A 72,089-nucleotide genomic window follows, 5' to 3' on the forward strand; every position below is an offset into this window, starting at 1 on the left:
AGCCCTTAAAAGGCAAACACAAAAGTCTTTTAAAGAATTACAGGAAAAGATTATACATATAAAGATTGAGATAGCCCCATGCAACCTACAAGATCAACACAGACTAAGTCTGGTCTTCAGTAACAACAAAAATGACAGAAAGCCCACAAACACATGAAAGTTGAAAAACTCTCTACTCAATGGTAACTTGGTCATGAAAGAAATAAAAAAATAAAGGAATTTTTTAGAATTTAATGAAAATGAATGCACAGCATACCCAAACTTATGGGATATAATGAAAGCAGGACTAAGAGAAAAACTCATATTTCTGAGTGCCTCCAAAAAGAAACTGGAGAGAGCATACATTTGCACCTTGACAGCAGATCTATAAGCCCTAGAAACAAATACACCCAAGAGGAGTAGAAGGCAAAAAATAATCAAACTCAGGGCTGAAATCAGCCAAGTAGAAACAAAAAAAACTATACAAAGAATCAACAAAACCAGTAGCTGGTTCTTTGAAAAAAATCAACAAGATAGATAAACCCCTCACCAGACTAACCAGAGGACACATAGACAGTATCCAAATTAACAAAATCAGAACTTAAAAAGGAGACATATAACAGAATTTGAGGAAATAAAAATAATCATCATAGCCTATTACAAAAGCCCACATATAATAAAATTGTAAAATCTGGATGAAATAGAAAGTTTCTAGACAGACACCAGTTACCAAAGTTAAATCTGTCCCATAACTCCTAAAGAACTAGAAACAGTTTTTCAAAGTCTCACAACTGAAAAAACCCAAGACCAGATGGGTTTAGTGGAGAATTCTATCAGACCTACATAATAGACGTCATACCAATACTGTTCAAAATATTCCACAAAATAGAAATAGATAGAGCACTACCCAATTCCTTCAATGAAGCCACTGTTACCCTTACACCTAAGCCACACAAAGACCCAACAAAGAAAGGAAACTTTAGACCAATTACTCTTATGAATATTGGCGTGAATATACTCAATAAAATTCTGGCAAACAGAATCCAAGAACACATCAAAATGATTATTCATCATGATCAAGTAGGCTGCCTCCCAGGGATGCAAGGTTCAATATTACAAAATCCATAAACATAATCTACTAATAAAGAAACTGAAAGAAAAAAACACATGATCATCTCATTAGATGCTGAGAAAGTATTTGAAAATTCAACACCCCTTCATGTTAAAAGTCTTGGAACAATCAGACAGTCAGGGGCCATACTTAAACATAGTAAAAACAATATATAATAATCAAGAAAGCAACAACAAACTAAAAGGAGAGAAAATTGAAGCAATCCTACTAAAATCTTGGACTAGACAAGGCTGTTCATTGTCTCCCTACTTAATCAATATAGTCCTCCAAGTCCTAGCCAGAGCAATCAGACAACAAAAGGAGGTCAAAAAGATAAAAATGGGGAAGGAAGAAGTCAGAATCACTATTTGTAGTTTACATGACAGTGTACTTAAGTTCCACCAGAGAACTGCTAGGCCTGATAAACAACTTCAACAAAGTGTCTGAATGTAATTTTAACTTAAACAAATCAGTACCCTTCCTGCACTCAAAAGATTATAGGCTGAGAAAGAAATTAGGGAAACAACACCCTTCATAGCCCCAAATAATATAAAATGCCTCGGTGTGACTTTAACCAAGCAAGTGACCCATGGCTCCAGCTGCATATGTAGTAGAGGATGGCCTGACTTGGCACCAATTGGAGGGGATGGCCTTGATCCTTCCAAGGCTGAACCCCCACAGTAAAAGCAACTGTCAAGGCAGGGAGGTTGGAAGAGTTTCATGATTGGGTCTGCGAACACCCTCACACAATTATGAGGAGGATGATGGGATGGATAGGAGGTTTATGGATACAAATCGCGAAAGGGGATAACTTTTAAAATGTAAATAAATAATATCCAGTAAAAATATGATGATTATCAAATGAATTTAAAAACGTAAATGTGCTATTACTTACAGAGTACTTTGGAAAATTTCCAGTGAATACTAGCAACTCACCAAGTAGTAACTCACTGTTACTTTTCAAGTAACATTTTTATTATTTTAAAATCCTATGTACATGGAATTTCCCTTTATCTTTGTATACAAACTAAGTATAAAACATTTTCTTTCAACCCGGAAAGCAAGGACATTGTCATTACAGATCATTTTATTCTTTTAAAGTAGTTTCATGTAGAAGCTCTTCCATACACCAAGTTTAAGAACTAATAGTCACAGAGCATAGCTATTCAAATGAAGTTACTGTAAGGTTTACTTCAATCGATAAAAATGGTTACAGACTCAAAAAATATCTCCACTCTTCACAGTGTTGTATATAGAGTGCTATATAAAGAGCAGAATGTTTATTTCAAAATTTTCTTTCCGAAATGTCTCAGTGGCCTTTTGATGTTTGTTTTGTTGTTTTCTCAATCAGTTGAACACTGTGGTAATTTTAGGTGAGGTCAACCCAAGATTATTTAGAGTAGAGAAATCCCTTCTTATTTCTGTCCATTGCTCCTCCATTTTAATACTTACTGGCAATGCCAGCCTCCAAGTTTCTGAGAGCCTTGTTACATGATGCTATCCTGAACCATTGTATGCCTTACAATTCGGTGCATTCTGGGTCTTAAAAAAAAGAAGAAGCTTTGCTATTAAATGCACAATAGCAACCAATATCCATTTAGTTTTTCATTTTAAAGTTGTCTATCTGCTTTTAAATCGTCTGTAATTTTTGTTTAAAAGATATATCAGATTTTGTAGCCCTAGTTAAAACATCCTTGCCCAGTTCAAATACTTCCAGATGCAATGGAATGAAGCAGAAAATTGCACACCGTGGCTTACAAGGATTTAGGTTATTGCTAATCTCCTTAATCTCATATACTCTACAAGTCACATCCCACTGTTTTACATTATTATAACAATATTGTTTTTAACAAGGTTCAAACTTGAAACTGTGCAACCAAGCTACACAATCCCAAGCTTAAAAAGTCTCATAGTGTATGAAGTTTCAACTTTATGTTTTGCTCTGTTCATACATATTCTCAGCAGCATACTAAGGGTAAGCTGTTGGATGAATTCTCTTCCCAACCTTTTCTTGAAGATTTTGAAAGATTCTGTCTCTTCCTGAGACATATTTTTAAATAGGATATTTACATGTTTTCCCCATAATCATCATTTAATTATCCACTCAGACAGAATTTTCTGGAAATTATCTTTCACAACTTAGAAAATATAAAATCGTTTTTACATTTATACAACCATTAAGAGAGTAATATAATGGCCCTTGGATAATTTAAAATAAAATAAAAAAGATATATTACTCATCCTGTATTTAATAGGTATATAAAAATATGAAAAGAAAGTTAGCATATATATGATATTTATATGACAAATATATTATATATTACATATATACTTATATAATATGTAATATAAGAAAATATGTAATATATTAAAATAGTTTTAGCAGATGATTTTAATTCACAGTGATCAATTTTTTATATGTCTCTCTCTGAGGTTATCCTATTTACAACTAGTCTGTTTAATCACCTCTTTCTACATACATCATACTCTGATACTGTAGACATGCTTACATGTTGAAATCACTGCTTAATCTCCTCTAACACACAGGACAGATATTCTTTTCTCATTGATGCACAACTCTATCATATTAGTTTTTGTGATTCATTATTTTCATCCATTCCATGTTATGCTACCTGGTAATTTTAAATTATGTAAATGTCCAAGTTCTCTTTGAGACTTCCAACACACAATTATTGAATGTTAAAATAATCACAAAAAGAAAACTAATGAAACTTTGTCTTTCAGCAAATTCATGACCTTTAGAAAAAATAGAAACGTGAAAAGGCAATGTGTGCATGCACAGAGGCCATTAAGGCCCCCATGAAGCCTAAGGCAGTTAAGCAGAAGATGCTGAAGGGCCTTAGCAAAGTAGGATGTCTTGCTTTCATCGCTCACCCCAAGCTTGGGAAACAGATTGGAAACTACATGCCTAAGAATCATAGGCTCTGCCAACAAAAGCCCAAGCTTCAAACCATGACAGAGGCTGCAAGTCCAGCTAAGGTTCAGGTTTCAGCTCTAGATCAGGCTTTCAAAGGTGCCATGGGCCCAGTGAAAGGTCCATAGGAAAGGCTGCTGCCAGTGTAAAGACAGATGGACTGCGGCAAACCTACCTAGACACTATTTGCAGATGACTAGTATCCTATACTGTTTTTACAAGTAAACTTGACATCAAACTGAGCCCAGGGACCTCAATGGAGAAGTTAGGGCAAGGTCTATAGGAGCTGAAGGGCTTTGCAACCCCATAAAAAGAACAAAATCAACCAACTAGAACCAGCCCGTAAAGCTCCCTAGGGCAAAACCACCAACCAAAGAGTACACATGGGGGACCAATGGCTCCAGCTGGATATGTAGCAGAGGATGGTCTTGTTGAGCATCACTAGGAGGGGAGCCCCTTGGCTCTGTGAAGGCTTGATGACCCAGGGTAGGGGAATGCTAGGGCTAGGGCGCTGATGTAGGCTGTTGGGAAAGCACCCTCATTGACACAAGAGGAGGGGGTTGGGAGAAGGGAGTTTGTGAGGGGAGACTGGGAAGGGGGAATACATTTAAAATGCAAATAAATAAAATAACCAACAAAAATCAAATAAATATGAAGCAAGATCTTTTAGAAGAAAACAGAAAAAACAAAACCAACTAACAATAGTTTTAACTTTACTTTTCACAAAGATGTATGCATGTCATAAATAAATTCAACAAGGTTAACCCATGTAATTCTAATATTCACTAACGGGCAAAACATTTCATGTCCATCATCTTAACTTATATTTTCAAAATTCAATATAAGTTATATAGAAAATCAGTATCAAGAAAGTATATACAAAAAATCATAAACATGTATGTAGTAGGTGAAAGCAAACACAAAAGAGTAGCTCAGTGCTGCATCTTCATTTATAAATTCAGTTGCAGTAGCCACAGGTGTACTAAGCAGTGTTGTTTATATTTTACCAATTTGTATATGTGACGATATAAAAATAATGTTTACTATCAAATTATGAATTGAATACAAATACATGTATGTTTATTTTGAGGAATATTCTAAAATCATAAAATCAAAGAAAACAATAAGCACAGTGATTAGTAAAATAGACACATTCTATTTAGTAGCAAAAATAAGTTAGGCTAAGGAAATAAATATACAAAATATGTAAAAGTAATATAAGTTATTGTATAATTTTCTTCACACCACAATAAGTAAAATAAAATGAGCAGCTTTTAAAAATAGAGATTCATTTCTCCCTGTAGGGACACTGGAAAGTGATAGATTTATGTAGCTGAGGATAGAGACCTGTTAAACAGCATATTTTGTTGAAATTTGATGTGTTTAATACAATATATTCTCTCTCCTGCACTTCTACCTTGACCCTCCCACCTCTCAACTCCCCAAATTCAAATTCTTTCTAGCCACCTTAAGTTAATAAAAACTCTGCATATAATAATGAATAGTAAGATTGATGAACATAAGATAAATAAAAACAATCATAAAGTCCATAAAGATAAAAAAATCATAAGAACTCTTTATAGATGCAATGACACACACATTGGCACACATACAAATTTCATAAAAATAAAAATTGAAAAGGCTTAAAAATAAGAAAAGGACCTGCAGGGTAGAAAACATAAAAAGAGGGGAAATGTGCCTAGAAACATCCCAAAATAACATTGTGTTTTGTCTTGGCCATCTGCTGTTGGGTATAGGGCATGGCCATAGAGTAGTTTGTATGTCTAGTGGGATTCTGGAACTATCCTTTTAATGAAGTTCAGAAATGGCCACTCGCAGCTGTGTTCTCATATTCTTCTACTCCAATGCAATGGACAAAGACTTGGTCAGGTCTATTTTATAACAAAGCTAATCCAAATCATAGTCTTCAACAATCACGTGCTAGTATCTGAAAAGCTCTAATGCCCGATAATGGCAGTGTCAGAGTTTAAACATGCAAAGAAAAATGCAATTTCAAGATAACACGTATGTTGGAATTTGTTTTTAAAAATAAAAGCTATCCTGATGGTATTCTGACACACTCTTTTGTGAGAGTTTTTCTTAGCCATCATCTGTGAAACTTTCTTCTCCTGTAGCAGATAAGAACAACTGTATAGATCCATAACATTCAGCGACTGAGAACGTGCAGAACACTCAGCCTCCGCATTGGGTGTCTCCATCAAATCTCTCCTCTCAGAGCTTAGGGAACTTCATGGAAGAGGCGGTGAAAAGAATCCATGAGACAGAGGGGGTGGAGGACACAAGGAAAGCAATAGCTTCTAAATCAATGTGAGGGAAGCTTTTATGAAATCACCAAGAAGGGAACAGCATGCAAAAGGCGTGCATAGTTCTCCACCAACTCCTCTGTGTATAAATTATGGCTCCCATTTTGGTGTTTTTATGAGATTCCTAAGTAAGGAAATGAGTGGTTATTTGATGTTCGTGCCTTCTCTTGGGTTCTATTCTTTCTACTCCTGTGTCCTAACCAACTGTGATCTGACATTCTTTATTTAATCTTACTGTGATTTATTTTGTTATACTTCAAAAAATGAATGAATGAATGAATGAATGAATGAATTAAAACCTAGCCATTACAAACAATGTTCTACCTCCTGGAAGAGGAAAACTCAGTTGTATTTCTAATGGAGCTTCATTAGACGTATTTACCACTCCAGAGTAGACTTCATGTTCAGGAGTAATTACTGAACGTTAAATGGATTCCACTGGTTGTTTTTCTTTTTTTTTCTTTTCTTTTCTTTTGTTTTTGTGTGTATGCTTTTATTTCATTATCACTTGTGTTTTGCTTTGTTTTCTTTTTTTCCTACATTTTTGTTGGTATTTCATTTAGTTATTTTTAGTTTAGGAAATTTTGTTTCTATATTGGGTTGTTATATTTGGGTGGGTAAAGAGAAAAATTGGAAGGCCTTGGGGAAGTGAAAGAATATGATTAAAAAAGGGGAACAAGAATACCCTTGGAAGGGGAGAGGGAGGCAAAGTTTAGAACAGAGGCTGAAGGAACACCCATTCAGAGCCTGCCCCACTTGTGGCCCATACATAAACAGCCACCAAACTAGATATGATGGATGAAGCAAAGAAGTGCAGGCTGACAGGAACCAGATGTAGATCTCTCCTGAGAGACACAGCCAGAATAAGGTAAATACATAGGTGAATGCCAGCAGCAAACCACTGAATTGAGAATAGGACCCCCGTTGAAGGAATCAGAGAAAGGACTGAAAGATCTGAAGGGGCTTGAGACCCCATATGAACAAAAATGCAAACCAACCAGAGCTTCCAGGGACTAAGCCACTACCCAAAGACTATACATGGACTGACCCTGAACTCCAACTGCATATGGAGCAATGAATAGCCTAGTAAGGATACCAGTGGAAGGGGAAGCCCTTGGTTCTGCCAAGACTGAACCCCCAGTGAATGTGATTGTTGTGGGGAGGGCGGTAATGGGGGAGGATGGGAAGGGGAACACCCATATAAAAGGGGAGGGGGAGGTAGTGGGATGTTGGTATGGAAACCGGGAAAGGGAATAACATTTGAAATGTAAATAAGAAATACCCAGTTTAATAAAGATGGAAAAAAAAGAAATAATTATAATAAATTCATTAAAATGAAAAAAGATAATTAAATTTAAAAACTGTTTTTAACCCCCATGGGAATGGGTAAAGAAACACCTTGGTGGCATTCTTATGTGAGTCAGTGGCAGAGCAGTTGGCAGTCCTTTGCTTTTTCTAGTTGATGCCTGACTTTGTGGCCAAAGCTGCTTTATGCCTACGACACATCAATTCAATTCAAATCAAATCAAGTCATATCAAATCCAGGCCAAACAGTGTAGGACGAAGAAAACAAAGACTTGCTTTCTGACATGCCACAAAGCACAGGGCCAGGCATGTAGCCACAGACCTGACTCTGACACACAGCCCAGGTGGGTCAGAGACATACAACATCCTCCCTAAAACACATCACAATAAGGGAAGAAGATGACAGACAAAGACCTGTGGGCCTCTAAACTTCTCACAAACCTACTTTCAGGCACAGTGCATTGGATACCTGCTTCCTCACCAGACCTTCAGGCAGCAGACTCAGGATGTAGAGGGAGCTACCACGATGTACAAGTATGGGGTGGACAGATGGAAGAAAAAGACAAGTGGATCGGCTTGAGCATTCTGAAGAGTGATGGAACTGGAGACTCAAGGGTAGAAAGTAGGAGAGTGTTGTGAGTGACCTCCTTACCATCTAGGGGCTTGGTGAGGTTCCAGGCTGAGCTGCTACTGAGGGACATATCTGGGTCTGTGACAGGGGGACATGGTGTTGATGTCCATGGTTCATTTTACCACTAGAGAACATGAACATCACCCTGGTTAGGGCAGGCCTGAGAACCAAGCTAATGTGCTGGGTTATGCAGAGCTGGCCACATCCCTCACTAGCTGTGGGCACCTCCTCTAGTCACTGCAGCACTTAGGAGAATGAGCCCTGTGCCTCTCTAAGCCATCACAGTAGATTTGCAGGGGTGTAGGTGAGCTGGTGTCCAGGGGTGAGTGTGAGAGAGCTCACTCCACCAGATGGGAAAGCGGCTCACAGGGTCATGTTCATGGGAGAGCCAGCCTTAATCTTCATCATCTGCAGCCCTTAAAAGACTGGGTTTTGTCTGGCTAACAACAGAGCAGACCTAAATGGTGGGGGTGGGGAGGAGCCACCCCTAAATGCCTGAGCATGGGAAAGGTGACCCTGTCACCAATCTGCTATAAGATATTCTGGATGTGAGGATAGCATTCTCCTTCCCTTCGCAACCTACCAATGGGGAGAGCTGGCCCTGAGATCATGAACACAGGTGAGCTGGCTCTGTCTCTCATGAGTTCCAGCACTGGGACTAGTGTCCTCTGCATCTAATTTGAGCAGAACAGTACAGCTGGTCCTGCTGGCAGGGTTGCAGGACCTGTGTGTGAGTGAGGAGGAGCTTGCCATGCCCCACTCCTATGCCTTTAGGTGGGCTGGTAGGTGGTAAGGTGCCCTCCACCTACAACCAGCTTGCCATCAGAGACAGTTGGGAGAGCTTTACCTGTGGTCATAAGAATGAGACAGCTAGCCTGATGCTCTAGGACTGCTCCAGCTAAGCTGCCCAATGCTCCCAAGAGCAGGAGGCAGGGTCAGCTTGTCTACGCTCATCTCCTTGGATGAACAGCTTGTGTGCAACCTTCGCAGTTGTGCTGCCCAGTTTTCCAAGTGCTACAGACTTTGAGCAGCTGAGCCAGCTCTCCCTGCCTCACACCCTCAGGACTGGCTCACCCTGAGGCCTCACCAAAAGATTCAGTTCTGTTGTAGTATCCAGGCAAGGTGCCCAGCCAGCTCTCCTGACTGTTGTAGCCAGTGAGAGGGGCATGCATGTGAATGCCTGTGCTTGGACTGTTCCTGCCTGCCTATTCATGCAAGCAGAGGGCAGAGAAGAGCACGGCTCTGTGTCTTTGCCTATCACCACATTGACTTGAGACAAGGTTTCTCAGCAAGTTGCAAATTCTTTTCTTTTCGGCTTGCTGGCCAACAAACATCTATCATCTACTTGTATTCCACCTTTATGCTGAAGTTACAGATATGTCAACTATTCCAGTTTATTTTTATCCCTGCTCAGGGTTTGAACTAATTTATTGCTAATTGAACTATCTTTCTAGCTCCTAAGAATTTTGTTGTATGAAATAAAATTCAACTGTCTCCTGGTGCCATGCAGCCTGGGTGGCCAGACCATATCCAAGATGATCCTCAGCCAGGATCCATGGCAAAGCGATCCTGAGATTGCTTTGAGATGGCACTTATGGGAAAAGCACTCCCATATCTCCCATACGATGCCATGAGGTCTGGAATGGCAGGCCAGATTCAAGATGACCCCCTGCCCGGTGCCACAAGGCACAGGCATGGAATAGCACTTCTGAGATGATTCCAAACACCAAGAGATCCCAAACACCAAGAGTGTAGCACAAGGATGTGTGAACACTGAAATGAGAGTAGTGAGGAACAACCTGATGTGAGTAGTCGGTAAAGCTGTCTAAGTCCTTGGTGAGCTTCAGGCCATGATGTCACCAATGGCCATGTCTGGGCCAAAGGTCCTGCAGCAGGGAAGCCCGTTAGCACTAAAGTCCAGGGGAATGTTCCTGGTGTAGGCCACTACTTGGGGACATGTTGATGACTGACACCTGTACAGATTTAGCTCCAACCCTTGCCTGGGCATCATGGGAAAGTTGCCCTTGAAGAAATGAGAGGCAGACAGCTGTCCCTGCCCCATGCCAGCGGCAGCATTCATGGAACTGGTCCCAGCACCTTGCTTAGAAACAGAGTAGAGCTGGCCATGGTTGCAGTGGTTGCACATAAGTCGGCCCCAAGAGTGGTACAGGAGAGCTGACCATACCAATCATCTGGCATGCCATGGTATGGACAAAGGAGGGAAGTATTAACCCCAGTTGCTCCTTGCTACCTATGGCAGGTGGAAGAACTGGCCTGGAGGTCATGAAAGCCAGCCCTGCATCTCTCCAGCTGCAGCACTAGGGAAAGTAGGTCTTGTACCTCACCTGACCAGAACAGTAGAACTGATCAGAAGTGGCTGAAGTGTCTGTGAGTTGGCCCTGCGGGTGTGACTTCTGGAGAGCTGCCTTTGCCACTTGACTGACATGGAATAGAATGCAAGAAGAAATGCCCTCTCCCCAAACAGTTGGCCTGTGTGGCAGTCAAGTGAGCTGACCCCAGAGTCATGAGGGAGAGCTGACCCTGCTCTTAACTAGCTGTACTTATCTGGAGAGTAGGACCTGCTGGAGGTATGGGTGAGCTAATCATGATGGTAGAAGACCTGGCTCTGACCCTTGCTGGCTGCAGCATTGGGTGTGCTTCCAGGGCATTGCTGGAGAGCTTGTCCTGGTAGTACTGGTGTTAGACATCTGACTGGCTGAACTGTTAGATACCACTCAAGCCCAGCTCCAGGGCTTTGAATCAGCCCAACCCAACATCTTCTGCATCAGCTGGAGAAGGGGCCAGTCCTGCACCCAAAGCTGCAGGATCTCCATAACAAAGGACAACATCAGAACATGTGAGAGCAGTCCAGGTGAGGGCCCAATATTGTTAGTGTAACAAAAGCCATAGGCCTTGAACTACACCTGAGATTCAGTGTAATGAATATTTGCAAGTAAAGAATTATACACGTTTATACAAAAGGCTATACTGTGGGGCACAATGTAACACTGTAGCTTCCACATGAGACTTTTCTTTTTTCTCTTTGGGAGAAGTTGAAAGGGCAGAGGATATGTACAAAGGCACAGGGAGATGAATGGATTCAGTTGCATAATCTGAAATTCACAAAGAATGAAAAAAACATTAAAAAATAAAAACATATGTCATTCAACTACAGTGCCAGAATAAAAAAAAATTCACAATATGAACAATTTTACTACCTCCATGAAACATGTATACTGTTTCAGATAAGCACTTTATTACATTGTTTTCTATAAGCATATGCAAGCATTATTTACATATGTAGAGTTAAATGATTGTGTGTCTGAGTAATCAAGCCTCATCAATCTTTTCTAGGATACTTCAGTATTTTCTTAGATAGGTATCAAATTACTGATACAAGAAAAATATACACATAAATCTGGATCATGTAAATAGTCACATAATTTGACACTTACTTTTTCTCTGTATTCTGAAGCTCGATAAAAGCATTTATTCAAGTCAAATATGAAAACAAAATGCAAACTTTAAGTTAAAGTGAAGATTGTTCTCTTGACAGCATAACTGTCTAATTCTGTGACATTGTTGCAAGGAAGAAGAAATGAGACAAAATTACACTTAAGATGTTTTGAAATATCCTCTTTGATCATCAGTTCTATTTTGCACAATAGCTATATCCATCATAAATTTAAAAATCACTTGTAATTGCATCACTTTGGTTCTTTGTGAGAAACTACTATAATATACTTTGTATTATATTTCAATCTTCTTTGTGAAATCAGACCAGCTAATAATAGCTCCAATATTTATTAATATTGCTTATAGAAGCTACTATTTGAATTTTATTATGATTGCTAAAACAAAATTTCTGTTACTGGAAGTTTGAAGCTCTTTCTTTTGTAAAGCAAGTCAATGCATTACTTATTTTTTAAATATATTTAATTTCTTTTTAAATTCACTAATCATTTGGAGCTGGATTTGAAAGCTGTTTTGTGTTGCTAGATGAAGGTGTGGTAACTGAATGAAAGCATTCTTAACGATTGAACCATTTCCCCAGCCCCTTCTGTCCACATCTTTACTATTTCAGCCAGGTTCTTATGCATTTTGTTTCAGTTACTTTAATTTATATTTTAGTTTATGTGTACGTTTATCCATTTGCTTGCATGTACATCTGTGAACCTGTTGCATGAACAGGAGACCAGAAGATTTTATCAAATCCCTTCGAGCTCGAGATATAGGCAGGCAAAGTTTTGGATATTGAATCCATACCTTCTTTGTAGCAAGCAGTATTTTTTTTTTTTTATTAACTTGAGTATTTATTTATTTATTTTTTTTATTAACTTGAGTATTTCTTATATACATTTCGAGTGTTATTCCCTTTCCCGGTTTCCGGGCAAACATCCCCCTCCCCCCTCCCCTTCCTTATGGGTGTTCCCCTCCCAACACTCCCACCATTGCTGCCCTCCCCCCATAGACTAGTTCACTGGGGGTTCAGTCTTAGCAGGACCCAGGGCTTCCCCTTCCACTGGTGCTCTTACTAGGATATTCATTGCTACCTATGGGGTCAGAGTCCAGGGTCAGTCCATGTATAGTCTTTAGGTAGTGGTTTATTCCCTGGAAGCTCTGGTTGCTTGGCATTGTTGTACTTTTGGGGTCTCGAGCCCCTTCAAGCTCTTCCAGTTCTTTCTCTGATTCCTTCAATAGGGGACCTATTCTCAGTTCAGTGGTTTGCTGCTGGCATTCGCCTCTGTATTTGCTGTATTCTGGCTGTGTCTCTCAGGAGCGATCTACATCCGGCTCCTGTCGGTCTGCACTTCTTTGCTTCATCCATCTAGTCCAATTGGGTGGCTGTATATGTATGGGCCAAATGTGGGGCAGGCTCTGAATGGGTGTTCCTTCAGTCTCTGTTTTAATCTTTGCCTCTCCCTTCCCTGCCAAGGGTATTCTTTTTCCTCATTTAAAGAAGGAGTGAAGCATTCACATTTTGATCATCCGACTTGAGTTTCGTTTGTTCTAGGGATCTAGGGTAATTCAAGCATTTGGGCTAATAGCCACTTATCAATGAGTGCATACCATGTATGTCTTTCTGTGATTGGGTTAGTTCACTCAGGATGATATTTTCCAGTTCCAACCATTTGCCTACGAATTTCATAAACTCGTTGTTTTTGATAGCTGAGTAGTATTCCATTGTGTAGATGTACCACATTTTCTGTATCCATTCCTCTGTTGAAGGGCATCTGGGTTCTTTCCATTTTCTGGCTATTATAAATAAGGCTGCGATGAACATAGTGGAGCACGTGTCTCTTTTATATGTTGAGGCATCTTTTGGGTATATGCCCAAGAGAGGTATAGCTGGATCCTCAGGCAGTTCAATGTCCAATTTTCTGAGGAACCTCCAGACTGATTTCCAGAATGGTTTTACCAGTCTGCAATCCCACCAACAATGGAGGAGTGTTCCTCTTTCTCCACAACCTCGCCAGCATCTGCTGTCACCTTAGTTTTTGATCTTAGCCATTCTCACTGGTGTGAGGTGAAATCTCAGGGTTGTTTTGATTTGCATTTCCCTTATGACTAAAGATGTTGAACATTTCTTTAGGTGTTTCTCAGCCATTCGGTATTCCTCAGCTGTGAATTCTTTGTTTAGCTCTGAACCCCATTTTTTAATAGGGTTATTTGTTTCCCTGCGGTCTAACTTCTTGAGTTCTTTGTATATTAGGGATATAAGGCCTCTATCTGTTGTTGGGTTGGTAAAGATCTTTTCCCAATCTGTTGGTTGCCGTTTTGTCCTAACCACAGTGTCCTTTGCCTTACAGAAGCTTTGCAGTTTTATGAGATCCCATTTGTCAATTCTTGATCTTAGAGCATAAGCCATTGGTGTTTTGTTCAGGAAATTTTTTCCAGTGCCCATGTGTTCCAGATGCTTCCCTAGTTTTTCTTCTATTAGTTTGAGTGTGTCTGGTTTGATGTGGAGGTCCTTGATCCACTTGGACTTAAGCTTTGTACAGGGTGATAAGCATGGATCGATCTGCATTCTTCTACATGTTGCCCTCCAGTTGAACCAGCACCATTTGCTGAAAATGCTATCTTTTTTCCATTGGATGGTTTTGGCTCCTTTGTCAAAAATCAAGTGACCATAGGTGTGTGGGTTCATTTCTGGGTCTTCAATTCTATTCCATTGGTCTATCTGTCTGTCTCTGTACCAATACCATGCAGTTTTTATCACTATTGCTCTGTAATACTGCTTGAGTTCAGGGATAGTGATTCCCCCTGAAGTCCTTTTATTGTTGAGGATAGCTTTAGCTATCCTGGGTTTTTTGTTATTCCAGATGAATTTGCAAATTGTTCTGTCTAACTCTTTGAAGAATTGGATTGGTATTTTGATGGGGATTGCATTGAATCTGTAGATTGCTTTTGGTAAAATGGCCATTTTTACTATATTAATCCTGCCAATCCATGAGCATGGGAGATCTTTCCATCTTCTGAGGTCTTCTTCAATTTCTTTCTTCAGTGTCTTGAAGTTCTTATTGTACAGATCTTTTACTTGCTTGGTTAAAGTCACACCGAGGTACTTTATATTATTTGGGTCTATTATGAAGGGTGTCGTTTCCCTAATTTCTTTCTCGGCTTGTTTCTCTTTTGTATAGAGGAAGGCAACTGATTTATTTGAGTTAATTTTATACCCAGCCACTTTGCTGAAGTTGTTTATCAGCTTTAGTAGTTCTCTGGTGGAACTTTTGGGATCACTTAAATATACTATCATATCATCTGCAAATAGTGATATTTTGACCTCTTCTTTTCCGATCTGTATCCCTTTGATCTCCTTTTGTTGTCTGATTGCTCTGGCTAGAACTTCAAGAACTATATTGAATAAGTAGGGAGAGAGTGGGCAGCCTTGTCTAGTCCCTGATTTTAGTGGGATTGCTTCAAGTTTCTCTCCATTTAGTTTAATGTTAGCAACTGGTTTGCTGTATATGGCTTTTACTATGTTTAGGTATGGGCCTTGAATACCTATTCTTTCCAGGACTTTTATCATGAAGGGGTGTTGAATTTTGTCAAATGCTTTCTCAGCATCTAATGAAATGATCATGTGGTTCTGTTCTTTCAGTTTGTTTATATAATGGATCACGTTGATGGTTTTCCGTATATTAAACCATCCCTGCATGCCTGGGATGAAGCCTACTTGATCATGGTGGATGATTGTTTTGATGTGCTCTTGAATTCGGTTTGCCAGAATTTTGTTGAGTATTTTTGCGTCGATATTCATAAGGGAAATTGGTCTGAAGTTCTCTTTCTTTGTTGTGTCTTTGTGTGGTTTAGGTATAAGAGTAATTGTAGATTCGTAGAAGGAATTCGGTAGGGCTCCATCTGTTTCAATTTTGTGGAATAGTTTGGATAATATTGGTATGAGGTCTTCTATGAAGGTTTGATAGAATTCTGCACTAAACCCATCTGGACCTGGGCTCTTTTTGGTTGGGAGACCTTTAATGACTGCTTCTATTTCCTTAGGAGTTATGGGGTTGTTTAACTGGTTTATCTGTTCCTGATTTAACTTTGATACCTGGTATCTGTCTAGGAAATTGTCCATTTCCTGGAGATTTTCAAATTTTGTTGAATATAGGTTTTTATAGTAAGATCTGATGATTTTTTGAATTTCCTCTGAATCTGTAGTTATGTCTCCCTTTTCATTTCTGATTTTGTTAATTTGGACGCACTCTCTGTGTCCTCTCGTTAGTCTGGCTAAGGGTTTATCTATCTTGTTGATTTTCTCAAAGAACCAACTTTTGGTCCTGTTGATTCTTTCTATGGTCCTTTTTGTTTCTACTTGGTTGATTTCAGCTCTGAGTTTGATTATTTCCTGCCTTCTACTCCTCCTGGGTGTATTTGCTTCTTTTTGTTCTAGAGCTTTTAGGTGTGCTGTCAAGCTGCTGACATATGCTCTTTCCTGTTTCTTTCTGCAGGCACTCAGCGCTATGAGTTTTCCTCTTAGCACAGCTTTCATTGTGTCCCATAAGTTTGAGTATGTTGTACCTTCATTTTCATTAAATTCTAAAAAGTTTTTAATTTCTTTCTTTATTTCTTCCTTGACCAGGTTATCATTGAGTAGAGCATTGTTCAATTTCCACGTATATGTGGGCATTCTTCCCTTATTGTTATTGAAGACCAGTTTTAGGCCGTGGTGGTCCGATAGCACGCATGGGATTATTTCTATCTTTCTGTACCTGTTGAGGCCCGTTTTTTGACCGATTATATGGTCAATTTTGGAGAAAGTACCATGAGGAGCTGAGAAGAAGGTATATCCTTTTGCTTTAGGATAGAATGTTCTATAAATATCCGTTAAGTCCATTTGGCTCATGACTTCTCTTAGTCTGTCGACATCACTGTTTAATTTCTGATTCCATGATCTGTCCATTGATGAAAGTGGGGTGTTGAAATCTCCCACTATTATTGTGTGAGGTGCAATGTGTGTTTTGAGCTTTAGTAAGGTTTCTTTTACGTATGTAGGTGCCCTTGTATTTGGGGCATAGATATTTAGGATTGAGAGTTCATCTTGGTGGATTTTTCCTTTGATGAATATGAAGTGTCCTTCCTTATCTTTTTTGATGACTTTTAGTTGGAAATTGATTTTATTTGATATTAGAATGGCTACTCCAGCTTGCTTCTTCTGACCATTTGCTTGGAAAGTTGTTTTCCAGCCTTTCACTCTGAGGTAGTGTCTGTCTTTGTCTCTGAGGTGTGTTTCCTGTAGGCAGCAGAATGCAGGGTCCTCGTTGCGTATCCAGTTTGTTAATCTATGTCTTTTTATTGGGGAGTTGAGGCCATTGATATTGAGAGATATTAAGGAATAGTGATTATTGTTTCCCTTTATATTCATATTTGGATGTGAGGTTATGTTTGTGTGCTTTCATTCTCTTTGTTTTGTTGCCAAGACGATTAGTTTCTTGCTTCTTCTAGGGTATAGCTTGCCTCCTTATGTTGGGCTTTACCATTTATTATCCTTTGTAGTGCTGGATTTGTAGAAAGATATTGTGTAAATTTGGTTTTGTCATGGAATATCTTGGTTTCTCCATCAATGTTAATTGAGAGTTTTGCTGGATACAGTAACCTGGGCTGGCATTTGTGTTCTCTTAGGGTCTGTATGACATCAGTCCAGGATCTTCTGGCCTTCATAGTTTCTGGCGAGAAGTCTGGTGTGATTCTGATAGGTCTCCCTTTATATGTTACTTGACCTTTTTCCCTTACTGCTTTTAATATTCTTTCTTTATTTTGTGCGTTTGGTGTTTTGACAATTATGTGACGGGAGGTGTTTCTTTTCTGGTCCAATCTATTTGGAGTTCTGTAGGCTTCTTGTATGCCTATGGGTATCTCTTTTTTTAGGTTAGGGAAGTTTTCTTCTATGATTTTGTTGAAGATATTTACTGGTCCTTTGAGCTGGGAGTCTTCACTCTCTTCTATACCTATTATCCTTAGGTTTGATCTTCTCATTGAGTCCTGGATTTCCTGTATGTTTTGGACCAGTAGCTTTTTCCGCTTTACATTATCTTTGACAGTTGAGTCAATGATTTCTATGGAATCTTCTGCTCCTGAGATTCTCTCTTCCATCTCTTGTATTCTGTTGGTGAAGCTTGTATCTACAGCTCCTTGTCTCTTCTTTTGGTTTTCTATATACAGGGTTGTTTCCATGTGTTCTTTCTTGATTGCTTCTATTTCCATTTTTAATTCCTTCATCTGTTTGATTGTGTTTTCCTGGAATTCTTTCAGGGATTTTTGCCATTCCTCTCTGTAGGCTTCTACTTGTTTAATAATGATTTCCTGTGTTTCCCTAAGTGTGTTCATGTCTTTCTTGAAGTCCTCCAGCATCATGATCAAATATGATTTTGAAACTAGATCTTGCTTTTCTGGTGTGTTTGGATATTCCATGTTTGTTTTGGTGGGAGAATTGGGCTCCGAGGATGGCATGCAGTCTTGGTTTCTGTTGCTTGGGTTCCTGCGCTTGCCTCTCGCCATCAGATTATCTCTAGTGTTACTTTGTTCTGCTATTTCTGACAGTGGCTAGACTGACCTATAAGCCTGTGTGTCAGGAGTGCTGTAGACCTGTTTTCCTCTCTTTCAGTCAGTTATGGGGACAGTGTGTTCTGCTTTCGGGCGTGTAGTTTTTCCTCTCTATAGGTCTTCAGCTGTTCCTGTGGGCCTGTGTCTTGAGTTCACCAGGCAGCTTTCTTGCAGCAGAGAATTTGGTCTTACCTGTGGTCCCGAGGCTCAGGTTCGCTCGTGGGGTGCTGTCCAGGGGCTCTCTGCAGCGGCAGCAACCAGGAAGACCTGTGCCGCCCCTTCCGGGAGCTTCAGTGCACCAGGGTTCCAGATGGTCTTTGGCTTTTTCCTCTGGCGTCCGAGATGTGTGTGCAGCGAGCAGTCTCTTCTGGTTTCCCAGGCTTGTCTGCCTCTCTGAAGGTTTAGCTCTCCCTCCCACGGGATTTGGGTGCAGAGAACTGTTTATCCGGTCTGTTTCTTTCAGGTTCCGGAGGTGTCTCAGGCTGGTGTCCTGCCGCTCCTGGGCCCTCCCCCACGGGAGCCCAGAGGCCTTATACAGTTTCCTCTTGGGCCAGGGATGTGGGCAGGGGTGAGCAGTGTTGGTGGTCTCTTCCGCTCTGCAGCCTCAGGAGTGCCCACCTGACCAGGCGGTTGGGTCTCTCTCTCACCGGGACTGGGAGCAGAGAGCTGCTGCGGGCCGGGATCCGCGGGTGTGGGACTTCCGGTAAACACAGACCGTGCCTCCTAGAGAAATTCTGCTTCTGTGTCCCAAGCTCACCAGGCAGCTTTCTTGCAGCAGAAAATTTGGTCTTACCTGTGGTCCCGAGGCTCAGGTTCGCTCGTGGGGTGCTGCCCAGGGGCTCTCTGCAGTGGCAGCAACCAGGAAGACCGCAAGCAGTATTTTTAATTGTTGCATGATCTCTTTAGTTTTTGCCTTTTCTTTTTGCTGTTGTTGTCAATATTTTTTTAATCAACTCTTTGATATTTATGTCCCAAACACAAGTGCACCCAAGTTTTTTTTAAAGCTTTTTTGTAAAACTTGCTTTAACTACAGCTTAATTCACTTACTAACCTTCACACACTGATATTGGGAGACTTCAAGTGTCCCTGTATTGACAATGGACAGATCATCCAAACAAAAACTAAATGTGAAAATGTGGGCACTAACCGACTTTATTAAACAAATGAATCTGAGAGGTATTTTCAGAACATTTCTCTCAAACACTAAAGAAGATACCCTTTCCTTAGAACTTCATTGAACTCTAAGTTGTCCAGGTACTTAAACACAAAAAGTGTTAATAGATTCAAGAAAATTGAAATAACTTTTTGTATCCTATCAGACCACCATGCACTATGCTGGATATCAGTGACAGCAGAAACAAAAGAATGTTTTAAAACTAAGGAAAACAGAATAACTCTCTAATGAATTAAAAACTACAGCATGCAAAAATGAAAATAAAGTTAGAGTTCCTAGAATTCAGTGAAATGAATACACAACATACAAAAACTTACAGGACACAATTAAAGTGACGCCACTAAGAAAATACACAGCCACAATTGTTTACATACATAAATTGGAAAGACTTCATGGTAGCAATTAATTATCACACCTGAAAGCTATAGAGTAAAAATAAAGAAGGACGTCTGAGAGGAGTAGAGGGCAAGAAATAACCAATTGGGGGCTGAAATCAATAAATGAAAGCAATACAAAGAATGAATAATTCAAAGAGTTTTTCATTGAGAAAATCAAGAAAATCGATGAAACATCCAAATGAACTAAAGGATGGAAAATACTATCAAACTTAATGATATCAGAACAGAGAAAGCAAGTTAAAAACAGACATGGACAAGTGAAAAAGATCAAGGGAATTAAAAACTGGAAAGGAAGGACTCAAAATATCATTGATATTTTTGAATGACGGTATAAACATAAGTGACTCTAAAATTACTTGAGGAAACCTTTCAAGTTGATAAATATTTTCAGTAAAGTGTCTGGATACCAGATCAGTATCACTTCAGTATACAAAGAAAAATGACATATGAATAAAGAAAGAAATTAGGAAACTCCTAATGGTAGCCTCATAATAAATAGATTCAATGTAAACTACAATAAAATTTATTTACAGATTTTTAAATAAGAGCTCTCTACTTCCTATGGAAAACCAAATATCTTAGGATGTTGAAAACCATCCTGAACCATAAGTATTCTGCTGAATACATCACCATCCCTGATATCTACTTGTACTACAGCATAACAAAAATATCACAGGGCATCAAAGAAAAATGAAGAGGAAAAAGATACGTTCTCTAATGGCATCAAATTGAAGAACTAGAAATACATTCATAAAGCTATATACATCTAATTTTTGTCAAATAAGCCAAAAATTCACACTTGAAAAATTAAAGCATCTTCCACAAATAGTGCTGCCCATACTGGATGTCTGCCATGTAGAATAAAAAAATTAATCTTTATAAACTGGTACAACAGTCAAGCCTAAGTGGTTCAAAGATGTCCACATAAAACAAGACACACTGACCCTGAGAGAAGAGAAAGTGGAGAGTATGAGATGGCTTTCTGAACAGAACACCAATAATGCAGGTTCTGTGATCAGGAATTAGTGAATTGGACCTCATAGAAGAGCTTCTGTATATCAAAGGAACTCTGTCATTTGGAAAAAAATGAGAGCCTACAGAATGAGAAAATGTTTTCACCAACTCTACATCTGTAGATGTCCGATATATGAAATATATAAGGAGCTCAAAAAGCTATATAGAAAACCAAATAATGAAATGGTGTGCAGCTGTAAGCAGAGAACTCTCAAAAGAAGAGGCTCAAATGGCTGAGAAACACTTAAAGAATGTTCAACATCCTTAGCCATTACAGAAATGCAAATCCAAACTATTTTGAGGTTTCATCTTATGTCTGTCAAATGGCTAAGATCAATAACACAAGTGACATCCCATGCAGTACAGGATGTGGCGCAAGGGAACCACATTTCCGTTTCTGGTAAACTCTTAAGGCCTCTGTGGAAATCAATATATAATTTCTTCAGTGTAAATATAAATGTCATATTTACTTCCTCAGAGGAAGAGATGAGAGAATTCATACTTAGGCTTTATAAGTTCACAGCTTGGACTCGTCCCAGAACATTTATTTTTCTATACGAACTATCCCTAGGCCTAGCACTGGAAGCTTCTAATTTTCAACAAGCTGGGAGGCTGAAACATTCTAGGCTTATGTCAGCAGAGGGAAGCTGAAGCCTTTAAGTTCAACTTGCCCCCTCACACTTATGGAATTTGAAGGCAAACAGTTTCAATTAGAAAAAAATCTCAGTGAGATAATCCAGACCTAGCAAGTCAATTATTGTCTTATTAATTTATTATTGTATACTAGACATCGAATAATTAATAATTTATAATCCACAGAGCCAAAGAGATTTGGTAAAGAAGAGTGCTATGTAGTTAATGCCCGAAACTGCCAAGAAAGGGAACATAAAATAAATTTTGTGACTCTACTTGGGGGCAAGTTGAATGGAGTGAGAATGAAGAGGTTTAGGGAGTGTGTTGGATATAGAAAGTACAAGGAAAGACAGTTGGTTTAGGAAGAATTGGGGAAGTGGCTGAAATCCATGAGGTTTACCTTAATGAAGACTTCTAATAATGAAGAATACTGAGTCTGAAACTGTCATCTTTTGTAGGTAGGCAAGGCTTCTAAGTGTTGGGATTGGTTCATATTGCATTGACCTGATTGCCAGCATGTCTCATGCAGATGTCTACACAGACCCAGCTAATAATAAAATTGCCCCGTTGCTGAGAACAACATCCACATGGTTCATTGAACTTAGATTTCGAGCTGTTGCCTGCGTGGAACATTTACATCAATTTCTAGTCTTTGTGGCTTGAGAAGGTCCAAAATCCCCTAGACCTACAATCTATCCAGCCTGCAAAATATACTGGGGCAATGATGGCACACATAGGAGTGTTCCAGCCAATGTTTGGGTTAACTTGAGGCTTGCACCAACATTAACTTATACCTTACACTTCCTGGATGGTACTGTAGAATTGATAATTCAGAGAACTAGGGTCAAACCAAACATGAGAGGCAAACAAACAAACAGTCAAACATCAATGAAATAATTCCTAATGATATTCTGCTATATTCATAGACTCACAGATCTATGCTTTCACCAGCTGTCATCAGAATTGCTTGTTCAGAAAGCAGATTGGAACAAGTACAGAAACCCACATCTGTACATGATACAGAGACAAGAGTCTAAAGTGGAGGTCTCCATTAGTTCCCTTCATTTGAAGAACAGAAAAGAGGGAGGAAAGATTATAAGAGTCGGATGGGAAGTAAGACCAGAAGAACATGACCCACTGAATCAACCAAACAGGGCCCATATCTTCTCACAGAGACTTTTGCATCCCATAGAGGGCCTGCATGGGTTTAACCCAGGTTCTCTGCATGCATATTAAGCCTTCTTTCCTGGTGTTTTTTATGAGACTCATAACAGTGGGAGCCGGTATTTTTCTACCTATTTGCCTGCTCTTGGAACTTTTCTTCCTGTTAGCTTGCCTTTTCTAGCCTGTATATGAGGGCTCATGTGTTCTCTTACTGACTCTTGCCCTTTATGGATGTAATTTAATGGAGACCTGCTATTTTCTGAAAATTGGGAAATGGAGGAGTTCCAAGGTCTAGCTCTGTATCCAGAAGCTGAGGAAGGGAACAGGCAGCAATTTTAGCTTTGTTGTAGGTCAAATGCTGATGGCTTCTAGCAATTTCATTTCTGTAGCAGAGGAATTAATAAAAGAAATTTTGTGGACATAATACTACCTGAGGATCCAGCAATGTCACTCCTGGGCATACACCCAAGAGATGCTCCAATGTATAACAAGGACACAAGCTCCACTATGTTAATAGCAGCCTTATTTATAATAGCCAGAATCTGGAAAGAACACAGACATCCCTCAACAAAGGAATGGATGCAGAAAATGTGGTACATTAACACAATCGAGTACTACTCAGCTATTAAAATCAATGATTTCATGATATTCTTAGGCAAATGGATGGAACTAGAAAGTATCTTCCTAAGTGAGGTAACCAAGCCAAAAAAAAAAAAAAAAAAGGACACACATGATATGCACTCATGATAAGTGAATAGTAGCCCAAAAGCTCAGAATACCCAAGAAACAATTCACAGACTATATGAAGCTCAAGAAGAAGGAAGGCCAAATGTGGATGCTTCAGTTCTTCTTAGAAGGGAGAACAAAATACTCATAGAAGGAAATACAGAGACAAAGGGTAGAATGGGGATTGAAGGAAAGACTGTAGTACCTGGAGGATCCATCCCATATGCAGCCACCAAACCCAGTCACTATTGCTAATGCCAAGAAGTGCTTGCTGACAGGAGCCTCATATGGTTGTCTGCTGAGATGTTCTGCCAAAGCATTATTGATACAGATGAGATTGCTTGCAGCTATCCATCAGAGTGAGCATGGGGACACCAATGGAGGAGTTATAGAAAGGAGTGAAGGACCTGAAGGGGTTTGCAATCCCATGGGAAGAAAAATGTAAACCAAACAAACCCCCTTCTCCCATACCCAGAGCTCCTGGGGACTAAACCACCAATCAAAAAGTACACATGGAGGGACCCAAGGCTCCAGCCACATATGTGGAAGAGGATGGCATTGTCTGGCATCTATAGGAGAAGCCATCGGTCCTCTGAAGGCTAATTTCGCCAGTATAGGGGAATGCCAGGGTGTTGAGGTGGAAGTGAGTGGGTGGGAGTGGGAGCATCTTCATAGAAGCAGAGGGGAGCTGTGATCAGGGATAGGCCAGAGGAGAAAGGAGATAACATTTGAAATGTAAATACATAAAATATCCAATAAAAATAAATAAATAAAAAATTTTTTAACAAAAGAAAAGAAACTTTGTTACTTGGGCTCTATTCTTTTTGACTCATGGGCCAATAATTGGCCAGAGGAGAGGTACAAAACTCCTTAACTCTTCACCAGGCAGGAAACAAAAAAATAAAGAAAAAAGTCAAGAGTCAGACACACACATACAGACCCAGGCATCCTGGGTGAAGCAGAAAAGGTCTATCGCATCACTCTATTGTTGTTCCTAGTTTTTATACCTTTTCAGGATAATTGATCACATGATATGTTTTTACGAATTTTTACAGTCCATGATTTCAGGTTAAGTTTAATGAAATAGGTAATTTAAATAGATCGATAAGGCTTAAGGAATTACAACAGAGTTGTTCACATGTCTTCCCAGTAAGACTAGCAATAAACTAAACATTAATCATCATTTTCTGGTTACATGAGTTCAGTATCATTTTAAAGAAATTGTTTGTATGTCACAGCTTAGCATGGGTTTGTCAAGAGAAAATCATTTACCTTGTGTATTATGATTTTGAAGTCTTATAGATATAAACTAGTCAATCTTTTACTTTTTGTACTTCTATCTACAATAAAATGCTGATTCTCAGTTTATGAAATTTATTTAACAAAAAGTGTTTCCTAACCTAGAAGAAATGTTTTTCTGTATTTTAAATTTGTTTCAAGCCTTTTTCTTTTTCTAGGGCAATTAGCCCATGATGCATGAAGATTTAGAGAGATCTATTTACAACCTTTATTATATAGGGGGGTTGAAATTACCTGTATTAATTCAGCAATTCTATAAAGTTATTATTGTTAATTCTGAAATCGTCCACTCATCTATACAGCATTACTATATAGAAGGGCATCTTCATATTGATCATCAGAAAATTTGTCCAATAGAGTTAGCAGATGCAAAGAAAATATTAGGCTATATAATAGTGGCAGGGAATGTATATCAGCAACAAGAAGAGATCCTGGATGAGGTTTCTGAGGACTCTGAATCTCAGAATACACCAATCATAGCTATGCAAAATAGTGGATCATTTCCAGAAAACACACTTGTATGCTATAGCCTTTATTTAATGGCTTCTGACGGGGAGAAGTGAGTCTGGGAGATGGGGAAGTAAAAGGGGTCTTTGTGGAATGGAAGGAGAAGAAACTCTGATCCAAATATATTGTATGAAAGAAGAATCTATTTTCAATAAAAATAAAATAAAACAAAATAAAAATGTAATTAAATAATTTCCCCGCTTTGTTTTTCTTCCTATACACTGAAGCATCTTGCTATCATCTAAACGTTTATATTATGCTTTCTTTAATTATTGTTATAAATGAATATATGTATGTATTTTCCCAAGTAACATAATTATGGTCTGTTCTGTCTTCATAATGTTATTTGAATGCACATGTTTTTAGGAATGACAATTTAGTATTTAGCAATAAAGATACACTTGTTAACATTGGGCAACACACGTACTAAGAATTATATTTTTAGATGAACTGAGTACTTGTTACTTTTATGAACTGACATTTGGTAAGACAAAATATAGACACAGAAATAGAATAAAGCTCTCTATTCTTTAACCTGACATTTTGTGAATAAAATCGAGAACAATGAATATAAACTCTATGTTAAAATTGATTTCAAATTTAAAATAATTGTGCATATATTATTAGAATATGTTCATTGCAAAATTGATAACTTAATGCAACAACATGATCAACAATGTTTCTATAAACATTAAATTAGTTAACATTTATAATGTACTTAGAATACTAAGATCCTTGTAATTACAATATCTCCTATAAAATGGCAATCCATGTTAATTACTTTTATAAAGAAACTAACTCTTGTGAATTTCGTTGGACCCCCAGGAAATTATACTTTACGTAAATTGATAAAATAACTGTGTAGTTCTTTGAAGTTTGATCAGAGAGAATATTGATTCTATAATTAACTGTGACTTGCAAAAGTAGCAATAGTCAAAATTGGGTTTCTTCAAAAGATTTGTTTGTTTGTTTGTTTGTTTTTTGCCTTTTAAGAAGTTGAATTAAAACCAAATTGTGTACGGAGACATTTAAAGGGCAATAATCAATAAAATTTAAATTATTGTCATGATTATGCTTCTCCAAAACTTACTTTAGTTGGGGGTTATACAAGTAGGAAGGTAGTCATAAAATAAATTAGACATGGAAACCTTGGACACATTTTTGGGGCCTGACATGTCAATGACTTTTTCATTATTTTAAGGGTTTTTATTATTTTTTTTCAAAATCTCATAGTTTTAACAGAACATATAATACATGAACACAGGTGCCATTAAAAAAAACAAACAATAACAAATTAAAAATTTAAATGTAAAGTCACTTATTCTTGATTTTGAAGCTTCTCTTTACAGATTGAATTTATTAGAAAAGATTTCAGTCCTTGAGTTTTCAGTAGTGACATGTGTCTATGTTTTTTCTTGTTTGTTGTTCTTGTTATTGTGTCTGTTGTTTCGTATCTATGCTGATATTACAAGTATTTTTTCCTACCATTTAAGACATGCATTTTATTTATCTTATTATCACAAGAAGACTTGTTTTAACTTAAAGTGAGTTTGTGTAATTCTAATAGTAAATTAATTTCCTCATAAAGTCTCCCTATTTTCTAAAATAATTATATATATATGAGAAATTACTTTTTCAATTTTGTTTAATCTTATTTTACAATCCAGATTTTCTCCCCCTCCCAGTCTACCCTCTGACTGTTCCATATCCCATACCTGTTTCCCCCATCTCCACAAGGATGTCCCCATCCCCCCCAAACCTCCTCATTCCCTGAGGCCTCCAGTTTCTTGAGGGTGAGGTGAATCTCCATGATCTCCGTAAATAACGATTACAAAGAACCATAAGCATCATCACCCAAATAATGTTAATAATTTTGCAGGACCAAAAACTATAGAATTTCCATGACACTAGGTAAAAGCAGTCTCCCCTCTTTCTGTAAAAATGTTTGCTTCTTCCAACAAATGGTATAGTTTGATTTGCTTTCTGAGAAATACAATGATCATAATAACTTTATAACTAATTAATTAAAATATTTGTATTGATTTTTTAAAAATTTGGAAGTCATTTAAATATCTCAATGTCCTTTTATATTTTTAGTGTTTAGTAAGTTATACTATGATTAATTGTATTTTTTTATTTTTTGTTTTATTTATGTTTCCTTAAAACTAAAATCCAAGATGAATATTGTTAGTCAAGTGATTTTTTAAAAAAGCTCACAGGAGATAGGTGTGAGAGAGAAAAATCAACCAGCATAAATTCTGGGAGTATGCAAACATCTATACAAACAGAGAAGAACACTGTCCTTTGTTAATCTCATGAGGATTTCTACAGTATTTATGGCGCCCTAGATGTCTCATCATGAAGCATGTTAGAACTTGTCCTACTGTATCCTTAATTGGCAGTAAAAGTCCTTGAAATTCCCAGCAGAAAACATAATCTCCCAAGTGGGGTGATTACAGTCACTGAAACTAAGTCCCTAGAAATTCTTTAAGCTATTACAAATTGTTGCCACTCAGATAAATGCATCTCTTCCTCTGCGAGCCTGGGCAAAAGTCATTTCAGAGCGATCTCTAAAAGATGAATAAGCACTGAAATTTCATTAGGCATAAAAAATATACTTCATTGCACAAGATCATCACCTGTCGGTATTTCAAATATGTAACAAGATTTTGGGTTTATTATAATTAGGCAGGAAATACACCCCCCAAATTTAAATGTACTTAAATTTATAAATAATACATTTTGAGAAAGACAAATATTTTGCAGACCGGTGTTGGAGACATTAGAGCATAAATTAGAATAGAACTTAAGCCCAGCAGTTCTCCAATTTAAATTTTTTTAGTAAGTATTCATTACATTATTCATCAGAATGAAGACTCTGAATTCAACCTCAGATCTTCCCCGAAAAACTGGTTAGTGAATACCAAATAGTCAACCCTAAAATAATACATACAAGTATCATTATAGAGACTGATATTTTTCTTTCTTTCTTTATGAGTAAATACATATATACATATATGTTTGTAACGATGATTAATTTAAAAGGCCTGAATTTGATAGAGAAAAAGAAAGAATGTATAGAAAAGTTTGAGGGAAGGAAAGGGAAGGGAGAGATTGTGCAATACGATTATAATCTCAAAAACTAAAATAACTATTTTATAACATTCAAAAACCGCAAAAATAAAAATATCTTGCTAAATGATACTGGACTATTTTTCCTGAAAGACGTAGGCTAACAGGCCGTGTCCAGATTCTAACCTCTTTCATGCAATCTCTGAGAAGAATCTGTGGACAATTTATTTGAAGAATGGTAGAATAAAAGTTAGATGAAGTATAAGACCCAGCAATCACACCATACTATTCAACTTAATTTATCAGAAATAATTGTTGAAACAAATTTTGCCTTTTTGAAATATTTATTTCTATATATAAGTCACAAATACATAAATTTATATGCACGTGTAAAAAATAATAATTTGGGAAGTTACTAACATTCCTAGTACTGAGGAATTTTTGTCACAAAGAATTTACATATATTTTTCTGACTAATTTTTATTGCTTGATTATCATATTGAAAGGAAAAAGTTTAAAACTGCCCCTCAGAGAAAAGTTGAAGCCAAAAGCAGGCTCTGGAACTCCCTGTTCCAGAAACTAGCTTATCACAGAAAGAGTAATTGCACCAGCTGGTTCAGCCACTTTGCTCCAGGAACTAGCTAACCATAGCAGCAACTGACTATAATAGCAGCTGACCATAATAGCAGGAACTAGTTAACCATAAAGTTAGGTTAAAATCTTACAGAGCAGTCATAAGAAACAGGAGGTTCTTCCTTGTGATTCTGTAACAATCATGAGAAACAGGAGGTTCTTCCTTCTGATTCGGCATGGTTTTTCCTTTAAATACCCCTTCTTCCAACCATTCCAGGTTGAACTCCTCTACCCCAGCATGGGACATAAGTCTCGACCCCAGTGCAATGGTTTCTGTAGTCCCTATCAATAAACCTCTTCTTGAATGCATCAAGATTGGCCTCTCATGAGTTCTTGGGGGCTCGCGTCATCCCAAGACTTGAGTGAGGTCTCCATGCTCTGGTGATCTTTCAATATGCCATAATATTTCTGATAATTCTTCAGTTATTTATTGTGCATCATACAATTTATATTTTAAATTTGATAGGATTTACCAAATAATCTTCAATATTAATATAACTTATAAGCTAATTTAAATCGAGAATTTATATTTGAATCCTAATTATATCATTATTATTAGAGATGTATCAAGATAATAGTGCATAAGCTATATTAGTAAATATTTTCATAATAATTTATTTTTTACTTTTGCTTTGGCCAGTTCTTATTTGACACAAGCTAGAGTCATTTTGAAAGAGAAGAACTTAAAGAAAGTTATGCTCTCAAAAGATGGACCTGTGGTCAAAAATAAGGTGTAGCTTATTAGTTGATGATTGATGTGAGTGGGGCCAGACAATAATTTGTGGTGCTACTTTCCCACTGGTTTTTCTGGGGACTTTAAAAATAAAATGTAGCTAGCCTTGTTTAGCAAGACAGTAATCAGAATTAACCCATGGTCTATGTATCAACTTCTCACTTCATATTTCTTCCTTGTTTGAGATTTTAGCCATAGTTTGAACAGGAGTGGAGGACTAGGTCCTGAGAGTTATAGCTTAAATAAATCTTTACCCTCAACATTACTTGAGATCACAGTGTTTATCAGAAAACTGGAAACTCTAAGACCATTCTCTTTTTTATGTGGAACTCATCTCAGTCAATTTTAAAGTCTATAATTGAAGTATAAGAAACAACTAAATATTAAAAGACATTTGCACATATCCAATTCAAATTTTTCTTTTGAAATTTAACTTATTTTCACTTTTTTTCCATCTTAGATTACGTGAAACGCTATTTTTTTCTTTTTGATTGTTATTGTACTTTTTCCATGTTTATTAAATTTGGTATTTCTTATTTAGATATCGAACGTTATTCCCTTTCCCGGTTTCCAGGCCAACATCCCCCTAACCCCTTCCCCTCCCATTTTATGTGGGTGTTCCCCTCCCCATCCTGCCCCCATTACCACCCTTCCCCAAGAATGCCGTTTACTGGGGAGTCCAGCCTTGGCAGGACCAAGGGCTACCCCTTCCACTGGTGCCCTTACTAGGCTATACATTGCTACCTATGCAGTTGGAGCCCAGAGTCAGTCCATGTATAGTCTTTGGGTAGTGGCTTAGTCCCTGGAAGCTCTGGTTGGTTGGCATTGTTGTACATATGGGCTCTCAGGCCCATTCAGTTCTTTCAGTCCTTTGTCTGGTTCCTTCAATGGGGGTGCTGTTCTCAGTTCAGTGGTTTGCTGCTGGCATTCGCCTATGTATTTGCCATATTCCGACTGTGTCTCTTAAGAGAGATCTACATCCGGTTCCTGTCAGCCTGCACTTCTTTGCTTCATCCATCTTATCTAGTTTGGTGGCTGTATATGTATAGGCCACATGTGGGGCAGGCTCTGAATGGGCATTCCTTTAGCCTCTGTTCTAAACTTTGCCACCCTATCCCCTCCTAATGGTATTCTTGTTACCCTTTTAAAGAAGGAGTGAAGCATCTGCATTTTGATCATCCTTCTTGAATTTCATGTGTTCTGTGCATCTATCGTAATTGGAGCATTAGGGCTAATATCCACATATCAAGGAGTGCATACCATATGTGTTTTCCTATGATTGGGTTACCTCACTCAGGATGATATTTTCCAGTTCCATCCATTTGCCTATGAATTTCATAAAGTCATTATTTTTGACAGCTGAGTATTATTCCATTGTGTAGATGTACAACATTTTCTGTTTATTCCTCTGTTGAAGGGCATTTGGGTTCTTTCCAGCTTCTGGCTATTATAAATAAGCCTGCTATGAACATAGTAGAGCATGTGTCTTCATTATACGTTGGAGCATCTTTTGGGTATATGCCCAAGAAGGGTATACCTGGGTCCTCAGGTAGTGCAATGTTCAATTTTCAGAGTAACCTCCAGACTGATTTCCAGAATGCAGCCTGCAATCCCACCAATAATGGAGGAGTGTTCCTCTTTCTCCCACATCCTCGCCAGCATCTGCTGTCACTGGAGTTTTTGATCTTAGGCATTCTGACTGGTGTAAGGTAGAATCTCAGGGTTGTTTAGATTTGCATTTCCCTTATGACTAAGTTTGTTGAACATTTCTTTAGGTGTTTCTCAGCCATTCGGCATTCCTCAGCTGTGAATTCTTTGTTTAGCTCTGAACCCCATTTTTAATAGGATTATTTGTCTCCCTGGAAGACTTCATGAGTTCTTTGTATATTTTGGAAATAAGCACTCTATCAGTTGTAGGATTGGTAAAGATCTTTTCCCAATCTGTTGGTTGCTGCTTTGTCCTGATAACAGTGTCCTTTGCCTTACAGAAGCTTTGCAGTTTTATGAAATCCCATTTGTCAATTCTTGATGTTAGAGCATAAGCCATTGATGTTTTGTTCAGGAAATTTTTTCCAGTGCCCATGTGTTAGGGATACTTCCCCACTTTTTCTTCTATTAGTTTGAGTGTATCTTTTTTGATGTGGAGGTCCTTGATCCACTTGGAGCTAAGCTTTGTACAGTGTGATAAGAATAGGTCGATCTTCATTCTTCTACACGATGTCCTCCAGTTGAACCAGCACCATTTGCTGAAAAGGCTCTTTTTTCCATTGGATGGTTTTGGCTCCTTTGTCAAAAATCAAGTGACCATAAGTGGGTGGGTTCATTTCTGGGTCTTCAATTCTATTCCACTGGTTTATCTGCCTATCTCTGTACCAATACCATACAGTTTTTATCACTATTGCTCTGTAATACTGCTTAAGTTCAGGGATAGTGATTCCCCTAGAAGTCTTTTTATTGTTGAGGATAGTTTTATCTGTACTGGGTTTTTTGTTATTCCAAATGAAATTTCAAATAGTTCTGCCTAACTCTTTGAAGAATTGGACTGGAATTTTGATTGGGATTGCATTGAATCTGTAGATCACTTTTGGTAAAATGACCATTTATACTACATTAATTCTGTCATTCGATGAGCATGGCCAATCTTTCCACCTTCTGATATCTTCTACAATTTCTTTCTTCAGAGACTTGAATTTCTTATCATACAGATCTTTCACTTGCTTGGTTAAATTCACACCGATGTATGTTTTATTATTTGGGACTATTGGGAAGGGTGTAGTTTCCCTAATTTCTCAGCTTGTTTCTCTTTTGAGTAGAGGAAGGTTACTGATTTATTTGAGTTAATTTTATACCCAGCCACTTTGCTGAAGTTGTTTATCAGCTTTAGTATTTCTCTAGTGGAACTTTTGGGATCACTTAAATATATTATAATATCATCTGCAAATAGTGATATTTTGACTTTTCCTTTCCAATCTGTATTCCTTTGATCTCCTTTTGTTTTCTGATTGTTCTGACTAGGACTTCGAGAACTATATAGACTAAGTAGGGAGAAACTGGGCAGCCTTGCCTAGTCCCTTATTTTAGTGGGATTCCTTCAAGTTTCTTTCCATTTAGTTTAGTGTTAACTACTGGTTTGCTGTATATGGCTTTTACTATGTTTAGGTATGGGCCTTGAATTTCTGTTTTTTCCAGTACTTTTATCATGAATGGGTGTCGATTTTAGTCAAATGTTTTCTCAGCATCTTGCAGGAAATAATCAAACTCAGATCTGAAATTAACCAAGTAAAAATCAAAAGAACTATACAAAGAATGAACAGAACCAAAAGCTGGTTCTTTGAGAAAATCAACAAGACTGATAAACCCTTAGCCAGACTAACGAGAGGACACAGAGAGTGTGTCCAAATTAACAAAATCAGAAATGAAAAGGGAGACATAACAATAGAATCTGAGGAAATTCAAAAGTCATCAGGTCCTACTACAAAAGCCTATATTCAACAAAACTTGAAAATCTGTAGGAAATGGCCAATTTCCTAGACAGATACCATGTACAGAAGTTAAATCAGGAACAGATAAACTACCCCATATCTCCTAAAGAAATAGAAGCAGCCATTAAAAGTTTCCCAACCGAAAAGAGCCCATGTCTGGATGGGTTCAGTGCAGAATTCTATCAGACCTTCATAGAAGACCTTATACCAATACTATCCAAACTATTCCACAAAGTTGCAACAGACAGGGTGTTGCCGAATTCCTTCTATGAAGCCACAATTGCTCTTATACCTAAACCACAGAAGACACAACAAAGAAAGAGAACTTCAGACCAATTTCCCTTATGAATGTCGATGTAAAAATACTCAATAAAATTCTTGCAAACCAAATCCAAGAACACATCAAAATAATCATCCATCATGATCAAGTAGGCTTCATCCCAGGTAGGCAGGGTTTTTTCTTTTCTTTCTTTTTTTGTTCTTTTTCTCTTCTTTTCTTGTATATTTTTTATTTACATTTCAAATGTGTCAAATACTCTACCCACTCCAAGGATCTAAGAATGCATGGAATCTAATTTCAGAGCTCCACCAAAATGTCAGGCAACACAATAATCACTGGGTATTGAGACCCAGAAGAAAGTGGCTTCAACACTAAAGAGCGAGACATCTGCTCTTCAACCTGTAAATTTAGATTCACAGTAAATAAAGTCCCCCAAACACTCATATTCCAAATATGTCTAAATACACACACCAGTGAATGCTAAAACTTTAAGAAATACCAGAACCTATATAACTCCAGATGTTTAAGTCCTTTTTCTATCCAAAAGACTTGAACCAAGACATTATGCCTGTTCTGGAAACCTGTATGAATAGTGTGATTTAATGTGATAAAAAGCAATTTAGGTGAATAATAAAACAAGAACTTAATAATAAGCATGCAAGTATTTAAATGTAAGTAGATATGTATGTATGTATATATGTGTGTGTATATTATATACATTTATATGTGTAGGCAAATTGACACATATATATGCTTATATATACATGTATTTGAAAAGCATTAAAATAATATGAATAAATGTTTTAATAAATAATGAGAAAAATCAATTGGTTGAAATAACAAAAACAATTCAAGATATAAAAATAGACCTTAACAAAGAAAGAAAACTACTAGAAAGAGCTAAACTGTCAAATTGATAAAAATAAAAACACAGGGAGTAAACCAAAAGCTGAGAGATAATTCACAGTAGCACACTGAATGAAGCTGAAGAGAGAATTTCAGGTTTTGAAGATAAAGTAGGAGAAATAGATGGATCAGTTATATAAATCATCAAATCTAAAGATAGTTTCAGTCCAAAACAAACAAATAACTCCTTGAAATTTTGACTCCATGAAAAATACATATCATAAATTCAGAAAGTGTTTTTTTCCACCTCCCCCCTTTTTTAAAAAAAGTGTTTTGTTAACAAAATCAGAAGATCTCAATTGTAAGAAAAATTAAGCTACTAAGTCATGAGGTATACAGAACACTAAACAGAGAATATCAAAAAAGGCATTTACATCAACTCATGATGAACAAACACTAAATATATGGGGCAAACACAATGGATATTAAAATGTAAAAGATGGCAAGACCAAGTCAAATATAGAGGCGGGCTCATTTGTATAACATACAGGGAAGGACAGTGACAAAAGTGTCTAGACCAAATATTACATAAATTCCAAGCAAAGCATCCACCCAGGCTATTTCATCCCATATAATTGCCAGTAAAAATTTAAGAAATTTCTATCAACCCATATCTATTGAAAATAATGCAAAGAAATATTAGTTTGGAGAAAAATTTAAGTACACCAAAGAGGATAAAAGAAATACATAATTTCAGAACAATTAACCAATTAAGAGTTAATTAGAGTTCATACAACTTCATAAAAGAGTTCATACGACTCCATAAAAGAATCACGATTACTCCTAAAATAATGTCCTACCCCAACACAGTAATAGTAGGGGAACATCATCAGTACTCACAACCAAAGAGAATTCCAGGGTCAAATGGATACAGAAGAAATTTCCACCAGATTTTCAATGAAGGATCAATACTAATACTCCTTAATTCATATCGGAAAATCACTGCCAAAATCTTTTAATGATATTAGTCTAGTTAGAACTTCAAGTATAATATTGACTAGAAATAGAGAGTGGAAAGGCTTGTCTTGTTTCTTAGTGAAACTGCTGTCAGTTTGACTCCATTTAATTTTATGTTACACTTATTGGTTTGCTGTACATTGTCTGTATTATGTTTACTTATGTCCTTTTATCCTTGATGTTTCCAAGGCATTTAACACAGTCAGAGGTTATATTTTGTCAAAGATTGTTCTCAGCATCAGATAACATGATCTTGTGGATTTTTTTTCTTTGAGTTTTCTTATAGGGTGGATTACATCAATAATCCTTTGTTGTCCAACCTCTTCCTCTCTTGAATGAAACACACTTGACCTTGGTGGATGATCATTTTGATATATTCTTGGATTTTATTTACAAATATTTTATTGAGTTCTTTTGCATCAATGTTCAAGGCCTATTATTATCTTTCTTTGCTAAGACTTAGTGCTTAGTTTCAGTATTACTGTGGTCTCATAAAATGAATTACACAATGTTCCTTCTGTTTTTATTTTGCGGAATCATTTCAGGTTTTGTGTTAATCCTTTGAAAGTCTGGTTGAATTCTGCTCTAAAATTATCTAACTCTGTTTTGGTTTTGTTTCTTTTTGTTTGCTTGTTGTACACACGCATGCACACATGTGTGTGTGTGTGTGTGTGTGTGTGTGTTCATGTGTGTGTGTATGTTGAAAGACTTAATGACTGTTTATTTTTTGCTGAAGACCTATAGGTCATATTAAATTTAAAACAGTTATCTCATTTTTACTTATGTTTGGTAAGTGGTATCAATCAAAGTATTTTCTTTTCTTTTCTAATTTTTTTCATTGTTTTCTTAGATTTTTCCAGTTTTGTGGATTGCAGCTTTTGAAGTATGACCTTTGGATTTCCTCAAGTGTCTGTTGCTATTCCTCTTTTCATTGCTGACTTTGCTAATGTGGATGTTCTCTTTCTGCCTTTTACTTAGTTTAGATAAAGGTTTGTGTATCTATGTATCTATTCTACTTTAGAAAAGAACCAACTCTTTGCTTCACTCGTTCTTTGTATTTTTTTTTTAGTGTCTATTTTATTGATATCGATTCTGTTTGAACTTTTTCCTGGAGTGTATTTTTCTTGGGTGTGTTTATTCTTTTTATTCTAGAGATTTTAGGTGTGCTGTTAGGTTTCTATAATGAGAACTTTTTAACTTCTCTATGGTCATCATGCTATGAACTTTCATCTTCTCACTTCTTTGATTGTGTCCAATAAATTTGAGTATATTGTTCATTCATTTTCACAGAATTCTAGAAAGAATTTGTTTCTTCAATTCTGTCTTTACTCAATAGACTGTGGTTCCACTTTCATGAATTTATAGGCTTTGTCTGGTTTTGTTTTTTTTTAATTGGATATTTTATGTATTTACATTTCAAATGTTATTCCCTTTTCCCCTCTCCCATCCCCCCTCAGGATTCCCCCTGCTTCATGCCTCCCCCTTCTTCTATGAAGATGCCCCCATTCCCAAACATCCATGCCCACCTCAATGCCCTGGCATTCCTCCACACTGGGGCATTCAGAGGACCAAGGGATTCTCCTATTGATGCCAGACAATGTCATCCTCTGCTACATATGGGGCTGGAGTCATGGATTCTTCCATGTGTACTCATTGGTTGTTGGTTTAGTCCTTAGGAGCTCTGGAGTGAGGGAGTCTGGTTGTTTGATCATGTTGTTCCTATGGGGTTGCAAACACCTCAGCTCCTTCAGTCCTTTCTCTAACTCCTCCACTGGGGTCCCTGTGCTCAGTCTGATGGTTAGCTGCAAGCATCCTCATCTGTAAAAGAAAGGCTCTGGCAGAGCCTCTCAGGAGACATCCATCTGAGGCTTCTGTCAACAAGCACTTCTTGGTATCAGCAATAGTGTCTGGGTTTGGTGACTGCATACAAGATGGATCCCTAGGTAAGCGTCTCTGGATGACCTTTCCTTCAGTCTCTGCTCCATGCTTTGTCCCTGAATTTCCCTTGTGTACTCTGTTCCCCCTTCTAAGAAGGACTAAAGCATCCACACTTTTTTAACTCCTCCATTGGGAACCCCATTCTCAGTTCAATGGTTAGCTCTCAGCATTCGCCTCTGTATTTGTCATGTTCTTGCAGAACCTCTCAGAAGACAGATCAGTCTCCTTTCAGTATGCATTTCTTGTCATCGACAATATTGTCTGTGATTGGTGGCTGTATATATATGGACTGGATACCAAAGTGGGGCAGTCTCTGAATGGCCTTTCCTTCAGTCTCTGCTCCAAACTTCGTTTTTAATAGCTAAGTAGTACTCCATTGTGTAAATGTACCACAGCTTCTGTAGCCATAACTCTGTTGAAGGACATCTGGTTTCTTTCTGGCTTCTGGCTATTATAAATAAAGCTGCTATGAACACAGTGGAGCATGTGTCCTTGTTATATGTTGGAACATCTTTTGAGTATAGGCCTAGGAGTAGTATAGCTGGGTCCCCAGGTAGTAGTATATCCATATTTCTGAGGAGCTGCCACACTGATTTCCAGAGTGGCTGTAATCCCATCAGCAATGGATGAGTGTTTTTTGTATACATCCTTGCCCACTTCTGTTGTCACCTGAATTTTTTATATTAGACATCCTGGTTGGTATGTGGTAGATTCCCAGGGTTGTTTTGATTTGCATTTCCTTGATGACTAAAGATGTTGAATATTTCCCTAGGTGCTTCTCTGCCATTTGATATTCCTCAGTTTAGAATTTTTTTTTTTGCTCTGTGCTTTGTTTTATTTAATAGGATTATTTGGTTCTCTGGAGTCTACCTTATTGTTGAAATCCACCATACATCAGGGAGTTATTTCAATTTCCTTCAGCAGTGTCATTCTTTGTGATCTAATATGTGTTCAAACTTCAAGAAATTTGCATGAGGTCCTCAGAAGAAGGTATATTCTTTTGTATTTTGGTAAAACATTCTTTAGGTCCATCTGATTTATACATCTGTGGATTTTTTTTATTTCTATGTTTATTTTCCATCGATATGACCTGTCCACGGGTGAGAGTTAAGTACTGAAGTCTCTCACTTCTATTCTGTGGGGTTCAATTTCTGAATTAAGCTTTAGTAATGCTTATTTTACAAATACAGTTGCCATTGTATTTGGGCCATAAAATTGAGAAATAATCTTGGTGGACTCTTTCCTTCCTTCCTTCCTTCCTTCCTTCCTTCCTTCCTTCCTTCCTTCCTTCCTTCCTCCCTTCATTTCCTTTGATTAGTATGAGGTGTCCTTGACCTGTGTTGGAACATGAAAGGCTTGTTGTGGTAGGATTGCAGAGCTGTGGTGATAGAGTCATATTGCCATGGCTATTGTTTCTTGGGTTCTCACACAGGCCTCTAGGCTTCTGGGTTTGAAGTAATTATTGATTTCTGATTTCTACTTTGGATCAATGTCATTTACTTGGTCTCTATTTTTGCTCTCATTTCCGGCCTGAGTGACCAAAATGTTTCTGGTGACTCACTTATCGTCAGATTCTCAGGTCCAATAGTGTATCTGTGCTGGGCTTCAGCAACCAACGCGACCTTTGCAGTTTGGTGTGTCAGCAATGCATCTCAAATTCTGAAATTCTGTGAACTGGCATGGCCTCTGGTAGAGGACAGGCCTTCTGGGATTCCGGGTGCCAGCGTTGCTTCTTATAGGCCATTGTGCTTTTGAGGTTCTTGGGACTGGCATGCTCCAGGTCTTGTGCTGCAGTCATAGGCTGGGATCTTCTGATTCTTTTTAATTTTGTTTTTAACAAAGCAAATCTTGAAAGAGAAAGCTAATAGTACAGAATTTTAAGCAATATTGGAATTCTCTTATGGCTAAAATTCAGAAGAAACAGACTCTAGTAGAGTTTTAAAAAATATGCCATTTATACTCAGAATATTTTTACTGACATAATTAAGTAGCTCATCTCCTTTCTAAAACTAAAATTTCTCTACCTATAAGATGTTAAAGTATAATACCAAAGTTCCCTGCCAGCAGTATTGGAAAAATAAAAGCCATGTTTGTCTAATAGACACAGAAAGACACAATTAGGAAATTAGGTCTGAATAAAATTATTCAAGAATAAATTTAATGAGGTAAGTTTATCATATGATGTCGGTTCTTCATTGCCAATTTGATAGGATTTAGAACCATCTAGGAGACACATATTTGGGTATATGTTTAAAAGTTTCCCGAAAGGTTTCAGTGAGAAGTAAAGGGCCCCTGTAAATGTCAGTGTCAGCATCCTATGTCTAGAGAATAAAATTTAATTAAAACAACAGAAAACTGAGCTCTATGTCACTATCAACTTCCTTTCCCCCTCTTTCTCTCTTTTTCTTGCTTTCTGACTGCAGACGCAATAGGAACAGCCTTTTTACAGCACTGCTGACATGACTTCCCACCTTGAGAAACTGTATCTCTTTTTACTCAATGAAACAAAATAGCCATCTTACCTTAAGATTATTCTTTTAGATATTTTCTCCTCTAAATGAAAAAAAAACTAATATAGGAATTTAATAACAAGAAGTGAGAACATTTCTGGGAAAAACCTAATGATGTTGTTGAGAACCTTCATTTTCATGAAAACCTACGTAAGAGTATGAAGTTATAGAATGCTGCTAAGTATAGCTTAATCATCATTCTGTTTGGAGTTCAGAAACTCAGAATGCAAAATGAAATTTGAACAGTGGAGTCCTGGCTCATGACAATTTGATAGAAACAGGGCTCCATTGAAAGTGGACTACAGGATATTCATGCTCCGTCTGAGGAAATAATCTTGGCTCCATCTTGCCTCTATCACGAAAATTTGAGTGATTTTTTTTTTGAGTCAAGAAAGGTGCACTAACATTATACAGGGAAGGGAATGTTGCAGACATCTTTCTGGAATACCAACTACGGTTTTACAGAAACATACATGGATGTCAGCAAGTAGTTAGGGGAGCAGGATTCATTTTCGTTTTAGTTATTTCTCCATATCATTCTCTTCCACCTTTCAAATATTATTGTACTTGGGAATTGAAGAGTACAAATAATGATTTAAGTAAATATCTAAATAAATTAATAAATATGCATATAATAATTGGTATTTTATATATTAATTTACTTCAGGAATTTCTAGATAATGTTGTTATTCTTCACTATGCTCATTGAGGTTTTTGTTGAAAAATAAATTCAGAACAATATAAAAATATGTTATGTTTTAAGATGGAAAAAGTTACAATAAAGGTACAGACAAGTAGGTTAGGGAGAATGCAGTTTAATTGTTAAGACATTGATGTCCTTAATGAAACCAAAGCTCTGTTCTAAGATATTGAGAAATATGCCTTGGATATAATCTTGTCTATATCTTGCCTCTATCATAAAAACTTGAAGGATTTTTTGATTCAACAATAGAGCACTAAAATTATACCAGGGAGGGAATATTGCAGGAATCTTTCTGGAATACAAACTATGATTTTACAGAGAAATACTATCCATTTAAAAGCTTTAACCAGTTAAAAAGAGTGAATAAATTTGAACTGAGCATGTTTGAAAGGAATTACTGCTAAAGTGGTCCCTTTCTGAAGGTCAAGTACCTATTTTTCCTCAAGTTCAGCCACCAAAATTAAAAGTTAATTTTATAGCAATACAGGCCAGATGACTACTTATGATGGCAACAGATTTTGGTAGTATATCCTATGTGCTGCTAATTTTGCACTACACAAGAGTTTGGAACTCATAAGGAATTCTATCAATGTTACAAACAATGACTGAGACTTTGCAGTATGCGGTAATATAATTTCTACGATAGGATGTCCTCAAAAATTACTGTATGCTGCCACAAAGAGAAAGCCTAAATGCAGTGCATACCCCCAAGTAGAGATATAAATGAGAAGCTGAAAGTCTAACAAAAAAAATGAGCTGGTATGAGATCTGGAGGGGCCACCATGACAGAGCCAACCAATACCATCAAATGCTCCAGATATTCCAGAATTGAGAGATTTGGTGGTTTTTGGGTTGAGTTTAGATTTTGCTTGGATCTGAACATAACTTACTATGTCTCTACTCCCTATTTTAAATGAACTACTTATTCTTTATGTAAATGTATCTTTCCTTTGCCTGATGGAATTGTCATTTCAGAGGCTTAGTGTCAAATACACTCACCCAGTTGAGTTCTTTATGGATTCAGATGACTGGTTAAGCTCAACTATTCTATCTCAAAACTCCTCTCCAAGCTAGTTGATTCAAACTATCTTCCCTTTGTCTCTGACTGAATTGCTCTGCTTGGCATTAAACTAACTCTGGCTTTACTGGTTCTTTCTCGTTTTCTGACTCAATTCATCTTCATCTGCAGCTAATCTCTGTAAAAATGTCCACGTAAAATTGCCCCTCCCCATTTATCTCTCTGTACTGCTCTCTTGGTTGTCGGTCCTTTCTCATGGAAGTTAGCATGAACCTATCTCTGATACATTCTGCCAAATCTTCCTCTGATTCATCATTTTGTCTGTTACTCAGATGTCACTTTTAAAAATGGTAGCCTCTTTGTACAAACTAACATTACCTTCATTGTTAGGGAATAAAGATATGTATTAAGGGTGTGTCTGTACTCTAGTCAGAGGGGTTAATGGTGTGTCATTCCAACAGGATCACATAGATTTAGAATGTCTTTTGATGTGATCCATTGCCAGATCAGCCACATTGCTGTATTAAAATTCTACTCCATATATTGCCCTCATATATTGGAAGCATAAAGTCTAAGTGGTTTTTTATTATTTATTTTTAATGTTATAGGCATCCAGAGTTGAAAGATCAGCTGTAGTTTCACAGAGATGTTGGACTTTGGTTTTAAAAAGAATATCATGGAACTGTTAGGATTTTAAATAATCTTTATGATGAACTAAATGAAATTTGCATTTTGAGGTCACCAGAACTCTAAAAATCATGGAATTCTATTGTTTGAAATGATACGTGTTCATGTCAGGTTAACAAGGTATGAGTATATGATGGCTAATCATCCCTGTACTCTAATTAGGTTTGAAAAATCTAGGGTGCTGTGTTTGAATGGTGTCAGTAGGTTCTAACAACATGACAGACTTACTCTGAAAATAAGTAATAATGTACTACTGACTGAAAGCCAGAACAATTACATGAGAGACACAGGGATGCAGCACAGAGGGTGGAAAAGAAGGAGTAAAACAGAGGGGAAAAGAGATATGGCACATAGAGGAGAGAATACCAACATTCATCACTTGATGCTTTCTTTAATTACAATAGAGTAGCTGAATCACATTTCTGAAAACATACTTCCTTACATTATTGAATACATTTGAAAGTATCTAGATTTTTTCTTTAAAATGCTCACTCAGTAAAGAAATAGCCACTACTGGCATGGATTGTCTAAATACCATAGATTAAAAAAATATTTATCTATACAATGTGGGGAGTATTTTAGAAGTTTTCTCTGCAGTATTATATTAGCATAATTTAAGTTAAACTACATATTCTTTATATTTACTTATATATAAATATCTAGTATTATTGAAAAGCGTAAGATATACTGTTAATTTTTAAAATTTTGAACTCTTTCTTAAAGTTAAATTGGTGATACTCATTCTAGTAATTAAAATGCATACCTATTTTAATGTGTTAATCTTATATAGCAATTTCAAAAGTGAAAGTTAGAGTTATCTCCTAAAAATTGGTCATTAAAATCCCCTTTTCATGCATTTTCTCATTATTTAAATAGGATAAAATAATAGGTGTCTTTCCATTTCTCTTCATATACTTTTGTGCTAAATAGTGAAAAACCTTAATAGCAATTTTACTTGTGCTCTCATTATTGGTGTGCCTTATTCATTTTCTACTTTTCTATGACTTTGAAAATTATCTTGTACAGTAGTGGCTTCTTATTATCCAGAAATGGACTAGGAATAGGTGTAATCTCATTATACTCACAACCACTCAGTAGAAAATATGTAATATTCATTTGACTATCTGTGAGGTAGCCGACTACAGTTGAATAGCTTCATTTTCTCTGCTATAAGATAGTACAATTACATTTATTTTTTAAATGAGAAACTCATAAAATTATACAGTAACAACCAGCTCAAATGTAGTTGCCATTTGCTTAGGAGAAATGGTTTATGGAATAAACTCTAATTTGGATAATGGAAATTTGAGGTGCAACTTATAATACAATGAAATTAAACACAATGGTCTTAGATATCTCAATTTTATAATCACATTTTTATTGCTGTTTCACCCAACTGAAATCAGATATAAATTCATACACACTTGATATGCTCTTCGTAGCTTAGGAAAGGGTTGATTTTTGCATTAGAAGTACATTTTTCAAAATAAGAGACAAAATATGTTGAATATTTTTTATAATTATGGAAAGTAAGTACCTTAAACTACAAGTTCTGCTTTCAGTTCTAACTATAATGTTTTTGGAAGTCAAAGTGACATTAAACCTATTTATACCATTTACTTTATAAACAATAATTGTTTTATTAATCTTACAATTAAATTAGTTGTGAAAATGTCTTCTGAAAGGACAATATGCACAAATTGTACTATTTAGCCATTGAAACATTAAAATAATATTCTAACAAAATATTTATATTTTAAAATAACTTAGAGATGTTAACTCTTTAAAATATTGAATAAGTAACAAATTTACAAGCTATAACAAATTCTAAAACAAACATATTTGGTGTTTATTTTCATTATTTGGAACTTTCTATTATGTTTATAAAGCATTAAAATGTTCATCAAAAACATGTAACACTATGATGAAACTTTATATACTCCTTTTAAAAACAAATTTGAGGAACATATGTTCTTTAACTGAGTTGCCCTCCCCCCCAAAAAATAAATAATATTGATTGGTTAATAATAGGTAAACATCCTGGCATTAGTACTTTAGAAATTATTCCAGAAAATGTATGATGGAAATTGAGTAAATTAAACCATTTGTCAAAATATCAGTGATTCACTCAGTACTGTTGCCTAATAAAAGATAAGGATCTAATGCCATGAGCTTCAGAGTGTTTTTCATTGCAAATGTAACTGGCTTCTTTCAGTTTATCAAGATCAAGACAATTCAAATGTGTTTGCTATCCATTGTTACAAGAGACATTGATTTTACATAGATTTATAATAGAATACATATTCTGAGCTGCCATTTAGTATCTTTGGAAACAATCATATTTTTAGTTAGACATGAGGTTAAATCTATTGCAAGAAAGATATGGTTTCATAAATACTCAGATTTTTCAGTAGTTATCCTTGTAACTTATGATATATTCAGTAGCTAAAATATCCTGCCTAGTGTATAACTAGCACATATTTATGTTTGAACATATTTTAATTGGAGTAAAAAATTCTTAGTTATACATATCCAGAGAGTGTTCGTTTTTGTTTATTTTCAGTGGAACATTGAGTTTATAAAGTATGTTTGCCTTATGCAATGTTCTATTGCTTTGAAGAGACATTATGGCCACAACCACACAAACTGAGTAAATCATTTAATTGAGGATAGTTCAGAGGTTTAGTTCATTGTCATCATGGTGACTAGCATGTTGGACTGCAGGTAGACAAGTTCCTGGAGAAGTACCTTGAAAGTTCTATATCTGTATCTTCAGGAAGCAGGCAGTGAGAATCACCAGCTTGAAACCACAGTGCCATTGACATACTTCCTCCAAGAAGGCCATAACTCCTAATCCTTGTCAAGTAGTACTGCCTCCTATAAACAAACATTCAAACATGTGGGCTTATGAGGGTATTTTTGTTCAAAAAGACGTAATCATTTTGGTCAATACTTGAAATTTGTTAACTATTAAAAATGAAAGTTACTCTCAGATATTAACTTTCAAGTACCCCCATTTTCCCAGACTTTTATCCCCTAGACTTAGCGTGGCTACTGACATTTTGAAATTAGAGGATTTATAATGTCTTATTTGAAAAAAATATCTCACAAGTTTGCCCCTACTAATAGCCACTTATCGAGCCTCAAGAGGCATTTTTCTTACTTGAGGATATGAAAGCAATTAATGGGTACCGGAGGCAGTGATTTTTCTTCAGTGTCCTAGCTACTTGTAAGCCTTCCATGTTTCTGCAATACCACTCAACCATGATCCTCTAAATAAACCCCACTAAACCATATCATCCACCAAGTTAGACAGGGGTACAATTATTTCTTTTGTCTGTCATCAGTACCCTATCAGGGATAGACGGTTGTTACTGTGTGTCTAGAAAATGTTATGTATCCTCAACTTCAATTTTATTTTTCTTAAAAATAAGGGGAAGTAATTGAAGCTATCTCTGGATAGGATGAGAGACAGACAGACAGACAGAGAGAGAGAGAGAGAGAGAGAGAGAGAGAAACTGATTTCTAAGTTTTCAGGGGAAAAATGATTCACTAGATTAAAAATTATCCAAATGTCACTTTATCTGTCATGGAGGGAATTTCCAAAGACTTTATTTTTGCATATATATTTAAACATGTCTAATTTTAGCAGCATTTTAGTTTCTTAAGAAGGAGCCAATAATTAAGACCTCACTCGTATTTCTAGCTTTTTGAAATGTGGATGTCCTAAAACAAAGTCATCTTAATGTGCTTTTTTGAGTTTCTTCTTTTGTTAGAAGGTGATTTTTACCATACAGCTAACTTTTTTCAATGATGGTAAGTTTTTGACAAGCAAGAAGGAACAGAGAAATTCATCTACCCTCTTCTGTTCTAAAAAGGACATGTTTTGGGAAGCTACATTCTCCTTTCTGCATAATAGAACATGGTAGATTTTTCCCTCTAATTTGCTAGCAGGATAGATATACCACTCCAAAGGATGGGCTTTACATATGCCATTGCAGAGCTCTCCTACCCTGCACAACAGTAATTTGCTTAAGCTTTTCTCCTTCCCTAAGTTCCCTAATTTTTGTAGCAATTTAGCCTAAGTCAATATAGTTCTTCCTCAAAGTATAAGTAGCCCTATAAAGAGACTATCCCCTAGGTTAATTGTGCGCTGATGTACTGTTCCACCACACGTTCACTTCAATGTCCAACTGAGATTTTTATATTGATGTTCAGTTTTCTTAATAATGTGTAAACATTTTAAGTGGATTGAGGTACTAGACATAGTAATATCACATTTTCTTTAGCTGAGCTCTATGTTTTCCTCTCCACCTTTGAAATAATTCTTCTGAACTAAATCTCTCTTTAAACACACTGCACATTAGATTTTTGGTTATTGCTTGTGTTTTAAATAAGTACAACTATTTTATTTGGAGGACGAAAAACAGGAATCACACTTCAATGGTTTGCCAAGTGGCAATCCACTAATCAGAGCCCTGAGTTGTAACCAGCTCAGAGTATTTTATTCTATCAGTATTGTTGATTTACTTAAGGTACCAGGTATGTGTTTTATTCTAGTCTCCTTGTTTCTGATCATGAATTGATCTCCTGTAGTCTGTTTTAAAAACCTTACTTCCTAACCTTACTTCCAACTTTAGTAACTCGATGGTACCAAACCTCTTGTTCGCTCGTCATCAGAGTTTACAATTGATAACTTGACCACTCTCACGTACCCTACACAAATAATCATGTACTTTTTTTACAACTATCACATTACGTTGCTTTTAACTTTTAATTCGTCTGATGTAGTTTGTATTTTTCATTTTTTTACTTGAAAATCTTATAAAACCTAATTACCCTGGCTACCATAAGTTTTATATTTTGAAGGCAACTTTGTGAGACTATAGATGGTGCTTGATAGTAGTATTCTATTTTAACAATATGTTTCTCCTTCAGTTCTTTTAAGTTGTTGCTTTGTCCTTCCTTGTATTTCTTCTAATTAGGTATAGCCTCTCATAATTTTTGTACTCAGATTATAAATTTGACATGAAATTTATAGTGAAATTGTTATACTCATGAGTGTACTAAAAAATTACATCATGCCTTATTGTTCTAGCTTGTCATTGAACATATTATTCCTTTTCCTGTTAGAAATTACATCCTCATATCCTAATATCATCCATTGTACTCAGGCAGTGGATAAGTAGATGCCCAGTCATCTTACTTTTCAGTAAATTAGTAATTTTTTTCTCTCTAACACCAACAATGTCCTTTCTATGCTACATCACCCATTCTGGCAAGTGTGTCAACATATATATATATATATATATATATATATATATATATATATATGACTCCTTCCACAAGTTAATCTATAAAAATAACATTCCATAATTCTAACATACTTTTGTTAATGTGCTGGAAATATTGTTCTTTGCAAATCAATTTATTGATCCTTGGGTTTACTCTTACTTGCCTCTCAGTAGTTGTTTTGGTTTTGTTTTTTATCACTTTTCTTATCTTCGGAGAATATACTTTGTATTCTGAGATCAAATAATCTCCTACTTGCTTCACTGAATTCATCTTTGCCGGTTTCTGCTTCCTCCACGCCTTCACACTGGAGTATTCTAGCACCCTGTCTTTGAATTTTTTTCCCTTTTATGTCTGCAGCTACTAGAATCTAGGCTATTGGCCTTAAATAAATAATTGTATATTTTATTTCTTCAAAGTTCACGCCTATAATCTGAACTGCAGAACTCCTATATGACTGTTTACTCTGAATTTGAGCATGGGTATATTTTAAACCTATGACAGCTGGAATTTTCATAACAGTATGCTAACATCAACTTAACTGTTTATATTTTTTCATTTCTATTGATCTTTATGCTTCCCTTCACTCATCTCAATCAAACCTTTTGTATAAAACATTAACCTATCACCTCCTTCTGTAATTTTAATTGAACTCATCAGAAATTATAGTGGTTCTTAATTAGCGGTACGAATTGAATTTCAAATCTCTACAGAGATTATTCAGCTTAGAAAACAATAATTTAGTATGTTTGCTTTTCTGTGAGCATGAGTGCACATGTGTTTGTGTATGTGTATGTGTGTGCGTGTGTGTGCGTGTGTGTGTGTGTTCATGTGAACCAGTATGCATGCAAGTGCATGTTTATATAGACAGTGGAGGGCAGACTCCAGACTCTAGATTTACTGGTCAGACCATCTACATAGTTTGAGACAGCATCTAATGAACACCTGGCACTTATACTAGAAGGGCAAAGAGTCCTAAACACATGTCTGTGTGCCTCAACTGATCTGGATTTACGTCTGAACATTATTATTTCAGGTCTTTACATGTTGATCTTAGGTACTCATGCTTCCATGGCAAACACGTGATAAAATGGGTCATCTGGAAGGGCTTTTACTGTGATGTGAGAAAGAAAGAGTGTCCTGGAAAACACATTTGGTTTGCCGTCTTAGATTTAGTCTGATGGTAGGACCTGGGAAATAGTACAGCTTGACATTTTCAATATTTTCTGAACACTATATCCATTATACCTGGTAAAGGGTCTCATGAGAACATTTTAGTACACATGTTTAATTCCTTTTGGCATTTATATTTTTCCTCTGAATGAGGAATCAAAGCAGCCCTAGTGTCTTGCAGAAACAACTGAAATTGCATAAGGGAATAAGGCATGTTGTAGATAACTGTTATAAATGAGAGGTTTTGGCTGTAGGGTTTGGCTTTAGGATTTTCCCCAAAAGAAGTGTTCATGCACTGAAAAATTAACCATGAGGGTATAAGCACCAAAGCGTTGATGGTTCACATTTACTTGGTAGAAATCCTATGCTTTTTGGGAAAATGAAAACAAAGAAATAGCCATGTCATATTTCTAAAAAGGCATAGAAAATAATATAAAGGTGATGTGAATTTGAAAAATAAACAGGAATTGTAGAATTTAAGCTAAAACTAAAACCGAGATGGGAGCTATACTGGATTGGAAAGTTACTCATTTACGTAACATGTGAGAGACTCTGCATTTGAATTTTAGCACCACCAAGAAATTTTAAAAAATGATATGAAAAAGGTTAGGATATGTATAAAAACAAAGTAAAAATCATGTTAAAATCATGAAAGGAGACACTGTTACAATGGTATGAATCTCTGGGTCAATATATCACATGACACTACTTTTACCAGAATAGGAGATTTGACTGTGTTTTCTAAGCCAGGAAACACAGGTACCCAGGATAGGAGAGTCCACTGTGCATCCCAGACCTCGAGGATACACAGGATAGGAAATTCTGCTGTGCATCCCAAGCCTCTTAGATACACAGAATAGGAGATTCCACTGTGTATCCCAAGCCTCCTAGTTACCACTTGAAGCTGCTTATCATGTGATTGTTCTTATTTTGTCCTATAGGGAGAGAATAATCCAGAAAATTCTCAATAAGTTTATAATATCTACAATGATGCAAACATTAGAAATTTTTTAGGAAATCCTTATCCTGAATCACCACAATAGTTTTTGATTCTTGTACCATGAGCCCTATACATGTAGTTTTGAATAGATTAAAATTATAAACTGTGAATGTCTATGTCATAGCCCTCTACATTTTATAGAAGCAGACAAGTCTTTACATATTTTGTGTTGGTCTGGAAAACTCCTCTCGCTGGAGCAATTATTGTTCAGTGCTGTATTAGGCTTTTCCTTAATAGTTTTTTTTTATATTTTGAGTTTTTATGCTTTAGTTTTGTTTTATTTTTTACTTATTTTGTTTTTGAACAATTTTTGTTGTTTTGTTATTTTCTTTGTTTTTGTTTTTGTCTACATTTTTTTTTGTATCTGTAGACCTGAGCTCTTTGAAAAACAAAGACTGATCTCAATACTTCTAAGCTGGGTAGCACAGCAGAAATAGCAAGGGAATCAAGTACATAACAGAATAATTATACACTGTCACCAGAAGCTAAAAACCTTATACACAAAACTAAATGAAAATATGCAATACCAAACAACAGTTAAGAATTCCTAAGAGCCACAGAATAAAAGAACCACAATACAAGATACAGAGAAGTGGCATTTCTTCAAGGAGCTAACACTGTGCGGATCAGTACTGGTGGTAAAAGGTTGAAATGTATCATAGGTTCTAAGACTATATAACTGTAGACTTTGTGATGAACCAAAAGGAAGAGAGTGTCAATGGAAAGGATGCTGAAGGTTCTGCATTATGTATCATGAAGTTCTGAATAGATTATTGTAGACCATTATGTCTGTAGTTCATTGGGTATAGAAATATGAGTATTTTTAGTGTATATTTAAAGGGCATATTTGTACTTTATTCTACAGGAAGAGATATATGGATATGTTGCCTTTATTAATATATTATCAAATATTTGTTTTTTTTTCAGAATTAACTTTAAATAAAATTGAATTAGGTGACATATAACTAATAGTTTAGAGTAAATGCAAGACCCAGTGGGCCACGGTGCTTACGAAACCCACGTTTTCTATATAAATGCTAGAGAGGGGGTAGGACAGGAAGAAATGAAGAAATACAGAATCTCAGATACCTGAGAGATAAGATTGAGCTTTGAATTGGTTTATTGCATTTGTATTGATTCCTAGAAAGAATGATGCAAACAGATGAAAGGCCACAAAAACTAAGACAAATACACTCGGTGTTGTACTTCATAATGTAAAAACAAAAACCTTAAGGATTATGGGATTCCTGTTTTATTATGAAGGTATTTCATGGTTAGCTTCTTCCTGGAATTGATTCTTTCTCTCTTCCTCCCCGCCCCCTCTTTCAGTGTGTCTATCTCTCTGTCTTTCTCTCCTTCTCTCTTATTTGAAGACAAGCCTTGAATGTTAATCTTGTGCTAGGAACAAACTAACTATGCATTCTGGTTTTAAACTCAGAGTCTCCCTGCCTTTGCCAGTACTTGGCTGTGATAGGCAAAATACCGAAATGAACAAATCAATAAAAATGTATTTTAAGTAGTTTTTATGTTTTTATCAGACTATAATTAGAGCATAGGGTGAATTGTATCAGAATATATATATATATGTATATATATATATATCACATATGTTTAGGAAAGCACTTTAATATTACATTCAGGATACATTTAACCAATAAATTCACCAATTGAGATAACTACAGTTGCCACACTATAAAGACTAAGGTTTTAAAGACACATTATTAGAATAAAAGTTGAGACATAAAAGACAAAACATATTTCTATGCTATGAATGCATGTATTTGTGTTTGAAGGTGTTTTAAGCTCTGCCCAAGTACAAAAATGAATGTGAAAGCCAAATGTCATGTCTGATTATAAGTAGAGCTAAACCAGGAACTGTGTTTGCAAATACACAATTAAAATGACAATAGCCAACTGTGTTTATCACATGGAATTTTAACCTTTCATATGTTATAGTTCTTTTTTTTTTAATTTTTTTCTTTTATTAGACATTTTCTTTATTTACATTTCAAAAGTTATCCCCTTTCCTGGTTTCCCCTCAGGAACCTCCCTTACCCCATTCCCCTTCTCACTGTTTCTATTAGGATGCTGTCCCACCCACGTACCCACTCAGGAACAAGTTCTTATTTCTTTTTTTTTTTTTTTTGTTACAAATTTCTTTTTTTTTTATTAACTTGAGTATTTCTTATATACATTTCGAGTGTTATTCCCTTTCCCGGTTTCCGGGCAAACATCCCCCTCCCCCCTCCCCTTCCTTATGGGTGTTCCCCTCCCAACCCTCCCACCATTGCCGCCCTCCCCCCATAGACTAGTTCACTGGGGGTTCAGTCTTAGCAGGACCCAGGGCTTCCCCTTCCACTGGTGCTCTTACTAGTATATTCATTGCTACCTATGTTATAGTTCTACATACACAAAATGCAGCCGTGAAGCTTGAGAATATTGCCTTATAATAACCACCTGATTAGAATTTGCTGCTTTCTATGTTATATCATGAATTTATCATAAAGGAAAACGATGGTAAAAACATAATGAGCATATTTTAGATCCATCAACATCATTATAGGTATTACAGAACTGTTTTTTTTCTGTTATAAATGCACTGCACACAGGTTACAGAAGGGAAACCTTCTGTGACCTCTACCACTATGCCGTATGATTCCAATCACAAAATCACTGAAGGCTAAAAGGGGTTAATCTGAAAATGGAGGGGGGAAGAGAGAAGCATTTAAGTTTTAATTGCTTTACAATTTGAGATTGACATTGTTTAGTGAGTCTATTTCCTAACACATCATCCTCCATTCATCTTTTAACTTATAGTTGACAAACTGACAAGTTGATGTTAATAATTAAGTTGAGTAGTAGCAGAGGATATCAGAATTTTATATAATACCAGTATGAAGTAATTTACTATGATATTAAATGATTAGATAGGCATACAACTAAATAATTATACATTGATATTTATACAAAGGGAGTTCATTGTCCTGAGGAAGTAAATTCAAATTAATATAGTGCTTAAAGTATCCCTTGAAAGGGTCATCACTATTTGTGGAATAATTTCATTCAAACACAATTTCTTTGAAATTCTTCCAGTAATAAAAATGACTGGCGTTTGTGAGCCCAGTTGTAAAAGGCTAACATTACACCTTGAATATTTTTCACAGGTTGACCTCTGTGAGTTGGGTATGACTGAGGTGTAGGTGTGAGATGTATTTACAGCAACTTATAAACACTAGAGAAGGACCGTAACATTGAGCTACATTTCAGACAACCTCTGCTTTCATTTTAAATTAACATGTTATCCATTTTTAAGGTTTTAATTTATTTTAAATTTTTAAAAACAAACATTGATTGATTGACTTTAGTAAAGTTTTAATTATAGCCATGGAGTATTGTGTGTGCGTGTGCGTGTGTGTGTGTGTGTGTGTGTGTGTGTGTGTGTGTGTGTATACACATATATGGTGATGGACATTGGATCATGAATAATCCACTCTACATATTTATCTTAAGAAACTGCATAACCTTTTCTAGCATTTATTTTGAAAAGTATAATTAATTCATTTAACTAGAGTGTTCTTTTCTATTGGTTATTTTATTTATTTACATTTTAACTGTTATCCTCTTCTCAGTTGGACACCCTCTGCTGTGTCCCCTGCTTCTATGAGGGCGCTCGCTTCTCCACCCACTAACCCACTCCAGCCTCACCATGCTAGCATTCCGATATGCTTTGTCATGGAGCCTCTACAGGACCAAGGGGCTCCCCTCTATGAATGGCAGATAAAGTAATCCACTGCTACTTCTGCAGCTGGAGCCATGAGTCCCTCCATGTGTATTCTTTGGTTATTCGTTTAGTCCCTGTGAGCTTTGGGAGGTCTGGAAGGTTGATATTGTTGTTCTTCCTGTGGGGTTACAAACCCCTTCAGGCTGTTCTTATTGTTGTATAGAATGTTGGAAGATATTCTTCCCTTTTGATTATACAGAGTTTTCAATTATTTTAATGCATCAATTATTACCACCTATTTCAACTATGCGGCAATATAGTTAGAGGAGTGTTTACGTGAAAGACAAAGGAGACAGACTCAAACGCACATGAGAGTGTGGCCAGAGAGTGAGAGAGAAGTCCTGATCGCTTTGAGAAAGAGCAAGTGGGATAGAATCATACAATAAGATTTCTAAGAGTAAAGAAAAAAGAACAAATTCAAAATGGAGTGATAACTTGAAAATGAGTTTCACGCATATAATGTTAAGCTAGTAAACAAACGCAGGTAAGGTGTTTCCAAAACGCAGAGATCCAGCTCTACACACAGAATGAATATTTGTACTATTCCTGCTGTGTAATGTATGAATTATAGGATACAAATGAAAGGCACATTAAAATAAACCCTATAACATTTTACTGGAAAGTTTTGATATTGCCTGACCAAGAAGGGCCAATTTTGTACCAAAGTGAATCATAAGATCATGAATTAGTAAACATTGGCAGAAGGTTTACATGGATGTTTTTAAACCAGCTAAGAAATGGAGCAAACCCTGGTGTCATTTGGGAGTAGAATGCATTCTCCAGTGAGATTCAGTTACCAAATTTTATGCCACTGAGCAATGATAAATTCCTAAGTTTTATATCTGGGATTAATGTCTCAAACATGAAAGAATTAAGCAAGAGAAATCAAAAAACAAAATAATACGCAGTGGACCATCCTAAACACATAAAATTCAAAAACAGATGTGACTGACATGTTGATAGAAATCAGATTATCTGCCTTTGAGGCAGATAAAAGTAAAGAAGTATAAAAATGTTTGTCTTGGGTACTCTATTTTTTTATACATTCTAAAATCATCAAGATGGACTTATATACACAAAAATCCCTTCAATAGTTTTTGCTTATTTTGAGAAAGTATACTGTTATAAATTTAATAATTTTCAATATTGTTTACAAATAGTGAAATTTTATATTTTCTTCATAATGTTAAGAGCTGGAGTTGGTTCTTAGTAGAAGCACAGTTGTTTAAATTTTGATATGTTAAATGAAACGTGAACCAACCAGTGACAGTCACATACAATCACAAACCTATCCTTAGTGCTGGACCTTCTGTTGGATGTTAGATGAGTGAATTGGAGAAAGCCGTCATTGCATGAGTCTCTGAAAGCTACTCTGTATGTTTCGCTCATCCTGTTTATCTGTTTTAAAAAACCTTCCAGCCAAGTGATAATGTGCTAAGTAGTGAGAAATAGTCTAGCCATGACTACGTGGTCAGTGGCCTGGCCAGCGCCCAATCACTATTGACCAAGTTATATTTTCAGGAAGCAAATTATTTAAGGTATGCTCTTTACAAGCTATGATTCTTTCTTTTACCCTTGCTGTATCATAGCCTAGAGAGGTTTTCTAAATTGTTCCTTTTCAAAAAATACACATATTAAATAAAATTTAACAACTTTACAAGGGTCAACTCACCTGGACATGTAGGATTTCTTGGAGACCAAGTCACCAAACACAGAGTTGGACCTAGCCCCTACTCCTACCTATGTGACAGATGTGCAGCTCAGTCTGTTTGTGCCCTGACAACACCTGAAATGGGGGCTTCCCTAAAGCTGTTTATTTCCTGTCTGTGGAATCTATTCCCTGAAAGGGCTGCCTTGTCTGGCCTCAGTTGGAGAGCACAGGCATAACATTGCAGAGACTCGATGTGCCCAGGAGCGATATATACAAGGGCAGAAGGTGGCTACATTCTCAGAGGAGAAAGGGAGAGGGAATGTGAGGAGTGGCACTGTGGGGGTCTTGAGAGTGGGTTCTGTCATGCTAGGTGTCTGCCTTGCCACTGGATTGCCTGGAGCACCTCCAGAGCAATGCTTTGGGGAAGCAGAACATAGTCTTACTGTAATGGTGGTCCTAGGTCTATGTTTCCCTAGGTGGAAAACAGTGGAGTTTGAGGTGATTACTGTGTTTCTCAGACTCCTGTGTACCAAGGTGCCCATAACATATTGCTGGGAGTTGGGGAAAAGGTCCCTGATTTGTGCTTTCCTGGGCAGGAAGGGGAAGAGGGAAGGGAGAGTACAGAGTGCCTGACCGAGAGACAGCCTTCTCAGGGAGATTTATGCAGGGCCCTTCATGGTGGAAGCCTCCCCTCAGACATTCCTTGTTGAGAGAGTTGTTAGCTTGTCAAAACTGCATTACTTGATGGTGAATGTCAATCCACACACCTTATTCAGGGTGATGCAGGGATTAAATAACTTTTGTGGAAAAAAAAACTGGCCCGGAAGTGAAACTTATTTGCTGGACACATCAGGCCAATGGAGATACTTCATTAGGATGGAGAAGAGCAGGGTTTTATGCTGTATGACTGATTGCTGTGGTCCACTCAGTAGGGTATCCTCCTTTAAATTCCTGAGCAGGTCTTTTGGCAAGGAGCTGGCTCCACACCTTTTTATCTGTCCTCCGGTTTCATGGGGTTTGGGCTCACGCAACCTTACCAGTTCTTCTATCTGGCAGCATGATCCACTTTCCCTATAGGGGTGAGGAATTGATATATAAAAATTAATTAAAGAATAAAAATAAAAAAGCAAGAAACTGAAAAACAAAGAAGAGAAAGCAGATAAAATATCAATGTATTTTAATTAAATAGTGCTCTCTGAGATTTTCATGAATGGTTATACAACCATTGTTTCTGTATATATGTGTATGTTTGTGTGTATATATGTAAGAGAGAGTGAAAGGAGACAGAGAAAGAGGCAGAGAGCCAGAGCCAGAGGGAGGGAGAGAGAAAGAGTGAGAGAGAGAGAGAGAGAGAGAGAGAGAGAGAGAGAGGGAGACAGAGAGACAGAGAGACAGAGAGACAGAGATAGAGACAGAGAGACAGAGACAGAGAGACAGAGACAGAGAGACAGAGACAGAGAGTCTTTAATTAGTTTAGCATGCTGTCACTAATCTTCATTACAATTGATTAATTACTGTGTGAATTACATATTTATTAGGTTAGACAATATCTTAGGTAAAATAGCTTTTTTCTAAATGACAATGAAATTTTGGTTATTATGGGTAAATTAAGTTACTTATTTTTTATTTGCTTTATGAAAAAGAAGAAAGAAGGAAATGTTTTTTTTTAGTATTTTTATTGGATATTTTATTTCTTTATGGAAACTCCCTATCCAAACTCCCTCCCCCCCAGTCTATGAGGGTGCTTCCTCACCCACGCACCTACTCCCACTTCACCACCCTGGCATGCCCCTACACTGGGGCATAGAGTTTATTAATATTAGTCTTCATAGCTCTGTTTTCTGAACATGCTTTACAAACGTCATATAAGAGATGCTTACTGTGTAGCTGGTAATATAATACATATTTTGAATAATCCTAAGAGCTTAGCCCAAATTAAGAAATATTCCAGTGAATAATTGTAATATATGTGCAGAAGAATGGAAAAGAGTATAATCCATATTCACTGATAATTCGTAATAGTTCTTTAGCATACATATTTCGGTCCCTTCCCTTGTGGAAGACTTCTGTCAGAAAATTAGAACTTCAAATTGAAATTATATTAGCTCATAATGACATGTTGAAATTGGCATAAAATATACAGAAGAGATTTATATTATAAATTTCTAAGTCCAAGGACTTTCTGGTTGCTTATATCATCTCAAGCATTAAGCAGATTAGTAATATGTTTATCATTTCACTATTAAGATGTTAAGTAACTCATGTAACTGAGTTGTCAAATAAAAATACTAATATACTATTTAAGGTCAAACCATGGGGATTCTGCACATTTAATTCTCAATGTTGTTATTTTATTGTCTTTAACTACCATGTTCAGCCATCAAATTTGTTTGCTTCCTTGACAGAGAAATACAGTAAGGGATGTAGAACACACAAATAGGTCTGATATGATAAAGAGTTGATACGGACCATTGACCAGTAGAATATTGCATTCTTCCCATGAGAAGTAACACTTGGTTTTTGAATGAGATCAATCCTACAATTAAATAACTTGATGATACGATTCATAGTTAGAATTGTAATTTCTACTAAGACAACTAATTGCCTGACACATGCTCTGTGGACACTCGGAATCATGCTGAAAGTTAGGGAGACACATATTAAACAGCCTTCAGGAACTGGAATTGTTAATGTTAGTCACAGATAGAGATTAAGTGGAAAAGATTATGCTGAGTAAGGTAAACCAATCACAAAAAACAAACAAACAAACAAAAAAAACAAAAAACAAAAACGTGGTATGCACTCACTGATAAGTGGATATTAACCCAAAAGCTCGAATTATCCAAGATACAACCCACAGAACACATGAACCTAAACAAGGAGGAGGATCAAAGAGCAGAACTCTTCAGTCCTCACTAAAAGGAGGAAAAAAATATTCATAGGAGAGGTTATGGAGACAAAGTTTAGAGCAGAGACTGAAGAAATGGTCATTCAGAGTCTTCTCCACCTGGGGATCCAGCCCATATATATACAGTCACCAAAACTCGAAAATATTATTGATGAAGGCAAGAAGTGAATACTGACAGGACCTGATATAGCTGGCTCCTGATAGGCTTAGCCAGAGCGTGACAAATACAGAGAGGAATGCTAGCAGCAAATCACTGAAGTGAGAACAGGGTCCCCATTGGAGGAATTAGAGAAAGGATTGCAGGAGCTGAAGGGCTTACAACACCATAAGAACAACAATACCAACCAACCCCAGAGCTCCCAGGAACTAAACCACCCTCCAAAGACTGTATACATGAACTGACGCATGGCTCCAGCTGCGAATATAGCAGAGGACATTCTCATTGGGCACCAATGGGAGAAGCCCTTGGTTCTGGTAAGGCTGGAACCCCCCAGTGAATGGGAATGTGAGGGTGGGGAGGCAGGAAGGGGTGAGTGATAGGGGAGGGGTAACACCATTATAGAAGAAGGAGAAGGGGAGGGGGATAGGGGGCTTATGGACAGGAAACGGAGACCCGAATTACCTTTAAAATGTAAATAAAAAGTATCCAATAAAAGAAAAAAACAAAGAACAAAAACTAAAATTCATTGCCAGGTGGTTCTCAAAGGTTCAGAAAACAGTGTGGTGAAATGACTTGTGTATACATCTCTTGTACCACAACTAAAATTCTCCTGATGGTAGTGACCAGCAGATATGAAGAGATGAGAAAGTCTGTGCTGAAGTTATCAAGGATTGCAGAACAGAGCCTGAATCATTTCAGCTAGTTCCTCCAAACTAACTCAGTATATTTATAGAACAATCCAGAGTTACTATGCATAAATCCAAAGTGAGAAAGAAAAACAAAACAAAACAAAACAAAACAAAACAAAACAAAACAGAAGGCAAAACCAAAAGCCTAAACCCTTCTATGGCAATATTTAAAACTGACCTAAAAGTAGTTATTTTTTTATTTTAAGCTATAATGCCATGTTGAGAGGCAAATTTATGTAAAAACCATAGTCCTCAGAAGTACATGTTCTGGAAGAATTATTTACAATGTGTCCTCCCTTTAAACAAAATGATGTAATGAGATTTTAAAGGGGACTGTTTCCACATAGGTTACGGAGCAGGTTTGAAGTAGGAATTGATGAATGATTTTGACCCTGAAATCTTCGAGAAGAAAGCAAAGCACTTACTTTCTGTGACAGTCAATGAAGTTGATTGGTGCCTAATTCACAGCGGCGATCCCCACGGCTTGTAAAGAGTCTTTCAAATGTCTGAGTTTCTAATTAGATTTACGTTTATGTGAGAATGGGAAATACATTTTGCAATCTTCAGGGAAAACATTTTTCTTTATGTATATATCATAAAATAAAAGCCGTGGTTGTTCCACGCTTGCTCGACCTTCAATAGTAAGATTTTGAAATAAAAAAAGAGAAACCCAAGGGTAAAAGGATTTCAAAGTTGTCGAAGTGCCAGTAAGATAAAATGTGTGTGATCTTTGCAATTAAGAATTTTCCTAGTTCTCTGCACCCAAATCCCGTGGGAGGGAGAGCTGAACCTTCAGAGAGGTGGGCGCGCCTGGGAGGCCAGAAGAGACTGCACTCTGCGCACGTCCAGACGCCAGAGGAAAACACCAAACGCCATCTGGAACCTTGGTGCACCGAGGCTCCCGGAAAGAGCAGCGCAGATCTTCCCGGTTGCTGCTGCCGAGGAGAGGACTTAGGCAGTACCCCACGAGCAAACTTGAGCCTTGGAACCACAAGTAGGACCAACTTTTCCCCTGCAAGAAACCTGCCTGGTGAACTCAGGACACACAGAGGCAAAATTCCTCTAGGACCGGGCACTTCCTGTGTTTCCTGGAAGTCCCACACCCGCGGATCCCGGGCTGCAGCAGCTCTCTGCTCCCAAACCCCGTGGGAGAGAGACCTCACCGCCTGGTCAGGTGGGCACTCCTGAGGCTGCAGAGCGGAGGAGACCACCAACACTGCCCACCCCTGCCCACATCCCTGGCCCAAGAGGCAACTGTATAAGGCCTCTGGGCTCCCGTAGGGGAGGGCCCAGGAGCGGCAGAACCCCTGCGCCTGAGACACCGCCAGAACCTGAAGGAAACAGACTGGATAAACAGTTCTTTGCACCCAAATCCCATGGGAGGGAGAGCTAAACCTTCAGAGAGGCAGACACGCCTGGGAAACCAGAAGAGACTGCACTCTGCGCACATCCAGACGCCAGAGGAAAACACCAAACGCCATCTGGAACCCTGGTGCACGGAGGCTCCCGGAAAGAGCGGCGCAGATCTTCCCGGTTGCTGCCGCCACGGAGAGGACTTAGGCAGTAACCCACGAGCAAACTTGAGCCTTGGAACCACAGGTAGGACCAACTTTTCCCCTGCAAGAAACCTGCCTGGTGAACTCAAGACACAGGCCCACAGGAACAGCTGAAGACCTGTAGAGAGGAAAAACTACACGCCCAAAAGCAGAAAACTCTGTCCCCATAACTGGCTGAAAGAAAACAGGAAAACAGGTCTACAGCACTCCTGACACACAGGCTTATAGGACAGTCTAGCCACTGTCAGAAATAGCAGAACAAAGTAACACTAGAGATAATCTGATGGCAAGAGGCAAGCGCAGGAACCCAAGCAACAGAAACCAAGACTACATGGCATCATCGGAGACCAATTCTCCCACCAAAATAAACATGGAATATCCGAACACACCAGAAAAGCAAGATCTAGTTTCAAAATCATTTTTGATCATGATGCTGGAGGACTTCAAGAAAGACGTGAAGAACTCCCTTAGAGAACAAGTAGAAGCCTACAGAGAGGAATCGCAAAAATGCCTGAAAGAATTCCAGGAAAACATAAATAAACAAGTAGAAGGCCATAGACAGGAGTCACAAAAATGCCTGAAAGAATTCCAGGAAAACATAAATAAACAAGTAGAAGCCCATAGAGAGGAGACACAAAAATCCCTGAAAGAATTCCAGGAAAACACAATCAAACAGTTGAAGGAATTAAAAATGGAAATAGAAGCAATCAAGAAAGAACACATGGAAACAACCCTGGACATAGAAAATCAAAAGAAAAGACAAGGAGCTGTAGATACAAGCTTCACCAACAGAATACAAGAGATGGAAGAGAGAATCTCGGGAGCAGAAGATTCCATAGAAATCATTGACTCAACTGTCAAAGATAATGTAAAGCAGAAAAAGCTACTGGTCCAAAACATACAGGAAATCCAGGACTCAATGAGAAGATCAAACCTAAGGATAATAGGTATAGAAGAGAGTGAAGACTCCCAGCTCAAAGGACCAGTAAATATCTTCAACAAAATCATAGAAGAAAACTTCCCTAACCTAAAAAAAGAGATACCTATAGACATACAGGAAGCCTACAGAACTCCAAATAGATTGGACCAGAAAAGAAACACCTCCCGTCACATAATAGTCAAAACACCAAACGCACAAAATAAAGAAAGAATATTAAAAGCAGTAAGGGAAAAAGGTCAAGTAACATATAAAGGCAGACCTATCAGAATCACACCAGACTTCTTGCCAGAAACTATGAAGGCCAGAAGATCCTGGACTGATGTCATACAGACCCTAAGAGAACACAAATGCCAGCCCAGGTTACTGTATCCTGCAAAACTCTCAATTAACATTGATGGAGAAACCAAGATATTCCATGACAAAACCAAATTTACACAATATCTTTCTACAAATCCAGCACTACAAAGGATAATAAATGGTAAAGCCCAACATAAGGAGGCAAGCTATGCACTAGAAGAAGCAAGAAACTAATCGTATTGGCAACAAAACAAAGAGAAGAAAAGCACACAAACATAACCTCACATCCGAATATGAATATAACAGGAAGCAATAATCACTATTCGTTAATATCTCTCAAAGTCAATGGCCTCAACTCCCCAATAAAAAGACATAGATTAACAAACTGAATATGCAATGAGGACCCTGCATTCTGCTGCCTACAGGAAACACACCTCAGAGACAAAGACAGACACTACCTCAGAGTGAAAGGCTGGAAAACAACTTTCCAAGCAAATGGTCAGAAGAAGCAAGCTGGAGTAGCCATTCTAATATCAAATAAAATCAATTTTCAATTAAAAGTCATCAAAAAAGATAAGGAAGGACACTTCATATTCATCAAAGGAAAAATCCACCAAGATGAACTCTCAATCCTCATCTTCGGTTGGTTTATATACAAGTGTGCAATTTCTAGGCTTGAAAGTAAAATGATGCTATCTGGTGCTGGATAGAGGAGCCTTATTTTGTATTATGGCAGCTTGCTATTTTTGTAACATGGTGATTTGTTTGAACACAATAAAGTTCAGTAGTAACTGATAAAAAAAAAAGTTTTTTCCTGCAGAGGTGATTGGCATATCTACTATTGTATTTGTGTATAGTGAAAAATATATGGATTAACTTGAGTAACCTGCATAGATATCAGAAAATTACTGTAGGGGAATGCATTTAACATGTGCAGGCTGGTAAAATTTGTAGTGATCAACTTTAGACAGTGTATTATAGTAGAATAAAATGAATTAAATATGTACATAAAGCTTAATAGTTGTAATGATGAAAGATGTTTGCTATTCCCTTTTCTAAAAAATATAAATAGGATTAAGCACACACACACACACTCACACACCCACACACACTCACACACATACACACACACACATCAGACAGACATCCTCTTTGAGACAGGAGTAGGAGGAAGGGAATGAGGAACTGTAGGGGAACACTGGAAGGGGACAACCACTGGACTGTAAAAAAATTAAAGTAATAACAACAAAAAAGATTATGTACTAACACTCGGTGACATGTTTTCTACAGAATTCATATGCATTTTTTCAAACAACTGTTTAGTGTTTAAACAAAAATTTACTTAAAGTAAATTTACATAAATTTAATTTACATATCCTAAAGAATTTTAGACATTTCTTTTGGAAAAAAAATAAGAAAATATTTAAATGGTAAAAATATTGTAAACTACTAAAAGTTCAAAATGTTTTCAATGAAATGAAGACCTCTAGCTAAATTATTGAAATTACTGGTCCGTGTAGTTTACTTCAACCCAAAATAAGCACAAAACACTGTTGACAAACTTCATGCTACACATATATTTTTCCAGGCCACACCCTTTCTCTGCAGGGTCTGTTGTCCCCCACCCTCCTTTTTCTGGATCAGAGATTATAAACCTAGAGTTGCTGTGGTCTTGCAGTCCCTTCCTTCTGGATCTGCAAGATACTACGGTGGTCCTATCTACTTTCTGGCTCCTTGATCTCTTGTTTGCTATTAGTCACAAGGCTAAGTCAGACTCAGTCATGTGAAATGAAAATTACTGCTAGTGCCCCCGATACATGGTCCGGGAGATTTCTACTCGTTCTCTCTCCCCTTCCAACTTCTCTTGTTCCCTGAAATGCAGGATATGGTGACAATCTACTGTCACTCTTACTCTTCATCTATCTTTCTGAATGAAGGAAAAAAAGACTTTATTCCTATCACTGGTTTTGAAGGGACAGGTTCACTATCTTTTTCAGGCTTTATTATATTCTTTCTATATGATGTTCTGCCCCCTCAAATTTTTATCTTGCTTTAAGCTCAGATTTGTGGGCTCCATGATTTCTTTCCTGATGACGTTCGTCTTTAGCACAAGAGGTCTCAGTTTCCTTTTTCCAACCTGCAATCTTCTGATCTGACTCTGAGTCAGAGCAAAGATAATAGATATGAAAATAGATACAGAGTAGAAAATAATGGCTCAGGGACACAGAGGAAGGGTTGAGGCACCATCAAACCTGGAAACCCTTATCAGTACTGCAGGAGTTGTCTATCTCCCTTCCTTCCAATCTGGCACCAGAATGCCAGCTCTCCCACTGTTAATCCTAGCATGGTTTTACTATCCTGGTAGTTATCAGACTTTGCTCCTTGTTTCCTGTCCCTGCCTTACAACTCCTGAGTTTTCAAATGAAGTGACCTCCAACACTCATCTCCTGGACAATTGCACAGAGCTACACAAACGGTGCCCCAGAGACCCTAGCCACCATCTTAGGCATATATATTCTTTCTCTGCCCCCCATTATACTGAAGCGGTTTTCCGAAGCAGTTCTTGGCTAGTTCTAACACCTCTGGTTAGCTTAGTTTCTCTCCTTCCAGGCCAGCCTCATGTGCAAAGGATGGAGAAACAAGCAAGGGATGACACTTGTATTATAGAATTGTAATGTAAGGCTGTCTCTTCTCTCAAGTGCAAATAACATGGCAAATATATGGCAGATTATTTGATGCTCACCCCAAATAAATGCAGATTGTCATAACCAATAAAAGTTGGAGTTAGAAGAAACAACCTTCAACACTACTGCATTCTTGGTGGATTCCTTGAGTTCTAGCTAAAAGCTATGCACCTGGAATTGTTTCTTATTTGATGAAATCATCTTGAACCTTCTAACTGCCTCAGTAAGGATATGAGTGAAGACATATGCTCAATAAGGTGTCTGCATTCCTAATACCTCAATAGAGAGACTCTCAATGCATTTACATCATTATACCCTCAAATAAGGTTCTGAAAAGTTTATCACTTTCATCATGCCATCCTGCATTTTAGTTTTAGACAACCGATTAAAGGCTAATGTTTAATTGTCTTTTCCACAACACACAGACATAGAGATGAAGTAGGTCTGTAGAAACATCGTGACTGCTTCTGAGGTCTGGCGCTCAGTCATGTATCTTTCCACTTTCAGTGCCTTGACAAAATAAAAATTGATCAAAATAAGGCAAGAATACTTAGTGGTCTGTCATTGCACAACCTGGGTAGGAGAAAAAATATATCTGCAAATAATCATTTTAATTTGTTTAAATAGTTAAATTATTTATATGGATTGCTCTGACATTCTTACCTAATTTAAAGCAAATAATGTAGTAATTAGACCATCAGTGTGGTTATATTTAATTGTGTCCTTGTGACTCTGCTACATGTCAAACTTATAATCCAAAGTCTTATTTACATATCAGTTGTGTACATTTGTTATCCATATATTTCTTTACTTATCTATACATTCATTTCTATAATTGGTTACCTCTTTAATTTTTAGTGGACAGAATTGGCAACAAACATTTTTTTCTGTGACAAAGCATTTCAGGGAATTCATGCTTTTTCCCTGAATTGTTTATAGGCTATATCAATTCTTTTTATCTTTTTAAATAATGATTTTAGAGTTGGGACAGTTGTTGGAACATAGTACTAGGTTTCATTATAACATTTTCATAAATTTATGTCATCATTTGTTCTCCTGAATCCACTTCTTTTCTTACCCTTAACTTCCTCAGACCATTTTTCTCTCAAAGCAGCCCCTCCATCTGCTTTCCCATCACGTGTCCTATGACTTTCTGATTTTTGTTTTCTATCATCACCCTTAGAGCCTTGTCTTCCCTTCTTATCTTGCCCAACATCTTGGCATCCTGAACGACAAAATAGATGTCCTTATTTACTCATGATAGTTGAGCTAGTTTATTTGGAAAAGATTTTAGATACAGAGTTTAAGTTTATGGGTAACCGAGGAAGGGAGTAGACACAGGAAGAACTACAACTGAAGGCATTTAACGGTATCGTAAATATCACAACGAGTCAATACAACAGCAATAAGAAGCTATTTGAAATTAAACTGACTAAGGGAAAATAAGTAGAGTACAAGAACAAAGAACTGGTTTGGCCTTCTGTTTTTTGTTCTCCTGGGACAGATTTCTCTGATAAAAAGTGCAAACAACTCTAGATTCTGAAAGTGACAACTCAGGCCTACTTAAAACTCTCCTTTGGGCAATACTTTCTAGCTGTGACACAAACAGTTAGGTTGGGTGCATTTCAGGGACTCAAGCAGTGATTGATTTTCACTGCTTAAACCCTTTCTACCAAACATATTCAAATGCACAGTCACAGAGAGTTGTTTCATCCTGTTTTTCTTCTTTTCTTTTGTTTATGTTTTAGTTTTGATTATAAAACTTTTATAGGCATGAAATTTGAAATTCGCATTCTAGTTTAAACACATATAAATTCCATCCTATTAATTGATTTAAAAAAACTTTTAGAATTACTGTGAATTTGTTGAAAATTTCATTAATCTTGTTAGTTACTACATACCATAGTCATAAATACAGTGCATTTGACAACATTATTATTGTATTTAGCATCTTGTCATCCAAACCTATTGGCGAATATTATAATTGTACAAAATCAATAAATTTATTTTTCATTTCAAAGTATTTTTCTATAATGCTTTTCAGGCAATGATACCCTATTTCTCTGCTCATAAAGGCATGACTGAATGTGACTGAGTCAGTGACCTAAACTAACAGCTCATTTTCACTTAATGTCCCTGGCGATAGTGCTGCCAGGGTTGGTTTCTGGGGAGCTCTGCCTTCTATCTTGAGTAAGGCAGTGACTGACTCTATATATAATTTTCCAGGTAGTTATCTGAGTTCCTGGTACTTCTAATTTTCTTTTTGGTGACTAGTTTTGTGATTGGGTCCCCATTTTTTTTTGATATTTGACCTTATTTACTTCATTAATGGTCTCATGTCCAAATGGTTCACATTGAGAATGAATTCTTCATATATGACCTATGAAGAAACCAAATTTAGTCACTAAAACAATTCCTTTATTCGAATTTAAATATATTAACATAATATTCTGAATAATTTAAAGAAAAACATAAAGCAGTTTTCTTTTATATATGTATTAATATATATTATATATAAAAATCCAATAAGGTATTATGAGAATAAAATCATTCTTGTAAAAACCTTTTCTAATATTCAAGACTCATGTAATATCTTGATATAAAAATATTTAGTTAAATAAGCAAATGTTGAGTTCGAAATTCTTTATTTAAATCATCACAATGATTTTAATTTTTGTTGTAAAGAAAGTTCTTTAGCTTGTTCAAAATAATGTTATGTTTTAATGATATTCCAACGTGTTTTTAGTTAAAAACACAGAAATAAAAAAATGTTCTATTTAAAATTACAAATAAAGAATCACACTTGCTTTGAGATTCTTAGAGCTAGAATTTTGCACATGTAATTCGATAAACAAGAAATGTAACTGGTTTCTTCAAGAACACATGGTGATTAAACAATGAATATAAACTATAGAAGAATAAAGTATATTTCATTTTGATATAGATGTATGTTAACCTAGAGGTAATCATCGATATTAAATTGAAAATGTCAAAGATAGTTTTTTTAAGAATTTAAATAACAGATCAAAATCACTATTTTGTTATAGATTTATTCATACAGATAAAAATACAATACCTGCTATTCGATGAAAAAATTAATATAAAATTTTGTTTTAACTGTCTTTATCTTTTTTTGTTGCTTTCTTTGGTAACAGAATTTCACAGAATATACCCTGCTTAGTTTTGTTTCTTTGTTTGTTTGCTTGTTTGTTTGTTTTCATTTCAAGTTGTTTCAGTTTTTCTTTTGGCTTTTCAACACAGGGTTTCTATGTATATCCCTGGCTCTCCTGAATCTAATTCTGTCAAAGAGGCTGGCTTCAAACACACAAATATCCTCCTGACTTTGCCTCTCTCGTGCTTGATTTAGAGGCATGAGTAGCACACAACAGTAGTATTTACTGATAGATGCTGTGGCAGGAGGATTATGTGCTCCATGCCCTATTTCGAGGTTCCCTCTCTTCTTTCCTCTCAATTTCTCCTAATATGGACTCTCATAGATCCACATTCTTTCTATCATTAGGAAATATGCAGGCTTCTAATCATAATAAAACATGAAATAAAGTAAGTTACAATAAGATAAAAACTAATTCAAATAAGACAATACACATATACAGAAAGAAAAATATCTCTATGAAGGACACAAGATACAGATATCAGCACAGAGACCCACTAGTTTGAGCCCTCAAGAAGCCCATGAAAGAAAAACATTGGAAACCTGTAGAGAAATTTTGATCCAGCGACATGACTACTCTGAATCACCCTTAATCACACATTTAATCACTCTTGCTGAAATACAGACATGTCCTCAGGATACACTATTAATCCCAAACAAGGAAGGTAATATTAGTTTGTAGAAGGAAGTAGCCATGTTTGACAGTGACATCTAATTGAGAGTCAAAGTCATGAATCACAGAAAGATTTGATAGAATGAGTCAGGGATAGGATATGCCCAGCTCTGCTAGAAACAGGCACTGGTTGTCAGATGAAAGGCCAGGCAGTGTAGAGTTGAGGTCCTGGGAGTTGAGTCGGTGGTAGTTCCATACATGGAATTCAGAGGTAGTTTTAAAGGGACAATTTTACAGAGACGTCTCAGAGAGAACAAGCTAGACATAGATGTAGATGGAACTGAAAGGAGAATTATACAAATTCTAGGTTTAGAGATACAAAATTAAAAGAATAAACCCCAAAAGGCCACAGACCCAGGGCTAAGCCCTGCAGCCAGGACTAGCAGGCCATAAATATAAAGGAGCACAGGAAACACTGTCCAGGCAGGACTGGCAAGCCATAAAGAAAAGGAATGCAGGAACCAGCCTGAGTTAATGGGACGGATTCATGGGACGTCTGGCAGGAAGACATCTCCCCCCAGCTCACTCAGGGCCATCCTCCAGACCCTGATAAGCCCCTGACTTCTAACATGTACTCTTTCTGCTTTGTTCTCACTGCTATGTTTGAATGAGCCAATTGTATGTAACCATGCCAAAACCCCCTAGCCTTCTCTATATAACCCTCTGACTTTTGAGTTTCGGGGCCGACACCTCTGTCTCCTGCGTGGGATACGTGTCGGCCCGGAGATCTCTGTAATAGGTCTCCGTAATAAACCTCGCCTGTGCTTATTACATCCAAAATGGTCTCTCTGTGTCTGGGGTCCGCGATTTCCCAAGACTTGAGTAAGGGTCTCTCTGCGTGGGATCTTTCAGAACAAGCCAAAAAGTGAGAAGGAGCAAGAAGATTAGAACAGAGTGCTAGAGTTACTTTAAATCCAAGCAGAGAAAGTCAATCAGGAGCTAAGATAATTTGAATCAATCAGATTGGAGAGGAGTTTGAGGCAGAACAACTAACTGGGTTGAAATAACCAACCAGGATTCAGAAAGATCTAGAAAGGATGAGCTTACTCAGCAGTTATCCTTCAAGATGATAGTTACATTAGACAAATAAAAGTTACTTTTCCAGAAGCCAAAATAAATTTAATATACAAAGGACCTGAATGGTAATAAAGAAGAAAAATACATGAATAAGCTAAAAATAAAATAAGAAAAAACAAACCATGCCAAACCAAAACCAAAAAAACAAAGCAAAACAAAACAAAAACACAAACAAAAAACCAAGAACCTCAAAAAAAGCAAAAAACAAAAACAAAAACAAAAACAACAACAACAACAACAACAACAAAAAATAACCTTAAAAACAACAACAACAAAAACTCCTTTTATTCAGATAAGAACCTGCCCAGCAATCACCTGGAATGCCTCTCTATGCAAATGAGGCATTACCAATATCTTAAACTTCAACTAACATAAATTCACCTGAAAAAAATCATTTCCTGTCTCCAAGGTTCATAAATATATATGCACATGTATTTTACCAAATACCTTCTAAGAGAGCTGTCTTATAGAATACTGTCTAAAAGGAAAGGAGCTATAATATTGAAATCCTAGGAGGAAAGACAAACACACACACACACACACACACACACACACACACGGGGCGGGGGCGGGAGGGGAGGGGGAAGGAAAAGGGTAGGGGGAGAGGGAGAAGGATCCGAAAGAGGAGGGAGGGAGCATTGTATTCACTCCCAGATGGAGATCCTGCAGACCCACCACTCACTCTTGGCTCTTCTTCCCTTTCTTACACTGTGTGCAGTGGACACCTGGATAAAGAAAGCAGAACACAGACCTACAATAGTTTTCTGTGTAAAGGATAGAGCATGTATTCTTATGCAGTCCCATGTAGTCCATCGGTGTGCTGTTTCAGTTTCTATGAGTCTATGTGTGTGTGTGTATCCTAATGATTTGAGGGTTCTTTTTTCTTGGTGTTCTACACTCCTCTGGTCACCACTCCTTTCTTGTCTTCTGAAGGGCTCCGTGGGGAGCAAGGCACCGATGCATGAACATAGCAGAAAGTTATTAAGAGTCATTTTATTGCTATGTTTTTAGTAGAACATTAGTATTTAGTTTTATCATAGGTCCCTGGGCTATCTATTTTCAGGTTGTCTGTCACTCATACAGTGTTGGGTATGAGTACATTCCTATAGAGTGTGACTTAATCAAATCAGATATGTTGGTTACTAACACGGTCTTTGTGGCATCATTGCCCTAGAATATATTGTAATTGCTTATTCTCCACAACTGATTTCTCTTCATAAACCAAATATTCTCAATTCATTAACCCTCTTCACCACAACATTGTATATCATAACCCTTTATACATCTGTGCCAAGAAGTTTATAATATAGTCAAGAGTAATATTGACATATAGGACTTCAAATTTTCAGCATATAGTTTTATGGAATCAAAAATAAAATTGACGGAATATATGGAATAGGGTGCATAATAAAATCTGACCTGTCGTGGCTTCCTTGCTTGTCGCTGATTTGAAAGTTGGTTCTGGGTGTTTGTGTGTGTGTGTGTGTGTGTGTCTGTGTGTGTGTGTGTGTGTGTGTGTGTGTGTGCGCATAGCTTGGCAATGTTGAAAATTTATGTAAGGTTATCTGAAGTCAATGCATTTGTTAAATACTATCATTTCATAAGACAGTTGCTCTGATAAGGGCAACAATTTCTTTCTTTGTGTCAGATGTATTCTAGAATAAGCTTCCACCATTTTAATAGTGGCTGTTACTGTATATTCAAATTAAATTATTCTTTTAAAACAAAATTATTTCCATTTATAAACTAAAGGTGCTCAAGATTTAAAATTCAGAGTGTATCATGAAGAATAGCGCATGGTCATATTTAATCTTGTATTTGAAGCAGATTATTAGTTCTATTTTGGATTATGTTGTTGGGATCTCTATGTCTCAAGCAATACAGAGTTCTGGCTGTCTGGTTTGAATTTATTTACATCCTCTGGTACATTATCCTGACAATACCAGATTACACTGATGAAGATGCATGGGCTTTAAGAAGGACATTCATGTCTCTTCAAAGCAAACATAAGAGAATGTTAAGAGCTCAATTTTTAAAAATAATTTGTGAGGTATTAGTTTTGTTTCAGTCTGAAATAATATAAGATATGGGAAAACATAAGTGAATAGAACAATGTCCTTGGCTCTATGTGTGTCTCAGAGCAAAAGCTTATTTTCAGAACTAATGATCTCAAAGAACCAAGAAAGCACAGAGCATGATACTGAAGTGAGTCAGGGAGTCAGGAGACCCGAACGATTCAGAATGATGGTGTAGAGTATGATCAGGGTGAGGATGCATAGAAACCCATGGTGGTTGAGATGACAGTCAAATGTGAAGACATTAAGAGCTAAATAAGTAGTAAAGTGATCAGGAAGTTAACAGCAAGAAAAAAAGGCTGTGGGAAGGAAAGGAATGATACTAATTTGAGTTTGTTTGAGAAAGGTCAATATATCAGCATCTTCAGACCATTTACTCAGGCAGTAACTGTAAAGAGTGCATTGGAACATATTATAGGAGGGTCCCTTTCTTGTTTTTTTCAAGACAAGTCTGCTGGTTGCCATACTCCAATAGAAAACCAGGTATCTGTACTGAATATTTTCCTGTCAAGTCAAATAGATAAGCCATGGATTTCCTTGTGACAAATATTGAAGGTGAGTTCCTTTCTTTTCTTTTTTTGTGATTATTTTTAATTTACATTTCAAATGTTATTCCCTTTCTGGGTTTCCTGTCCATAAGCCCTCTGTCTCATTCCCCTAACCCTTCTTCTATAAGGGTGTTCTCCCTAAGCAACCATCCCTCCTTCCTGATTCCCCTCCCTGACATTCCCCTACACTGGTTGGTCCAGCCTTGGCAGGACCAAGAGCTTCTCCTCCCACTGGTGCCCAAATCGG

Source organism: Rattus norvegicus, chromosome 15 (genome assembly GCF_036323735.1).
Source record: "Rattus norvegicus strain BN/NHsdMcwi chromosome 15, GRCr8, whole genome shotgun sequence".
Lineage (NCBI taxonomy): Eukaryota > Metazoa > Chordata > Mammalia > Rodentia > Muridae > Rattus > Rattus norvegicus.